The 57,147-nt window shown below is 42.7% G+C and overlaps 1 protein-coding gene across 1 annotated transcript; it reads left to right on the top strand.

Moving 5' to 3' along the window:
- On the top strand, window positions 16,719-56,531 carry LOC102172205 (serotransferrin). The gene is made up of 17 exons (XM_005675551.3): window positions 16,719-16,863; window positions 18,752-18,921; window positions 26,170-26,278; window positions 27,021-27,197; window positions 28,077-28,224; window positions 28,998-29,053; window positions 29,541-29,719; window positions 30,409-30,586; window positions 31,958-32,109; window positions 34,430-34,520; window positions 35,111-35,149; window positions 36,476-36,631; window positions 41,375-41,519; window positions 43,224-43,288; window positions 47,269-47,453; window positions 48,650-48,836; window positions 56,162-56,531. Exons 1-17 carry the CDS (start codon window positions 16,821-16,823, stop codon window positions 56,194-56,196), a joined length of 2,115 nt encoding a protein of 704 aa, XP_005675608.2. The 5' UTR covers window positions 16,719-16,820; the 3' UTR covers window positions 56,197-56,531.

Below are 57,147 nucleotides of genomic sequence, written 5' to 3'. Positions count from 1 at the left end.
CAGGGTCTCATTCCCTTCTTGTCCCAATCTTTGCAGCTGTGATCATTTCTCATGTTGACTTAATCCTACTGCTATCACCACGACATTCTTATTCAGCATTGGGCAGATGATTTCCAAATTCAAATCTGGGAATTAACTCCACTTCTGGGAGCAGATTCTTCTGTCTGAAATTCTTCCTTTATTTAAAAATCCAGACTCCTTGATACCCTGGTGTTCTGTCCCACTGTATACTGAACTCTCAGGATTTCCCAGGCTTCCTTTCCCCTCCATATTATCCCACTGAGTGGTCTAGAAGTCAATTGTTGGAGTCACCTCTGGACAGTTCCACCCTGGGACAGATCCTGCCTGTTTCACAGTTTTGCCTGAAATCAGCCCTATCATGGAGCTCTAAACTGCGTCCTGCCCCTAACGTCTAACTGCTTTCCCATCTTGGGCAAATCTGTCCGAGTTCTCTGCAAAGAGTACACCAGAGAAGACCAACTTTTCCTGCATGCCTGCCTTTGATCAGAGACTTTTGTCCCTTTGCCTATGACCAGAGTCCACTCAGTTCCAGGGTCAGTGGCCTGTGCATCTATTGGCCTAGAGGTCAGATTGGCCAGGTTAGGTTGAACATTATACTGATAAGGAAAAGGTTTTCTTAGGAGATTTTTTGCTTGCAGAATGGATATCTTTGACTTTTGAAGCAAGGAGAAACATCTGCTAGACTCTCCCAATACTCTATAGAAGAATGATTGGGTTGAGGAGAAAGAGTCCAGAGCTTTGTTTAATGGTGAAAAGTGCTGACTATCTCTGTTCAATTATTCCTCATTCCACACATGATCCTTCATTCTGCCCTTCACAGAATACTGTTTAACTATGGAGACAGGTAAAAAGGCTCCTCTTCCTTTTACTTTTCTCTACTTTTCTCTTTCTCTTCTCTTTTTGTTCTTTGTTTTTTTTCAGTTATAAATATTTGTTCTCATTCATTTCATTTCCTTGAGTGTGTCGGGGGGAGTGAAGCCTGAGAGACTGGGTCAAAGAGGCAGTTGGAGGATCAGGAGATTGATAATATATAGGGGAAGGGAACAAGGGCTAGAAATATTGAGAATATTTAGGTCAAGGAGAAGGGAGTTACAAATACGCGGAGGGAGAAAACTAAGACTTGTGGTAGCATCAACTTGAATTGCAGGAATCAGTGTGAACTCATGGTTGGAGAGAGAGAGAGAGAAATGAATGTAGATGTGTGTTCGTATGGAGATCCATATCTATACCTAAGATATATCTATATATGTCTGTTGAAAGACCCTATTATCAGTTTCTCTCCCAAGCAGTTCCCATACCTAGCACCCACATTTTGCTTCCTAAATACCATTCTATACTACAATGATAAAGTTTCTTAGAGAAATGAGATGAAACAGAGAGTCTAGAACTGGTATAGGGAAAGTGTGAGATAGGGCTGAATGTCATATTCTGCCAAAAAGTGAAGTGCTTGAAAAATTATAAGGCTTGTAAAAAATACACAGGAGCAAGCTTGAAGGTCCACAACCGTCTGATCATCCAAATAAATGAGGAGTAGAGTTCTGGGAAGATGGCAGAGTATAAAACACCAAAAATCAGTCTTCCTACTCAAACAATGATTGCACTAGTAGAATTGTTTGATTTAAGTATTTTTGGAGGCTTCCAACTTCTAGGGGAAGGTTTAAAGGGTAAATTGTTATTAATTTTGGTCAGTTTCAGTTCTTAGCAATGGCTACCTATCTCCATCCCCACTGCCCCACATCGGACAGCTGTGCATGTATTCCAGGAGCAGCTTGCGCATAGCTTGTGGAATCAAGGTGAGCAATAAGGACTCTGTTATGAAATATTTAGAATCTAATGTTAGGGTCATTGATAGTTGCTTACGAACATGGAGGGGCAGGTACAGAGGAGGGATGTCATTGTTATTGTATTTTACCTCTTTGTTGCAAGACCCTCCTCCACTGAGTGACTTCCAGAGAATTTCAAGGGCCAATATAAATGGCAATCCACTCCAGTACTATTGCCTGGAAAATCCCATGGACAGAGGAGCCTTGTAGGCTACAGTCCATGGGGTCGCAAAAAGTCGGACACGACTGAGCGACTTCACGTTCACATTCATAATTTTACCTGGGCTTTCCAGGTGGTTTAGTGGTAAAGAATCCACTAGCAATGCAGGAGACTTGGATTCAATCTCTGGGTTAGGAAAATCCCCTGGAGAAGGAAATGGCAACCCACTCCAGTATTCTTGCCTGGGAAATGCCATGGACAGAGGAGCCTAGTGGGTTATAGTCCATGAGGTCACAAAAATGTTGGACATCACTTAGAGACTAAACAACAACAACAATCTTTTTATCACACTTTTTCACTTTTCTCCCTTTCTCCCTTTTGAGAGCGAGGCGTTTAAGACTTAAAAAGCAACTTTATAGTCAGAGGAAATTAAGAAGTCATTGTGCATACACAGGGAGAGATGTGGGATCAAAAATACCTGAAAAGACCTTAACTTTGTACTTCTGATTGATTCTTGGCACAGAGATAGTACATAGCCATTTAAAAACAAAACAAAACTGCAAACCCCAATGAAGAAGGAGAATCTGATTTCCAAAGTTAATATATTGTTAAATTCAAACGTCCCATTTTCAACAACAACAAAAACACAAGACGTACAAAGAAACATTCAAAGGGGGAAAAAAATCAACAAAAAAGGTCCCTGAAAAAGACCTGATGGTGGATCTACCAGACAAAAACTTTAAAATGGCTGCTTTAAAAATGCTCAAAGAACTAAAAGGAGATGTTGAGGAAGTTTTTTTTTTTTTAAAGATGTATAAACAAAGTGGAAATATCAGGAAAGAGATAGAAAACCTAAAAAGAAACTTAGAATTTCTGAAGTTAAAAGTATAATAACTGAAACAAAATTCACTAGAAGAATTCAAAGCATATTTGAAAAGGGAGAAGAATCAGTGAACTGAAATTGAGTCTGAGGAACAAAGGAAAAAATATAGAGGAAAAGTTAATGAAGAATAAGGAAACTGTGGGTCATCATAATGCAGAATACCATATACCTTGTGGGAGTCCCAGAGGAGAAGAGAAAGAAGCAGAGAGAATATTTGAAAACATGGTCAAAAATCTCCCAGATTTGATGAAAGATATGAATATAAACCCAACAATCTCAAGGAACACCAAGTAGGGTGACCTCAGGACTCACAGTGAGACAAAACCAAAGTATCAGAAGCCAGAGACAGTAAGATAATCCTGAATGCAGCAAGAGGGAAGAAGTTCTTGACATACAAGCAATCTTTGACAAGATTATTAACAAATTCCTCCTCAAAAGCTTTGGCGGTCAGAAGGCAGTGGGCTGAAATATTTAAGGTGCTAAAGGGCAAAGCACGATCAACCAAGAATCCTGTATCCAGCAAAATTGTCTTTCAAAAGTGAGGGAGAAATTAAGATAGCCCCAGAAAAACAAAAGCTAGGGACGATTGTTGCCACTAGATCTGTTCTGCGAAATATAGTAAAGGTGATCCTGCAGGTTGAAATCAAAGGACACCAGACAATAACTTGAAGCCTTATGCAGAAATAAAGGTCACATTAAAAGAAGATACAGAGTGATTATAGAAGCTAGTATTATTTTAACAATGGTGTGCAATCCCCTATTTTGTTTTCTGTATGTATGAGGCCAGGTGGCTTTAGTGGTAAAGAACCTGCCTGCCAGTGTAGGAGACTGAGGAGATGCAAGTTTGATCCCTAAGTCAGCAAGATCCCCTGTAGGAGGGCATGACCACCTACTCCAGTATTCTTGCCTGGAGAATCCCACGGACAGAGGAGCCTGACAGACCTCAGGCCATCACACAGAGCCGGACATAGCTGAAGTGACTTAGCACACATGCAAGGCAAAATCAATTATTAGTCTATGTTTTCAAACACAGTGTATAAAGATGCGATTTTGTGAAATAAACTATTGGAAGAGTAGGGAATGGAGCTGTAAAGGAGCAGTGTTTGCATGTTACTTCAGTTCAGTTCAGTTCAGTCGCTCAGTCGTGTCTGACTCTTTGTGACCCCATGAACTGCAGCACGCCAGGCCTCCCTGTCCATCACCAACTCCCGGAGTTCACCCAAACCCATGTCCCTTGGGTCGGTGATGCCATCCAACCATCTCATCCTCTGTCGTCCCCTTCTCCTCCTGCCCTCAATCTTTCCCAGCATCAGGGTCTTTCAAATGAGTCAGCTCTTTGCATCAGGTGGCCAAAGTATTGGAGTTTGCCAACAAAAAGACAGAAATTAGCAGAATGGGGAAAAAAGATCTAATAATACATTGTCTAGAATGGATTTACTTTGATCCAAAGACACAGATAGATTGAATATAAAGTGATGGACATGAGTCTGAGTAAGCTCTGGGAATTGGTGATGGATAGGGAAGCTTGGCGTGCTGCAGTTCACGGAGTTACAAAGAGTCAGAAATGACTGAGCGACTGAACTGAAACTGAACTGAAGGCATTGGAAAACTACTATCAACAAACCAGAATATTTTAAGTGGTGAGAATGTGGATAAATCAAAACCCTGTTGGTTAGAATGTAAAGTAGTGCAGCCATTGTGGAAAATAGTAAGGAAATTTCTCAAAAAATTTTGATACAGGGTTACCATATAATCCAGAAATTTCACTTCAGAGTATATACCCATAAGAATTGAAAGCAAGGTCTCATAGAGATATTTATACACTCATGGTTTATAGAAGTATTATTTGCAATAGCTAAAGTGTGGAAGAAACCCAAGTGTCCATTGCTTGATGAATGGAGAAGCAAATATGATATGTACACACAATGGAATATTTTTCAGCCTTAAAAGAAGGAAAGTATTGACATATACTACAGCATGGATGAAGCAAAAAGCAAATATTATATGATTCTGCTTAAATGAAGTATTTAGTGTAGTCAAAATCATGGAGATAGAAAGTAAAAAGGTGGTTGCCAGGGGCTGGAAGTAGAGAAAAATGAGGAATTATTGGTTACTTGGTATAGTTTTAATTTTGCAGGATGAAGAGTTCTAGAGATGAATGGTGGTGGCAGTCTGCACAGCAGTATGGATGTACTTAATACCACTGAATTGTACATTTTAAAATGGCCAAGATGATAAATTTTATGGTATGTGTTTCTTAACCACAATAAAAAACGGGAAAAGGAATGATAGAAATGTATTATAACCCACTGAATGTAAAGGAAACCCCTAAGCCCATGCTGATAAAAACAAGTAAATGGAGAAAGAGAAGTACTTGTTTACTTCAAAATGTCAGTCGACAAATGTATAAGGAATGATATATTCAGAAAATCACTATTTGACAATGAATATAGTAATAATTGATTCAGGCAAGAATCATCTATGGATACTAAAACTGGAGGATGAAAGTTTGATGAGGAAGAAAAGTAGTCTCAAAGTATCTCCTCACAAACTGCTCATTAATTACAAAGGAAAATTTACAGTGTAGAAACCTGTCAGACACCACCTTAACCAAGCAAATAAAGTCAACAGAAATGATAATGGGACATATTACTATTGTCTTCCTTCTAGTGCAATACTCTGAGAAGCCAGCATCACTTCTGTGATGTTGCTGCAAAAATCATGAAGGAAATCATGAAGCAATTTCAGACAGACCCAAATTGAGGGACTTTCTGTAAAATGCTGTTAAATGCAAAATAACATGTTAAATCACATAAGCCAAATTCAGAATATTGGAGATACCAAAGAACAAAAGATGCTGTTTCTTCAAGTAACTAGCATAAAAGGTAAAAGAAAAGAGTAGAAGAGTTTTAAGGTATATAACCAATTCAAACCCTGGGTCTTATTTTAAGTTCTAATTTGAACAAGGTAACTTAAAAATTTTTTGACAACCAGGGAAATTGGCATATTCCCTGGGAATTAGATGATAATATGGAATAATTAATCTTTTGACAGATGTGATAAACATTTTGGTTATATGTTAAAAGTTCTTTAGTTGTTAGAGACACACATTTTGTGGGTGAAATAATGCAATGTCTGCTGTTCTAGAAAAAAGGTGGGAAGTGGGAGGATAGATGAAATAATATTGGCAAAATGTTGACAATTGTTGAAGTTGGATAAGGGTTATTGTTATTTAATCGCTCAGACATGTCCAACTCTTGGCGACCCTATAGACTGTAACCCACCAGGCTCCTTTGTCTATGGGATTTCCCAGGCAAGAATACTGGAGTGGGCTACCATTTCCTTCTCCAGGGGATCTTTCCGACCCAGGGATTGAACCTGCATCTCCTGAATTGCCACAGAATTCTTTACTGCTGAACCACCAAGGAAGCCCCAGGTAAGGTGTGCATGAGAGTTTATTACATCATTTTCTATGTATATTTGAAAATTTCCTATGTCTATGTAAAAGAAGGAGGAGAAAGAGGAGAAGAATCTGAAATACATCCTAAACCATAACTAGTAAAGAGTTTAATTTGCTTCTCTTTTGCCACTTCATTTATTTTTTAATTGAAAGATAATTGCTTAACAGAATTTTGTTGATTTCTGTCAAACATCAACAAGAATCAGTCATAGGTACACCCATGTCCCCTCCCTCCTAAATCTCTCTCCCATCTCTCTCTCCATTGCACCCCTCTAGATTGTCACAGAGTCCCTGTTTGAGTTCCCTGAGTCATACAGCAAATTCCCATTGGCTATCTATTTTACATATGGTATTGAAAGTTTCCATGTTACTCTCTCCATACATCTCATCCTCTCCTTCCTCTCCTTCCCCCACGTCCATAGGTCTGTTCTCCATGTCTGTTTCTCCATTGCTGCCCTGCAAATAAATTTATCAGTACCATCTTTCTAGATTCCAATATATGCATTAGTATATGATATTTATATTTCTCTTTCTGACTTACTTCACTCTGTATAGTAGGCTCTAGGTTCGTCCACCTCATTAGAACTGACTCAAATGCATTCCTTTTTATGACTGAGCAATATTCCATTGTATATATGTACCACAGCTTCTTTACCCAGTCATCTGTCAATGGACATCTAGGTTGCTTCCATGTTCTAGCTATTGCAAGCAGTGCTGAAATGAACACTGGGGTTCAGCTCATTTGCTCATTCATGTCTGACTCTTTGTGACCCCATGTACTGCAGCAGGCCAGGCTTCCCTGTCTTTCACCAACTCCTGGAGCTTGCTCAAACTCATGTCCATTGAGTAGGTGATGCCATCCAGCCATCTCATCCTCTGTCATCCCCTTCTCTTCCTGCCTTCAATCTTTCCCAGAATCAGGGTCTTTTCCATTGAGTCACTTCTTCTCATCAGGCGGCCAAAGTATTGGAGTTTTAACTTCACTATCAGTCCTTCCAGTGAATATTCAGGGTTGATTTCCTTTAGGATTGACTGGTTTGATCTCCTTGCAGTCCAAGGGACTCTCAAAAATCTTCTCCAACATCACAGTTTAAAAGCATCAATTCTTTGGTGCTCGGCTTTCTTTATAGTCCAACTCTCACATCCATACATGACCACTGGAAAAACCATAACTTCAACTAGATGGACCTTTGTCAGCAAAGTAATCTCTCTGCTTTTTAATATGTTGTCTAGGTTGGTCATAGCTTTTCTTCCAAAGAGTAAGCGTCTTTTAATTTCATGGCTGCAGTCACTATCTACAGTGATTTTGGAGCCTTAAAAAATAGTCTCTCACTGTTTTCATTGTTTCCCCATCTATTTGCCATGAGGTGATGGGACCAGATGCGATGATCTTAGTTTTCTGAATGTTGAGTTTTAAGCTAACTTTTCCACTCTCCTCTTTCACTTTTATCAAGAAAGTTCTTTGCTTTCTGCCATTAGGGTGGTGTCATCTGCGTATCTGAGGTTATTGATATTTCGCCTGGCAATCTTGATTCCAGCTTGTGCATCATCCAGTCTGGCATTTTGCATCATGTACTCTGCATATAAGTTAATGTGTCTTTTTCAATTTTGGTTTCCTCAGGGTATATGCCTAGGAGTGGGATTGCTAGGTCATATGGTGGTTTTATTCATAGTTTTTTTATTCCTAATGTTTTAAGGAATCTCCATACTATCTTCCATAGTGGCTGTATCAATTTACATTCCCACCAGCAATGCCAGAGGGTTTCCTTTTCTCCACATCCTCTGCAACACTGATTGTAGACTTTTTGATGATGGCCATTCTGACTGGTGTGAGGTGGTATCTCATTGTGGTTTTGATTTGCATTTTTTAAATAATGAGTGAAGCTGAGCATCTTTTCATTGTTTGTTAGCTGTCTGTATGACTTCTTTGGAGAAATGTCTGTTTAAGTCTTTTTCCCACTCTTTGGTTGGGTTGTTTGTTTTTCTGTTATTGAGTTGCATGACCTGCTTGTATGTTTTGGAAATTAATTCTTTGTCGGTTGTTTCCTTTGCTATTATTTTCTCCCATTCTAATGGTGTCTTTGTAGACAAACTACAAACTACTTGTTTGTAGTTTCTTTGCTGTGCTAAAGCTTTTAAGTTTAATCAGGTCACATTTGTTTAATTTTTGTTTTTATTTCCATTACTATAGGAGGTGGGAAGGAGGTGGGTCACAGACTTTCTTACTTTGATTTATGTCATAGAATGTTCTGCCTGTGTTTTCCTCTAAGAGTTTTATATTTTCTGGTCTTACGTTTAGGTCTTTAATCCATTTTAAGTTTACCTTTGTGTATAGCATTAGGAAGTATCCTACTTTCATTCTTTTGTCTGTAGCTGTCCAGTTTTCCCAGCACCACTTATTGAAGAGGCTATTTTTGCCCCATTGTGTATTCTTGCCTCTTTTGTAAAAAATAAAGTGCAAGGGTTTATCTCTGGGCTCTCTGTCTTGTTCCTTTGGTCTCTATTTCTTTTTTGTGTGTGGTACTGACCATACTGTCTCGATGACTGTAGCTTTGTAGTATTGTCTGAAGTCAGTAAGGTTGATTCCACCAGCTCCAGTGTTCTTTCTCGACTCCTTTAACTGTTCAGGGTCTTTTGGGTTTCTATATGAATTGTGATTCTTTTTTTTTCTTGTTCTGTTAAAAATCCATTAGTAATTTGATAGGGATCACATTGAATCTGTAGATTGCATTTGGTAGTATAATCATTTTCAAAATATTGATTCTTCCTACCCAGGAACATGGAATATCTCTCCATCTGTTTATGTCATCTTTGATTTCTTTCATCAGTGTGTTATAGTCTTCTGTGTACAGTTCTTTTGCCTCCTTAGATAAGTTTATTCCTAGATATTTTATACTTTTTGTTGCAATGGTAAATGGGATTGATTTCTTAATTTTTCTTTCTTATTTTTCATTGTTAGTACATAGGAATGTAAGTGATTTCTGTGTGTTGACCTTGTATCCCATGACTTTACTGAACTCACTGATTAGCTCTAGTAATTTTTTGATAGCTTCTTTTGCATTTTCTATGGATAGTATTATATGACCTGCAAACAGTGAGAGTTTTACTTCTTGTCCAATTTGGATTCCTTTTATTTGTTTTTCTTCTCTAAATGTCATAGCTAGGACTTTCAAAACTATGCTGAATAACAGTGTGAGAATGGTCACTCTTGTCTCATTCCTTATCTTAGAGGAAATGCTTTTAATTTTTTACCATTGAGAATAATGTTTGCTGTGGGCTTGTCATATATGGCCTTTACTATGTTGAGGTAGGTTCCTTCTATGTCCACTTTTTGAAGCATTTATATCATAAATGGGTGCTGAAGGTTTTTGCATCTATTGAGATGATCATATGATTTTTATCTTTCAGTTTAATATGGTATATCATATTGATTGATTTGCATATATTGAAAAATCCTTGCATCCCTGGAATAAATCCCACTTGATCATGGTGTGTGAGCTTTTTAATGTGTTGTTGAATTCTGTTTCCTAAAATTTTGTTGAGGATTTTTGCATCTATATTCATCAGTGATATTGACTTGTGATTTTCTTTTTTTGTGTTGTCTTTGCCTGTTTGGTATCAGGGTGATTGTGACCTTGTAGAATATGAACTAGTATAGATGTATGTTTACAAATACTTATTTAGTGGACTGTATATATTTTTCCACTCATACTATTAGTCCAGTATCATTACAGAAAGCACATAGGTAATTTTATTGATAATGAACACCTGAATTATATAGACATGACAATTATATTTCAGATGTCTGTACTTAGAATTGGCAGAAAAATTTAGAAAAATCAAATGCATTCTGTTCTAATTTTGGAATGCTACAACTTGCACAATCAACCAAACGTCTCTTTAAGGTCTTTTGTATTTCTTTATAAACTTTAGAATTATGTTGTCAATTTCCACCAAAAAGTATAAAAAAATTTCTTGGGAGTTGGGTTGGGAGTGCATTGAACCTAAATATTGTAATTTGAGAAGAACTGAAATCTTTGTAATATTGGGTCACCACTACATTTTCTGGGTATAGCCCTTCATTAACTCAGAGTTTCTTTAATTTTTCTCATCAATATTTTATAGTTTGGTGTGTAAAAATTTTAAACATCTTTTGATAGATTTATTCTTGGACAGTTGTAGTTCTTATACTTTTTTTTTCATATGAATTAAGTACTTTATTACCCCTGTTTCACAGAGGTTTAAACTGGGACCCAGAGAGAGTAACTTGTCAGAAAGGCACATTTAGTAAATGGTAGTCAGGCCTTCCAGAGAGCAATCTGTGTTTTCGGCCATTACTTTGCACTGCCTCAGAGGTCTCACGTGTAAACATGATGCAGATAAAGTCTCAAAAAATATATTTTAAAAGTTGTCCATTTCTGTGAAGCTCAAGAAAATCCAATGTTTCTCCAAATGCCTAAATTGCTGCTTAAATCACAAGTTCCTTTCAGGGAATAAAGAGCATGCAATTTTTTAAAAACTAGGCTCCTCTGTCCATGGGATTCTCCAGGCAAGAATACTGGAGTGGGTTGCCATTTCCTTCTCCAGGGGATCTCCCCAACCCAGAGATTGAACCCAGGTCTCCCACATTGGAGTCAGACGCTTTAACCTCTGAGCCACCAGGGAAGCCCAAGAAGAAACCATATTGCAAATTAATTTTCAGATTGGAAGCAGACTCTGCTGGAAACAGAAGTGAGTGGAAGTTGTGTTTCCTTAGAGACCCAGTCACATCCAACTCAGCAGTGATCACATGACATGTAGCCACATCACTGTGGGTCAGCAAAATGAGGCTCAGCAAACGCTTGGTTTGGCTCGATCATCTTTGTAGCCCTGTGAGGTTGATGTTCTTCATCATCATTCCCTGTCTCTACGTGAAGAGACTCAGGTTTACAGAGAGAGTTAATAGATGGTAGAGTAGGTTTCATTATACTATTTTAAATAGCATTTCTTAAAAATTTTTGAATATAGAAATATAGTTGATTTTGCATATTTATCTTGTATCCAGAAACACTGCCTAACTCAATTACATTTCTAATATTTGACCTAGTTTTTTTAGACTTTTATGTATTTTCAATCATTTCATTTGTGAAAATAACAGTTTTATTTTCTCCTTTTCAATTCTTTTACATACTGTATCTTTTTCATACCTGAGCAGACTGTCAGGTAGGAGTGGAGTAAAAATGTTGAAAGAATGATAATAGTAGACCTTCTGATCTTTTTCTTGACCTCAAAGGGAAAGTTTTTATGCACCATTTCACCACTGAATATGATAATTTCACATATAAGTTTCTTATATATTTTTTATATATTTCTTTTACTCATATTTCACACACACATACATACTCTATCAGATTAAGCATATGTCTTAGAAAAATTTGCTAAGAGGGTTTTAAAATGAGTGGTTGTTGGATTTTACCAAATGCTGTTCCTCTACCTACTGATGATCATACAATTTTTCTTCTTTATGCTGTTATTGTGATCAGTTACACTGATTTTTTTTTTTTTAAGACAACTGCATTCCTGGAATAAACTCAATTTGGTAATGATTTAGTATCCCTTTTTCCCTGGTGGCTCAGACAGTACAGCATCTGCCTACAATGCGGGAGACCCGGGTTCAATCCCTGGGTTGGGAAGATCTCCTGGAGAAGGAAATGGCAACCCATTCCAGTATTCTTGCCTGGAAAATCCCAAGGACAGAGGAACCTTGTAGGCTATAGTCCATGGGGTTGCAAAGAGTTGGACACAACTGAGCAATCTCACTTTTTTAGATGTTGCTGGATTCAATCTGCTAATATTTTCCTTAAGATTTTTGCATCTATGTTCATAAAAAGAACTTTTTAATCTTTCTTATGACATCTTTGATGGTTTTTGCTTTTTGCCATACTTGCCTCAAAGGGGACTTCACTGGTGGAAGGGGACTTCCTTCAGTGATGAAAAATTTGCCTGCAATGCAGGACACATAGGAGACATGAGATTGATCCCTGGGTCAGGAAGATCCCCTGGAGGAGAAAATGGCAACACACTCCAGTCCTCTTGCCTGGAAAATCCCATGGACAGAGGAGCCTGGTGAGTAAACAGTTGGACACAACTGAGCAACTTAACACATACACACACATTGGCTTCAAAAACTTAGTCAAGGAGTGTTCCTTCTTTTTCTATTACATGGAAAAGTGTGGTAAGAATTCTTCTCCAATATTTGGTAGAATTCATCCATGAAGCTATCTGGCCCTGGACTATTCTTCTTGAAAAGGATATTTTTATGGGTTTCCCCAGGGAAAGAATAGAAAACCTAAGAATCATTCATTGTTCAGGGACTTCTGTGGGGGTAGAAATGAGAGAGAGATGGAAGTAATGGTGTATGGCATTTCAAATTATCTGACATTTTCCTAAAGACACTCTGCTCTTGTTTACCAACTGTCATGACACACATCTCTGAGCTGGCAGACCTGTGGGATAATGAGTCTCTGAGCATAGTTCTCAAGCTGCCTGATCCCATCTTCCCAATGACCAGAGGCAAGTCTCTCAATGGTGTTGGGCAGAGAGCTGTGAGGGGCGGGGGAGGAGTAACGGGTTTAAGCAGACAGAGGCTCTTTGTTTGCTCTGCTTATGTAAATACTTATGTTGTAAATGAGGCAACATTTGGAAACAAATATTGGCTCAGAGGACTAATGCCTTCATGCCATCTCCTTTAGGTCAGCTACCTACCCTCCCTGCACGTACACACAAGTTCAGCTCTTTCAACAAGGAGGCTGGTTGAAATTTAAGACTTTTATTCAGCTTATGGTAGAAGATTCGGGTCAAGACTTAGATTCATCTGTAACTGGAAGCTCTCTCTCTCTCTTCTTCCTCCCTTACCCCTTTCCTTCCTCCCTTCCTTTCTCTCTTTCTCCTCACTTTTTCTGGACAAATGAAGAGAAGAGCAACACAGGAAAAAAGGAAAGAAGATCACTATAAAACAGAGAGAGTCAATAGTTTCTAAAAAAGGAGAGAAGATCAAGACAGCTGTGATCAAGAAGCTGGACTTAGGAGATTTGAGTTCAGGTCCCAGAGCTCTGTGAATGAGGAATTTCATTTTACTATGATGTTCACAGCTAAATGACAACCCATTCCAGTATTCTTGCCTGGAAAATCCCATGGACAGAGGATCCTGGCAGGCTATAGTCCATGGGGTTGAAAGAGTCGGACACGACTAAGTGACTTCAAGTTCAATGTCAAATCTTATCTCCTTAGGCAGTTGGTCAAGATCATAATGTCTTGCCTCAGGACAGTGCCTGGAATGTGGAACAGTTGAAAATATGATTCTTTCCTATCATCTGAACATGATAAGCCAACGTGTGCCTGAGATGCTGCAGTTGGGGCACTCAGATTTCTCCCAGAGATAAGCTCTTCTGCAGTAGAAAATGGGTCCGTGTGTCTGTGGAGAAATGGCAGGGCTGAAGGTTCTAGATCTGTCTCTCTCTGAGAGTCACCCCAAACAAACCTCTTGGCCTCTATGTTTGTCCCTGGTGGATGGGTTCACACACTCTGGAACCAGACAGCCTGATTTTGCACCTGGCTCGCCAGCTGACCTTGAACAAGTTATTAACCCCTCAGGACCTCAGTGTCTTCATCTCATCTCTAAAATGGCGAATCTAATGCACCTATCTTATAGAGCTAGGGTGAGGGCCCAGTGAATCTCTCAGCAAGTGTTAGTCATCATCAAACTGTAAAAGAGGGATGGTGAGTTTCATGAGGCCAGAGTGTCTCTAGTAAAGAATTAAACACCAGAAGGGAAAGCAAGTGTCATGGGACAGGGACAATTGTCATGGGACAGGGACAATAGTCATGAGACAGGGACAAGCGTCATGGGCCACCAAGGACACAAAACACTGACTCTTTAACCTCTCACTTCCACACACCCCCTTACACATTATAGATGTGGGCACAGTCATACTACCAGGGTCACACACACACGGACCATCACAGGCAGCTTCACCCCTTGCCTCCCAGAAGTGACAGACACAGGCCTCTATCCTGTCCTCTTGAGCAAGAACCGAGGCCCACGTGAGAAAAGGACATGTGATCCTGTTCTCTGTGTCTTATCTGGCCCTTCTTCAGATTCCCTGGGGCTGAATGTCTGAGGCTCAGATTCTGAGGGCTCCACTGAGGCAAGGCATGGGCTTGGCTGGCCTGAAGAGAACTCTGCCTGGCCAGAGTGCTCCCTCTGAGGGGCTCAGGCTAGGCGGTGGGGCTGTTCCCGGAGGAACTGAATCAGGAAAGGCTCACTTGTAAGTGTAGAAGGGGCCCGAGGGGAGGGTCATGGTCCGTCTGTCCTCCACCGAGCTCCCCTGAGTTTGTGAAGCAGCTCAACATTTGACAGCTCTCCTTTCCGCTTCTGGGCAGACTCTGCAAGCTCACTGCAGGACCTGTAGAAGGCGTGAGCTGAGAGGGGCACCCTGACTTGCAGAGACTCTCCCAGCCACCCCTGCCCTTGACTCTCTCCCTCCATCTTTCTCTCTGTACCTCAAGGTGTCCGCATGAAGCCAGACCACCCCCTAATGCCTGATGCAGAGGGCAGCAGGAACACACCTCTCCTGGTAAGATTCTGGCTTTCCCAAGGCTGGAGCAGAGGCCCTCCCACCTTGAGGGCAGGGGCAGAAGAAGAGCAGCAGGGATTTGGAGAGCTGGGCTTGTCTTCTGTCCCCGCTATAAACAGAAAGTTCCTGCTAACGCAATGCTCTCTGTACTGGGGTGTGTGTGACCCCTTGCACATCAGACAATCTACTGGGGTGTGGGGAATTCATCTTAGCTTCAGGTAATATTTACACCTCCTGCAAAAGATAAATAAGTTAATATTCACTCTTGCTTCACATGAGGATTAGCACTAGCTCCCATCTGGAGTGCAGGCCAGACAGACGCACAGCACTGAGCGCCTTTGAAGTGTCCTGAGGAAAGAAGTGAAAAGTCTCACAAAGAGTGAGGTGGGGACGGGAATGCTGGAAGCTTGTGATTCCCTGACCTGTTCTTTACTTTTGATTTTTGTGACTCCACATTTTGTGGTTTGCATATGCCCAGTAAAATGGACATACAGATGAAGTAATATGATTTAACTCATCAGATCTCACAAGATGCACAAGTGCCTTAGAAAGATTTCCGCAAAGACACTAGAAGTAGAAGATGATTCTGAAACCAAAAACATAAGTGGGTTAAAATGGCACTACTGACATATCTTCTAGGCCTGGTGTAAGTTAGTGTAAATAAAATCAATAACAACGACCATCTGATCAAGTTGGATAAGTAGCTTTCTTAAGTAACTTAAGAAAACCCTGAAATTATCTTAATGACCCCATGGAATATGGATTTACAGCTAATATCAGGATCCTTGCTCTCCCCCTAACTGTATATTTTGCTTTGAGATATTTTTCATTGTATATAAGGCAAATAGACTTTTTTAAATGAATGTTTCATCTTTCCCATAGTTTAAATTTTTTCCATTCCTTTCATGATTGAAATAAACATGATGTTAGTTTTAAGTATATATATGGAATGTACAGCTTCACTATTTTTCCTGATAAGGATGGGTGATCAAAATGGTTTGGAGACCAGTTTTTCGGAGGGAGCTAGGGATGAAACAGGACATTGAGATCAGGCCACATCCTCTCCTGGGTCCCTTTCTTTGTGTTCATGAGTCTCTTGTCCTGAGTGTCACCAAGTCTCAACCACACGCCTGGACAGCTTCTTGTGGGAGAGACGTTGTCTCCCCTGTGACTCTGTCCCTAGTCAAGGTGCTCTGCAGTCTGCATGAAGGGAAGGAAGGTTACCTGTCTAGGATCCTGTGCTCAGGAGGGTACACAGGGATGAAAACTCGTCCTTGGGGTTTTAAGGGCCCAAACAGGAGCAGGGTTTCTGGATACACCTGGAAACAAGTGAAAAGGGATGAGCCTGTTGTCTTTGACTTGTGATCAGCTTATTCTTCTCACACAGTCTCCCAGGAAGGCCTCTGCCTGTCTTCCTCCTATTCTACTCTGCCTTTGGGGCAGTCGGCTTCCCTCTTTTATGGAATGAGCACAGAGGTTGATTCAGGACCAGATCTGGCTGCCCCGGATTCAGAAGCAGAGCCACCCCCACCCCAGCCGGCTGCGGCTCTGCTCCTGGTACAGAGCAAGCACAGATTAACAACGGGTTGATTTTTCTTTCATTCCCTTCCAATCAGCACTTTTTTGTTGGATTCCACCCACGGGTCTGTTCCAGAGGTCAGGAAATGATGTGATCAGCCTCGGCGAGGAATGAAGGGGGAGGGCTGAGGGGAGATTGGGCAAGCGGGCTGCGCAAACACAAGGGGTCAAGGATTGTGCTCGGCCAGCCCCGCGGGAGATATAGGGGCGCGGGGAGCAGGGAGGCGACGCAGAAGCCGTTCGGTCTGTGCTCTGCACTCCACGTTACAGACCGGGGAGGATGAGGCCCGCTGTCCGCGCTCTGTTAACCTGCGCGGTTCTGGGTGAGTGTGGCCGCTGGGAAGGCCCTCAATGTCGCCAGCCCTGGCCCCCCTGCATTTCGGAGCCCTCTGCACCCTCCCTGGGCTCCGCGCTGGAGCTGGAAGCCTGGGACCTTTCCTTCGCTTCTCCCCGCTGCACCCTTGCACCTGCTTCCGCACTGCCTCAGGGACAGCTCTGCGCCTGCGCGCACCTTCTGGTCCTGCTGGTGGCTCTGCCACATTCTCACTCTCTCCTTGGTTTCCCCTCGTATCCAGTAAATCTTGTGGTAGCGGAATACAGGAAATTAGAGCGCTCCCGTCCCGGTTTATCAAATCCCTTTGTTGCAGCCTCAAATAAGTCCAAACTGCTTAGGATGGCCATCAAGGCCTTCCCACAGCTGGTCCCACCTCCACTGACAGTCCGATGTCCCATGAGTGCCCTTGGTGCTGACCGTGCCACACTAATGAGACAGACACTAATGAAGGGTTCTGAGCATGGGATTTGAAGCCAAACTTTGAAGGGTGGTGCCGCTTGGCCTGGGAAGGTCCCATGGCAGTAAGTAAGGCCACAGATCCAGGCACTGGTGGAGGGCACCTTGCTGCACAGATCTGCCTGTCGCTGTTGGGCCCCCTTTGTCCTCTAACTTCTGCTAGCCACTCGTGGTGCCTTTATCTTACCTTTGGAGCCTTCTGTGTTAAGTTACTTGATTCTCTTGAAAAAGTTAGCCCTTGAGACTCCACCCACCTTACTTACCTTTACACTTCCCCCTCCCAACCTCAGAGGATCTCACAAGGCTGTGGAAGGGAAATGCATGACTGAGGACAAACGTCTGTCTTTGGGGCCTCAGGAGGGGTGGTTTGGTGAGGGTCTGGAAGAGTGGGTTTGGGGAAGTCTGCCACTGACCCCTTGTTGCCTGGTTCGATACCCCGCAGGTGGAGATGGGGTTAAGGGTGATTGGAGGAGTAAATTTCCTGTGGTCCACTCTTTTTCTATCCTGGAGAACCATTCCCTCCCCATCTCCTGCTTTGTGCATCATAGATATTTATCAGCTTTGAGTCAGCCCTGTGTTGTTGGTCCACAGAGTGGAGGCGACAGAGGGCTTTGGCGAGAGTGCCAAATGCTCATATCATGGAGACAACACATCTGCAACCATGGGGATTGATTTTCACAGACAAGGCTGGCTTTAGCTTCTGCTAATGACAGTCCAAAGGCTTAATTGTGGAAATTGAAGGAAGGGTCATTGGAAACAGAGAAACATTGACTATGTGGAGTTTCTAGTTTTTCCTAGAATGGAGGATGATAGATGAGCATCTCATCAATCATTTACCCCTTTCTTCTGGCCAAGCAGATGGAAAACAACTCAGAATGTTATCTTTTTTTGTCACCTGGGCAGAGACCAAAGTTTGGAGACCTGATTTCTAGACCACTCAGCTATTAAGAGGCTAGGTAACCTTGGGTAAAGCATCACTCTCTGAAAGATACTAATTAGGAGAAAATGTAATTCCTACCCTGCTGGCTTCCCAGAGTTATAGCATTGAACCAACAGCTTGATGTAACTAAAAATCCCCCGTGGATGTGGAAGTTTGTATTCCGTGGCAGGCCACACGTCATGAGGTGAATGAAGGAGGCTCAGAGAACACAGAGGAACAGGTTGTTGTCGCCAATTGAGAGCTAACAATCAAGCCAGCATCCCTCTGATCAGCACATGCTGGTCAGTGGGAAACTAAGAGGCCATCTGAATACCCGTCACTTGTCCCCAGACTCAGAAAGCCGTGAAACCTCTGCCCTTGTTGTTCATGGACAGGAGTGGGGTGAATAGCAGAGAACGGAGAGGAAGTGGCCTCCCTGACCCTCCAGAGGCTGCTGCTGTCCTTCCCATTGACACAGGGACCTGTGGCCTCTCTCCCCTAGGGCTGTGTCTGGCGGACCCCGAGAAAACTGTGAGATGGTGCACCATTTCAACTCATGAGGCCAATAAGTGTGCCAGTTTTCGTGAAAATATGCTTCGTATCTTTGAGAATGGCCCTTTTGTCTCCTGTGTGAAGAAAACCTCACACATGGATTGCATCAAGGCTATTTCGGTAAGTCACTGCCACCTAAAAGAGAGTGGAAGAAAATCCATACTTTCTCTTCCCTGTCATTTGAAATGATTCTGTACTCACAGGTAGGAGACTGATGTGTGGAACAGTCAGCCCCTAGTGCTAGTAAAATCATTTTAGACCTGAAAATAGGAGCAGTCATCTTTAATGGCTTGATGCAACATATAACATACTCTAAAAGAGGACTGTTTTTGACCCACTAAGTTCTCTGAACTCAAAGAAGAAACGCATGCTGTCAAAATGACCATGTAACACTATTTTGGGGGTTCTTGATGCATCACAAGAAGTAGACGAATGATACGCACAAGGAAGAGGAATACATTGTCATGGTTGGAGATGATAACTGATCCTTTTGTTCTAGGTTTTCCAGAATACTTGTTCAACATTGTTGCTGCTCACCTGAACTTGGGTCAGACCCTGTGCTGGGCAATGGGGCTGCAGTGGTGACTCTTAAGCACACATGGTCCTGATTCTTGAGTAGCTTACAGTCCAGTCAGGAGAGAAGAAAAACATGCGAACAAGTAGACATGAAATTTCAAATTGTGTGATGTGCAGTGGAGGAAAAGAAACAGAACTTCCCCAGGAAACTTGCTCTGGTCTGGGTGTCAATAATACTCTCCCTGAAAGGGAGCAGTGAATCTGAGACCCCAGGGATAAGTATGGGTGAGCCTGCCAAAAGCTACAGGTTGAGTATGTCGGGCAGTGAACCATAGCATGTGCAAAGGGCCTGAGACAGGGGAGAGCGGGGCTTGTTTGATTTTCTGTAGGGGAGCTAGGGTGACTGGAGCAGAGCAAGCAGGAGACTGGAAGGAGCGAGGGGCAGACGTAGACTCGGTCAGATGGAGAGTGATTCACTGAAGAAATCACTGCTTTGGTATGAATAACTGGTCTGTTGTGTGTGTGTGTACTGAACCTCAGTCACCATCCAGTTACCATCCAGAGTTAATTATATCTCTTGATTTATGACTCACTTTCAGATTTGGTATATGCATACCCCTCTTTGTGTTGAAATACATTAATAATATGAAACAATACTATCTACAAACCTACCAGAGTTTCTTAAAACTTCACCACTGCCAGTAGCTGAGCTCTAGGGCTACTGTGTGGCAGCATGGATTCTACAGGAACTTCATCACTTGGGGCACCCTCTAACCCTGCTTAGAACTATCCATGTGTTTCCCTATCCAGAGCAAACAGAATCCCAAAACTTTCTTGCTTTTTATTTAAAGGCTTGTATAGGTATATATTGGGCTTCCCTGGTAGCTCTGAGGTTAAAGCGTCTTTCTCCAATGTGGGAGACCCTGGTTCAATCCCTGGGTTGGGAAGATCCCCTGGAGAAGGAAATAGCAACCCACTCCAGTATTCTTGCCTGGAGAATCCCATGGACGGAGGAGCCTGGTAGGCTACAGTCCACGGGGTCGCAAAGAGTTGGACACGACTGAGTGACTTCACTTTCACTTTCATAGGTATATATGGATGATTGCATAGTATTTCTTCTTAAAATATTTTATAAACATGTCATTACTATGTGTTGTCTTCTCATACTTGCTTTTTCCTCCTCAATGTTATACTAGGATTTCACCCATGTTGTTGAATACAGCTATTGTTCATTCATTTTCAGAGCTCTGCAAAAGTCCATTGTGTTAGTATACCACAATTAATTTTTTCTTTTCTGGTCATTACACATTTGAATTGTTTCCAGTTTTCTGTTATTCTAATCAGGGTTAGAGGAATATTTTTATACAGATCTCCTGGTACACAAGTATTACTAGTTTCTCTGTAATATATATGTACAAACAGATTTTCTGTGCCACGGGATGTGTGAGTATTTGACTTCAAAAACACTGCCAAATGTATTTGGGTTTTTAAGCAAATGCAATGTGTTTATTCAAATTTCCACTGTCATCAGCCAAATATGAAAGAATAATTCATATAATTCTTGGCGATTTTGATATTTTATCATTACAAATTAATCACTGTCTCTGGCAGTGCTTTTTAACTAAAGTTTATTTCTCTGATATTAACATACTACATTAACTTTCTTTTAACTAGGATTGTCCTTCTATGTCTCTTTCCATTCCTTTATTTTCAACTTCCTGTGTGATTATCCTTCAGGTGTGTCTTATGAAAATGGTATGTTGCTGGGGATTTTGTTTATTAATTAAATCTGGTAATCTCATTTATCTTCTGTGGTAAATTTAAACCATTAATAAACTATTGCTTTCATTAATGATAAATTTATACTTATTTCTGCCATATTACTTTTTGATTTCTCATAGTCCTCCTTTCCCTCAGATTTCTTATTTTAAAAAATTGAGTTTGCACATGTGTGTGTTCATTTGGATTGTGTTCCCTTTATTCCATCTTTCCCCTGTTGGAAGTAAATTTAAACAATTTGTTGATATTCTTTAATGACGTCCCTTAAATTTTCACTGTATAATTTTAGCTTAACAAAGTGTTAACAGTAAAATAATCTTAACCCCCCCCCCCACCTCTTTCTGAAACAGAAAGAGAACTCTGGACTATATTGATATTTTATGTCTGTCTTTTCTTAACTAACCCTGAAATGTAGATACTTCATGTATTTCATGACAGTATACATACATATTATATAACTAAGTATGTGTGTGTATGCATGTATAAGTTTGTTCAGTTCAGTTCAGTCACTCAGTTGTGTCTGACTCTTTCCAACCCCATGGAGTGCAGTATGCCAGGCCTCCCTGTCTATCATCAACTCCCGGAGTTTACCCAAATGCATGTCCATTGAGTCGGTGATGCCATCCAGCCTCTGTCACCCCCTTCTCTTCTCGCCTTCAATCTTTCCCAGCATCAGGGTCTTTTCCAAGGAGTCAGTTCTTCACATCAGGTGGCCAAAGTATTGGAGTTTCAGCTTCAATATCAGTCCTCCCAGTGAACACACAGGACTGATCTTTAGGATAGACTGGTTGGATCTCCTTGCAGTCCAAGGGACTCTCAAGAGTCTTCTCCAACACCACGGTTCAAAAGCATCAGTTCTTCAGTGCTCAGTTTTCTTTATAGTCCAACTCTCACATCCATACATGACCACTAGAAAAACCATAGCCTTGACTAGACGGACCTTTGTTAGCAAAGTAATGTCTCTACTTTTTAACATGCTGTCTATGTTGGTCATAACTTTCCTTCCAAGGAGTAAGCGTCTTTTAATTTCATGGCTGCACTCACCATCTGCAGTGATTTGGAAGCCTAAAAATATAAAGTCTGACACTGTTTCCACTGTTTCCCCATCTATTTGCCATGGAGTGATGGGACTGGATGCCATGATCTTCATTTTCTGAATGTTGAGCTTTAAGCCAACTATTTCACTCTCCTCTTTCACTTTCATCAAGAGGCTTTTTAGCTCCTCTTCACTTTCTGCCATAAAGGTGGTGTCATCTGCATATCTGAGGTTATTGATATTTCTGCTAGCAATCTTGATTCCAGCTTGTGCCTCTTCCAGCCCAATGTTTCTCATGATGTACTCTGCATATAAGTTAAATAATCAGGATGACAATATACAGCCTTGACATACTCCTTTCCTGATTTGGAACCAGTCTGTTGTTCCATGTCCAGTTCTAACTGTTGCTTCCTGACCTGCATACAGGTTTCTCAAGAGGCAGATCAGGTGGTCAGGTATTCCCATCTCTTTCAGAATTTTCCACAGTTTGTTGTGATCCACACACAAAGGCTTTGGCATGGTCAATAAACCAGAAATAGAAGTTTTTCTGGAACTCTCTTGCTTTTTTGATGATCCAACAGATGTTGACAATTTGATCTCTGGTTCCTCTGCCTTTTCTAAATCCAGCTTGAACATCTGGAAGTTCATGGTTCACATACTGTTGAAGCCTGCCTTGGTGAATTTTGAACATTAGTTTACTAGCATGTGAGATGAGTGCAACTGTGCAGTAGTTTGAACATTCTTTGGCATTGTCTTTCTTTGGGACTGGAGTGAAAGCTGACCTTTTCCAGTCCTGTGGCCACAGCTGAATTTTCCAAATTTGCTGGCATATTGAGTGCAACACTTTCACAGCATCATCAGTGTAAGTTTGTGTATGTGCCCAAAAGTTCAGATAGAGGGAGGAAGACACACAGAGAGAGAAATTTGGATTTATCTGCATTTTTGCCATCTAATTCATTTACCATTTCTTCTTCTTCTTCTTTTTTTTTTTTTTTAAGCTTTAAAAAAAATTTTGGCCATGGTGTGTGACTTTTGGGATCTCAGTTCCCCAACCAGGGATTGGGGCTTCCCTGGTGGCTCAGTGGTAAAGAATCTGCCTGCCAATTTAGGAGATGCGAGTTTGTTCTCTGAGTGGGGAAGATCCCCTGGAGAAGGAAATAGCAATCCATTCCTGGAAAATTCCATGTACAGAGGAGCCTGGCAGGCTACAGTTCATGGGGTCGAAAAGAGTCGAACATGATTCAGCAATGAAAACAACTACAAAACCAGAGATGGAGCTCAGGCCATGGCGGTGAAAGGGCCAAATCCTAACCACCAGACCACCAGGGAACTTGCTAGTATTCCTTCTTATATTTCCAACCATCCTTCTGGGATGTTTGCTTTTGAAATGTGTTCTTTTGGGGATACTTTAGAGTCAATTTCTTGGTATTAAACTCTGTCCGTTGCTTGCTTGTTTTCTCTGCAAATGCTGGTCTCCCCTTTATTCTTGAATGGTAATTTTGCTGAATGTGTAGTTTTAGTTTGATGCTTTTGCACTATTTAAAAATATTTCCCTGTTTCCTGACTTCCTCTGTAGTCACTGAGAAGTCCGGTATCATCCTGTTGGTCCTTTAGTCATCTCACTGGATAACCTCGAGCCCTTGGTCGATGATGTTCCCTAGATTCGCCATGATGTTTCCAGCTGTGGGGATCTTGGTGCTTACCTTGCTTAGAGTATGTTGGATCTGTGGAATCATGCTTTTCAGGAGGTCTGGAAAAAGTGCTGCCTTCCTTCTGTTTCTTTCTTTTTTTAATTCTAAGATTCCAAGAAGACACACGTCAGGCTTTCTTTAATCTAGCTTCCATATCTTTTGATCCCTCTTTCATAGCTTCTGTCTCTGCACCTCTTTTTGGTACAGATGGGCATCAAATTCATCCAGGATGAATTATTCAGATATAACTTTCAGTTCCCTCATTCTCAATTTTAATCTGTCTTATCAGTTGCTTATTCATTCACTTTTCACATTTCAATGGTTACACTTTTTGCTTCTAGAAGTACGAGTTAAATTTTCTTTTTATTCCTGGTAATCTCCTTTTCTGTGCTTATCTCTGTGATTATGGCCTTCACTTTGTGCATAAAGCCCATATATAGCTCTTCTCCATTGCTTCTGGGCATTCCAAACTCCGCAGTCCTTGAGGGCCTAAGTCTGCTGCCCCTGTCGATGCCCATGCATCGTGGCTTCCCTTCTGCATTTGGTTATCTGCACTTGGGAAGTCATGCTTGATTTTAATCCTCCACCTTCCTGGGGGTTCAGGTTCCCTTCAGAATCCCTGTGGCCCTCGTGGAGTTAGGGCCGCATGAGTTAGACCTTGGCTTCTTGATTTCTGAGCCCCTGAGGCCCCAGTGATTCCTGCCCAAGATACTGGTGTCTGGGCCAAGAAAGCCCCAACCTCACTGCTGTAAGAAAAGCTCTGTTTTTCACTCATTTATTTTTATTCTGTGGTGGGTGGGGTGGGTGAGGAAAGTCTCTGGAGGTTTCACCTACCTTTGGAATACCAAGAAAGCCATAAAGATTGCTTCATATAAGGAGTCTAGTTGTGGAATAAAAGAGTCCTTCACCGACATGCATGTTGCCATACGGGCATGTTAAGTTGCCATACATGGCACTGAAATGTACACGTAAAAATGGTTAAATGATAAACTTTATGTTACATTATCTTGTTACAATAAAACAACAAAAAGAACTCCAACCATTGAAAGAAAAGTTTCAGCTAGACAAATACATATTTTGGCTTACATTATTATTATATTTCATTTGTAAATACTATTTTCTTGTTATTTACCTATAACATGATGCAGATTGTGGAGTTATAGTTTCTCCTTTGTAATTTAATTCATAAGAACTATTTATTTATGGAGTACTAGCAAGGGATTCATGAAAAGTTATTTTGATTAAAGATGTTTGAAGCAAGAAGGAAAGCAATAAAAATATGTTACGAAGTGTCTATATAAAGGTGGTGCATCTCATTTCGAGAGAAAATAAATTCTAGACCTAGTGGGAAGGTATTTATAATACTTCAAATGAAATGTTGGTTTAAAGAAGAGAATTAGTAAAAGCAAACACTAAAAACAAAACAAAGCAAAACAAAACCCAGAAAGTAAAAGTGTAATGGAAGAAACAAACCCACACTGCGTGGATTCAAATCCCAGCTATATGACTTACTATTTATGTGGGCTGGGGAGGTGATTTAAACTTTCTCTGCCTCTATTTTTTAATGTGTAAGATGGAGCTGAGTTGGACAATGATGTCTGAGTAGTTGATTAAATGAACAGTCAGCCATAATGAAACTAAACACTCATTAATGCTCATAATGAGCATTAAACAGTCGGTTTAGAGTATAAGCATGAAGTTAAAGCCAGAGAAAGCTCCAGTCCCTAAACAAAAGACTCCTGTGGTTATGTGGACCCAGGACAGGAAGGAAATGCACTGAGTACTGAATTGCAGTGGAGAAGGATGTCTTCAAGTCTCCTCCTCCCCATTGAGAGTTCTCCACAAAGACATCTGAGGACGATCTCAGCCGAAGGCCCAAGATAAAGAGGTTGGACCTGAACTTGAAATATAAATATGTGTAAAAGCATGGCTAGGCAGAGAGACTGCAGTCCTTGATGCAGCTCCTTCGAGCCTGTAGTGAATGGACTGTGCACCCAGTCTCTTGTTGGAACTTTCCCCCAAGAGGCCAGTTGGCAAAGCCTCTGTAAGTTAGGTCAGCTTTGCAAATCACAATAGTTTTCTGGGCCAGTAGCTAGACTCTTCCCCGGGAAAAGAGAAAAATGATTCATTCCATCTCTGCAGGAATAAGGAAAATGGTGGCCAAAACCCCTCACCAGGGAAGCTGAGTTAACTAAAGCCCGTGGTGTTACATGAGGTCTGGGCAAGCTGAGGGTTCGTCTGGCCTCAGATCTGAGAAGCACTACCAGTCACTTCCACACACCCAAGTATAGGTGGGCCTTTCTTGGAAGTAAGGGCTTCACTGAACTCTGGTTTGTTCTCTTTCAGAATAACGAAGCAGATGCTGTGACGTTGGATGGAGGTTTGGTGTATGAGGCAGGCCTGAAGCCCAACAACCTGAAGCCTGTAGTGGCAGAGTTCCATGGGACAAAAGATAGTAAGCTCTCCCTCGGACCCAAAAAGTAATCTGTAGCCCTTGTTCTCTCCTGGTAGATACTGGGTCTTGTCTCATTCAGGCAGGTAATAAAGGTTAACTACTTATGAGCTTTCCCCATTGGGGACTGAGTGGGGAATGAGGGGCCCTGTCAACCACCATAGATACAACTCAAGGTCTCTGGGAGCTTTGGGCTGGTTGAGGACTGGTGTGCATGACACTGACCTCCTAGGCAGGCTGTGTGCAATGAACTGAACCACTGGGGTTTAGAATAAAGAGGAGTTCTTCAAGAACCACATGTAGGGGAGAGACCACACAGGAGCATGTACCTGGAGCCCCCACAGCCTTGGATCTCATCTGAGAGCAACTCAACTGTTCCTGGGTCTGTGTGAGGAGCAAAAATACTTAGAGAAAGTTAGGAATGTGGCCTCTGTTGCCACAGTTCCAGTTTCCAGGGTACAGGCAGACACTCCCTGCAAGGCCAGGGTAGGCAAGGGCATTGGAGCACGTGTGCACATAGCTTCCTTGCTCCTGAGTGTGCCTGGAGGATTATTACAAACGTCTCTCTGTGGTCCGTCCTTTCCCCTGTAAGCCTAGGAAGGCTTTTTCCGGTCCTCTTTAGGACCCAATCCATCATTAATGTTACCTCTGGGTACCCCTTCCCTGCTTAGGAGCCCAGTAGTAATGAACAATGCTTCTCTGGTGGGCGGTTTGAGAGTCTTTCATCCACACTGTCCCTTCGTAGACCCGCAGACTCACTATTATGCTGTGGCGGTGGCGAAGAAGGGCACTGACTTCAAGCTGAATGAGCTCAAAGGCAAGAAGTCCTGCCACACAGGCCTCGGCAGGTCCGCTGGGTGGAACATCCCCATGGGAAGACTTTATAAGGAATTGCCTGATCCACAGGAATCCATTCAGAGAGGTAAGTGGGCAGGAGGGTGAGCGCCCTCAGCAGGAATCTCTTCAGATGCCCACACGGGCCACACTGGCACCACTCAGACATGGTCAGGTGATGACGTGTGATGGCTCTGGGAGTGGAGGTGGGAGATCAACCTGCTTTAAACGGGCAAATCTGCTGCATTAGCAGCTAATGGGGGCTGTCAAGAGTCCTTTTTACCTCGAAGCCCCTGATACCCCACCAGAGGCTGTCCTGTGGAACTGGCGGAAGGGAACAGAGGGCTTCATTCAGGGCCAAGGCTCCTGGGCCCTTTTGTCCACTTCCCTGGGGTGCTTTCATGTCATGGCTGATGACTTCCCCATTCTTCTGGAGCTTTCCTAATGGCCATCTGCTGGCTATGAACTTGGCCTACACCTCTCTGAGTGGGTCCTCCATCTGGTCTTGGAGGCCAAATTCAACGGGACACATAGGCCTATGCCAGTCTGGTTCTTGGGGAGGAGGTAGGAGGGAAGGGGTTAAATGTGTCCCTTTTTGAAACCCTTTAGTCTTGAAGAGAGGCTTCTCAGGTGGCCCTAGCAGTAAAGAACCTGCCTGCTAATGCAGGAGACTCAAGAGACATGAGTTGAATCCCTGGGTCGGGAAGATCCCCTGGAGGACATGGCAACCCATTCCACTACTCTTGCCTGGGAAATCCCATGAAGAGAGGAGCCTAGTGGGTTACAGTCCATGGGATTGTAAAGAGTTGGACACGACTGAGTGCAAACACACATTCATTAAGGCAAGCTGTAACTGTGGGGGTGCTGGTTTTGTTTGGATCTCTCTTGTGAGCCTGGACTGGGAGCTGTAGTTGCCTCTGGCCAGGCTGGCTCATGCCCTGTTTTTCTGTGTCTCTGTGTTGAGCAGCTGCGGCCAGCTTCTTCTCTGCCAGCTGTGTCCCCTGTGCAGATCAGTCATCATTTCCCAAACTGTGTCAACTGTGTGCGGGGAAAGGGACAGACAAGTGTGCCTGCTCCAACCATGAACCATACTTCGGCTACGCAGGGGCCTTTAAGTGAGTGAGACTGGCTGCTTCTCCATCCTGGCTCCTAAGTGTCCAGTGTCTTCAGGTTGGGGGGCTTCCCTGACCTGTAGCAGAGCCCAGCCTGCAAAGGGGCATCCAGGGTACCTAATCCCCTCCCAGGAACTCAGTGACACAGCTGGGACTCTCCAGGCCAGGCCAGTGCATACTCTCTTCATGTGACGTTGACAAGGAAGTCCCCTCCTGGGACCCTTTCTGTCTCCCCAGAGTTTCTCACTGGGCTACACAGAACCGGAAGTGACAGGCACTGCCCTGGCGCCCAGGGTGCTCTGTGATGACGGCCCTTTGCTCTCCGTGGCATCTGTGTCAGCTGCTCAGTGCCCTGGCCTCTCTCCTGCCTCCTCTCTCTGTTCCTGTACAGGCAGCTCATGGCTGATTTCTTGCTCCCTCTTCTCACTTGGTTATACCCTAAAGTTTTAGAGCCAGCAAAGAGTCCCTTAGGAAACATTATGCCTTTATCCTTCACCAGAAGTTTGAAAGCACTTTTCACTATTGAAGTATCTTTAATACCTTTTTGATGCTTTGGGGCACATGGTGATAGCCCTCCAGCTTCTGTGAACTCACCCCATATCTCCATGGTGCCCTGGGGATCAGCTCTCCCGTGGTGCTTCCTCAGCTGTGGGTCTCCACGGAGGCCTCCCCCAGGCCCTATCCTTGTCCCAAGGCTGGACGGTGTGGTCAGACACTGGAGCCTGAGGAGAAGGGCCTGCCCTGCAAGAACTCCCTAATGTGTCTCCTCTCCACAGGTGTCTGGCAGAGGGCAGTGGGGACGTGGCCTTTGTCAAGCACTCAACAGTATTCGGTAGGTGATAGGAGAAGAATCTGTGGACCCTTCAAGCAGAGGGCCTTCCTTTTCTTTGTCTTCATGCTCAGGTGTCAGACATGAGCATAATGTGTTCCTCCTTTCTCACTGCTGGGATGTTCACCTGTGAGGAGGTGTGTGCCCATAGGGTCCCCACCTGGACTCCTGGGCCTCATCCTACCATTCAGCTTACTGAATACCAGGCCAGTGTTGCAGTAGCAAAGGATCAGGAGCAGGTCTGGCTGACCCTGGCCTGTAGTCGGCCTGCTGAGATGAAATTTCCTATGGGATGTGGGCAGTCACCCCTGCACTGGGCATCAGAAGCTTCTCGACCTGTAACTGGCTATGGGATCGTGAGCAAGTCAGTTTCCTTCTGGCCTTCACTGTTTGCTCTTGGCTTCTCAGCTCACACAGTTCTTGATTCAGTGAGGTTGCAAGGGAGAGGAGGGGACACCTGCCATCGACTCATATGGGCTTCCTTCCCCAGACAACCTGCCTAACCCAGACGACAGGAAAGACTATGAGCTGCTCTGCGGGGACAACACCCGGAAGTCTGTAGATGATTACCATGAGTGCCACTTGGCAAAAGTCCCTTCCCATGCAGTTGTGGCTCGAACTGTAGGCGGCAAGGAGGATGTGATCTGGGAACTTCTCAACCACGCCCAGGTATCAAATCCCCTATCCTCTCTCCTGCTTAACAGTCCCTGCTTGTATCTGGGCGTTTCCTTCACTCCCTCTCAGCCACTGTGGAAGTCATTCTGTGTTCAGGACATAGCAGGGACCACGCCACACACCACCCACTTGCATGAAGACACCCACCCAGTAAAGCCCTCTTGGAGTCGCACATAGCCTAGTCCTGCGTTGTCTTCTGCCAGACCCTTACATTCTGGGTCAGTGATATGAAGCTGCTCCTTCTTGCTCTCTTTCCTTTCTCTCCCATTGGAAAGGAAATGGTCTCTTTTCCAAGGTCCCTCAGCCTAACAGAAAGGGAGTTGCATGCACAGCCAGCCTTCCTTTCCCAGAGTAGCAGAATGCCAGACCCGAGCCAGTTTCTCTTGTCCAGCCCTCCCATCTGTCCATCAAGGCAACCCCACAGCCTCTGAAGTTGAGTTTCTTACACCCAGTGAGCTATCATCCAACCAGGGAGACAGGCATAGAAAAAAGTTCAGGGTATCAGGTATTTGTTACACGGCCCAAGAGGGCTGTGAATGGAGAAGGTGCTGGGTGGGAAAGAGCAGGTCTAACTGCCCTCTCTCCTGGCGTCTTGAAAATTTCAGTTTTAATCTTTCTTTGGGCCCATTTTGCAGCATCCCTTGTTGCTGTAGCCATTCAGACCTGTGTTTTACTACAAACAGGAACATTTTGGCAAAGATAAACCAGACAATTTCCAGCTCTTCCAATCCCCTCATGGGAAGGACCTGCTGTTTAAGGACTCTGCTGATGGGTTTTTAAAGATTCCTTCTAAGATGGATTTCGAGCTGTACTTGGGATATGAATATGTCACTGCTCTTCAGAATCTAAGAGAAAGTAAACGTAAGTATTTGGAAAGGACCATGTGGCTCTAGGAGTCTGGAAATCTGGTGAGGGTGGGGATTGGAGAGTAGAGTCTTTCCAGGTACTGAACAGCTGTCCCAACAATCCTTCCTCTGCCCTGTCTGTCCAGCCCAGTGTTAGACGGATGCTAAATGACTTTGGCCATCATGAGATGGACCTGAGCATCACCAAAGGACATTAAAGGAAATTCACACTTAAAATGATTCGTATTGGAAACTCTCTGGAGACCAAGTAGTTAAGACTCTCTGCTTTCACTACAGAGAGCCCAAGCTCGATTCCTGGTCGGGGAACGAAGATCCTACAAGCCACAAGGCAGGCCCCCCACCCAAAAAGAAGAAAATTTGTATTGATGCCAGTATTGCTTCCCTTGTATAAGCCAGGGCTCCCCTACCCACTTCATGAAGCCAATTAGCCTGGTACGAAGTAAGTCAAATAGAATGAAACTGCTACAAATAAGCACATCTGCAGCCAGTGCTGTGATAACCATGTGCCATAGTGAAGCTGGAGCTTTAGACTGGTCAGTCCTTCTCCTGAATCTCCTTGGGTCATTAGAGATGTGTTTGAACACTCATTTATTCAACAGACATGTATTGACCATCTACTATTAATAGCTATAAACTGTGTAACATGCTGGGCATATAATGGTGAGGCAAAGATGTATTAGATTCTGTTGTCATAGAACTTTCAGACCAGTGGGGAAGACAAATGTCGAAGGAATAGTCACTCCACTGAATGTTCAATTGAAATGAGAGATTTCCTCAGCAGAAAGAAAACAAAACTCCAGAAAAAAATATCAGGCTCTACAAGAGTGCAAAAACAAAGACAAACAGGTCCCAGAATTGAGGTAAAGCTTCCCTGAGGACACGCCTCTTGAGCCGCTCTGAAAGCTGGGTAGGTGTTTGTTTATTCAGCAAACATTTATGGTACTGACCGTGAACCTGGCATTAAGGGTGCCATGGAGAACAAGACAGGCATGACCCTCGCCCTGGCCAAGCTTATGTTCTCCTGCAGGGAACAGACAGTAAGCAATGAATAAATATACATCTGCTCGGATGGTTAAGTGCTATTTCTAAATGAGGGAAAAATAACCCCAGCCTGAAGTGATAGAGTGCCTTGGAGTTGGGAGGAGAGTGGACTTCTCAGAAGAAGTAATTTTAAGTTAAATATAAATGATAAGAAGCCAGCCAAGGGACTGTTATTGCCTTTAATTTCTAAGAAATTAATTCCTTGAATGGAATCTGTTTGTGTATTGCTAAAAAAAAATCCCAGAGTCTTCCTGAAGACAGCAGCAAAATCAGCAAGCCACATCTGAGCCTCTTCTCATCGCTGGTTTTCTTGCTTATGTCCTAGCCCCAGACACCTCAACGGATGAGTGCAAGGTGAAGTGGTGTGCAATCGGTCACCAGGAGAGAACAAAGTGTGATCGGTGGAGTGGGTTCAGTGACGGAGCAATAGAGTGTGAGACGGCAGAGAACACTGAAGAATGCATCGCCAAGATCATGGTGCGTCCCTCCTGCCTCCGCAGGGCAGCGCTGCCGCCGCCCTGTCCCCAAGGCTGAGCGAGCGCTCCCAGGATTACACGAAAGCAGGGCTCCCGGGAGCCTCGCCCGCACCGTGGGAGCCCAGCCCCACAGGAGCCTCGGAACCTTTGAGCTTGTGAACCTGAAGGGCTCCTGCGGGCTTGTTTCTTCCTAGTGTCAGAACTCTGTGGAGGGCAATCTGAGCTGTGTCTACTTAGGGAGGCCGGACCTCAGCGTGAGTGTGCCTGAGACCCACGGTGTGCCCATGGCAAGTGTGACAAGGTCATGTTACTGTGCAAGCTTTGTTGCTCACGAGGGCATTCCACATTTGCTTTTAGAAGTGCTGAAAAACCGAAGGGTATAAATAAGAAAATACATAAAAAGTAACTGTAACCTTATAAATCAGAAAAAATCCTGTTAACTGGGCTCATATCATGAAATTTATTACCCTTTTCTCCCCTAAGGTTATCTAGGGAGCCTTTTTCTTGTTTTCAGAGAATGACTTGCTCCCATGTTCCCAAAGAAAAAAATCACTTTTTGAAAACATGACTTTTTAAAATGTATTTTATTTTTTAAAGAATATACACTATCCTGTTTACAGTGGTTTGTCTGGGGACCAAGTTTATGAGGAACTCTCTTTCATTTCTTTTTTTCTCTTTTTTTTTTAATTCAAATTTTATTTTTCTTTTCCATTATGGTTTATTATAGGATACTGAATACAGTTCTCTGTGCTATACAATGGGACTTGCTGCTTCTCTAGTCTATGTATAAATATAATAGTTTGCACCCGCTTATCCCAAACTCCCAGTCCATCCCTCCTCCATCCCTCTCTACCTTGGCAACCACAAGTCTGCCCTCTATGTCTGTGAGTCTGTCTCTGTTTTGTAGATAAATCCATTTGTGTCATATTTTAGATTCCACATATAAGTGATATCATATGGTATTTGTCTTTCTCTGAGTGACTTCACGTAGTATGATAATGTCTCGATCCGTCCATGTTGCTGCAAATGGCATTATTTCATTCTGTTTTTATAGCTGAGTAGTATCCCACTGTATATATGCACCACATCTCTTCATCCATTCGTCTGTCGATGGACGTTTAGGTTGTTTCCATGAAAACATGATGTTCTAATGTTGATAGTTATTCCAGAGTGTGGGTGTGCTGCAATTTATTGAGCCATTTCCTTGCTATTGAGTATTAAGTCTGGTCCTGTCTCATTGCTATTATGAATCATACATGCATGTTTTTGCCTACTTACACATTTTGCCCAAATAGTTTCCCACATATCTGATTGTTCCTTTAGGGTATATTCCTCAAAAGTATATTTCTAGGCCTAATGGGAAGCTTGGCAGTCTTATTGAATTAAGCTTCTCTGAAATTTGGGGCTTATCAGCTCTATTCAGTTCAGCTCAATTCAGTCGCTCAGTTGTGTCCAATTCTTTGAGACCCCATGGACTGCAGCATGCCAGGTGGAATTCCTAGTCTATCACCAACCCTCGGAGCCTGTTCAAACTCATGTCCATCAAGTCCAACCATCTCATCCTCTGTCATCCTCTCCTCCTCCTGCCTCCAATCTTTCCCAGCATCAGGGTCTTTTCAAATGAGTCAGTTCTTCGCATCAGATGGCCAAAGGATCAGAATTTCAGCTTCAGCCTCAGTTCTTCTAATGAATATTCAGAACTGATTTCCTGTAGGATGGACTGGTTGGATCTCCTTGCAGTCCAAGGGACTCTCAGGAGTCTTCTTCAACATTGCAGTTCAGTTTATTTGACTCCTTTGAGCTTATTTTACTCATTCATTAAAGATCTTTTATTGAAGATCTTTAGATCTGAAATAAAATCAGAAATAAAATAAGATCTTTAGCACTGAAATAGCACTCAGCTAACGACGTCAAGATTCAGGGCAAGGCACTCCATGCCGCAGACACAGCCCTATGTCTCTGACTCCATTTGTTTGTCTTACAAATGAGAATTCTTGGTGTCAGAAAGGTATTGTGAGTGTATCTGGAACAGTGTGTCCTATGAGAGGCCAAGGGGACTGAATGTGGGTCTTTGCTCCTGAAGAAACAAAGCAAATCATCCAGAGCTGATCATCAGTCCACCATGGTCTGGGTGACAATGGGAGTACCTTTTATTTTCTATGTCAGGTCTGCCTGACTGATCCTCTGAGGGTCTATTACCAGCACCTTCTGTCTCTTCACAAACCTGTGCTGGCAAGGTTGCTTCAAGGGAACAACCAGATGGGCACGTGGGACTGGAGAGGATCTCTTTTTACCTGCTGTGATGTGTTGTGTCTTTGCAGAAAGGAGAAGCTGATGCCATGAGCTTAGATGGAGGCTACCTCTACATAGCAGGCAAATGTGGCCTGGTGCCTGTCCTGGCAGAGAACTATGGTAAGTGGGAAGGGCAGTGGTTCATTTCCTCTGTTAGAAAAAAACAACCTGAGACAGGAGACAAAATCACAGGCTGATTCAGCCACAGGGAGCATAAAGCTCTTGCTTATTGAGCACCTCCTACTTCCTAGGCTCTGGGCTCCCTCATCTCTCGTCCCTTCCATTATCTTGAAGGATGAGAATCTTCTACCATACCTTCTACTGTACTCCAACAAGGGAATTGGAGACTGCACTGGGAAGTTCTAGCTGAAAGGGACCCCTCTGCAGAGGACAGCTAGGTTCTCAGCTGGGATTCCTGGCAGATCTTGCTTCCAAAGTCTGCACTTTGCCTGTTGCCCTGGTGCAGGGATTCAAGTACAGTTAGCTTGGTCACAGGATAGATACAGTGGGAAACTTGAAATTTAAATTTTGGGGCTAAATTCCAGAGGCCAGGGAGCTAAAATGAGTTTGCATAATCCAGAGCCTGGACTTTTTGGGAATTGGTAATATGTAGATAGTTTTCCTGGCTCTTAAAATTCTGAGCTGCATATGGGGAAGACAATTTTCAATCTATACATGAGTGTTTAATGACTTTGTTTTTTCCTCTGCAGAAAGTGAGGGTACAGGTTGTACGAACACACCAGAAAAAGGTGAGTTGGTATTGGTAACCTCATGAGTTTATGATAAATTCCCATTGCTTTTGGGAAAGCATAGGCAAGTTTAAATTCACATCAAAAGTAGATAAGAGACCAATTTTCAGAATCAAAAGAACCATGGGAGAAAAATAGTTGGCAAGATAATTACACTTGCCACGACACACACATGGGAATTCTCATTTAATCCTATAAGATATGTCTTGTCATCTTCTAAGGACGCATAGAGGAACAACAGCTTAGAGAGATTACACGTTGTCTAGACTCTGACATCCAACAAGAAAATACAGACCCTCCCACTACTGCTTTGCATTGCGTGAGGCCTGCAAAGTTATAAACAAGAGTTAGCACCAGCCCAGAAACCTTGCTGACATGTGCCTCGTAGGCCTGAAGGGAGAGGCTCACAAAGGAAGGTGTCTAGAGACATGAAATTGCCCAGCCTCCCAGCCAGGGCTAAGCCTAGAAACCCAGGCCAACCTGGCTCTCACCCAGGACTCTGGCTTGGGACAGATCTGGAAAGATGTGGCAAGAGCAAGACAGGAAATCTTATCAAGGATTTGGGCTCTGAGTCCCATGCTTAAGTCCCTGCAAGTCATTTCCAGCCATTAGTGTACAAGTCTGTTCTCATCACTTTTTCCAGTTACAGCATCCCAGCCTCTCCCCATCATACTAGGAAGCAAGCTCTTCAGCCAAAAATAGAACCATTCTTAGTCCATGAGCAAAAAGATTTGTATCTTTTCTATTGGTAACAATTTCATGAATTCATTAAATTGGAGAACTGACATCATGAGTTTCTATTCTATTCTCAGTTTTAAAGATCAGCATGTTTTTACTGCCAATGATTGCAGCTAACTTGATTATGATAGTTTCACTTTGCATATTTATTTTGGTGCAAACCTTTGTTCTCCTTATCGTAAAACATCTGACCAGGATAATAAACTGACAGTTTGTTGCACATTTACTACTCTTTTCTGATAAAATTGTTAATGTTTAGAATGTTGGAGTTACATGTACCCTTCCGTATCCATTCCTCTGCTATTCCACAGTGGAGGGTGAGTTGCTAGTTTATGTCAGTAGCTTCAGGCATTTGGGGAAGTGTTGTCCATCATCATCCATTGCTCCAGTGATTAAGTATTCTTACTGTCTTGTTTTTTTAAGTTCAGATTAATCTCCACCTCAGTTATTAGGAAGACCCTTTCAAAGAGAGAAGGAATGATTTGGGATACTTTTATTCCATAGGATGATGACTGGGTTTGACTGTAGACAGACATTCTGGAGGGTCCAGAGGGGTTAATACTCCCTTTTGGGCTGTCTTTCTTGTAGGGTATCTTGCTGTGGCTGTGGTTAAAGCATCAGATGCTGATCTCAACTGGAACAATCTGAAAGGCAAGAAGTCCTGCCACACTGCAGTAGACAGAACTGCTGGCTGGAATATCCCCATGGGTTTGCTCTACAGCAAGATTAATAACTGTAAATTCGGTGAGTGAGCTCTGGGAGGGAGCTGTTGTCAGGGTTGGGTGGAAAGAGGTGCATTGGCAAGAGGAGTATGGTACAAGAGGCCCTTGTTCTATGATAATACAATCTGGTTCAGTGAATTTCAAGGAAATAAAGGAACGGTAGGGCTGGGAGGTGGATCAGAATGACTCTTCTCAGTTGCACATAATGGCTTAAGTGAACATATGCTTACTATTATCTCTCATGAAAAAGACCAGAGACAGGAGTCCATGTTGGTATTGTCATTAGAAACCCAGGCTTCTTTGTCTTCCTGCTTCCCCATTCTTAGCATGAGGCCTCCATCTTCAAGGTTACCCGTGGTTGCCATTACATCCATGATCCAGGCAACCTTAAGGAACAAGAAGCCTTGTTAGGAGGTAAAGGAGCCAATTAGGAGGTCTAACTCAATTACTGCAGCTAACTTCTCATTGCCCCTAACTTAGGTACATAGTCACAATTACCTGTAAAAGGGGCTGGAAAATGCCATCTTTTATTTAGATTTTTATTCAAAAATTAAAAATAGAATTACTGTATGATCCAACAATTTAACTTCTGGGTATTTACTAGGAAAAAAAAACAAGAATGCTAGCTCAAAAAGATACATGCACCCACATGCTCACAGCAGCATTATTTACATAACAACACATAATATGGGAAGAACCTGTGTCCATCACGAATGAATGAACAAAGAAACTGTGGTTTATATGTATAGATAGACTATCACTCAGCCATAAGAGGGAAAGAAATCTTGCCACTTGCAACAACATGGATGGACCTTGAGAATACTATGTGAAATAAGTGAAATAAAACAGGTAGAGAAAGACAAATGCCATTTGCTCTCATTTATACATGAAATCTAAACAAAACAACCTGAGCTCACAGACACAGAGAGAACATTGGTGGTTGCCAGAGGCAGGGGTTGGGGATAGGCAAATTGAGTGAAGGTAGTCAAAAGGTATGAACTTTGGTTGTAAAATAAGTCATAGGGATGTAACGTATATCCTGGTGACTATAGTTAATGCCATACTGTGTATTTGAAAGTTGCCAGGAGAGTAGCTGTTAAAAGTTCTCATCACAAGAAAAAAATTTTTAATGTGATATACCATATTAAAAAATTAAGTAATAAAAATCATATGAGCATCTCAATAGATGCAGAAAAAGCTTTTGATAAAATTCATCATCTATGCATAAATGCAGAAAGGCAAAATGGTTGTCTGAGGAGGCCTTACAAATAACTGAGAAAAGAAGAGAAGCAAAAGGCAAAGAAGAAAAGGAAAAATATACCCAACTTACTGCAAATTCCAAAGAATACCAAGGAAAGATAAGAAAGCCTTCCTAAGTGAGCAATGCAAAGAAATAGAGGAAAACAACAGAATGGGAAAGACTAAAGATCTCTTCAAGAAAACTAGAGACACTAAAGGAACATTTCATGCAAAGATGGGCACAATAAAGGACAGAAACAGTATGGACCTAACAGAAGCAGAAGATATTAAGAAGAGGTGGCAAGAACACACAGAAGAACTGTACAAAAAAGATCTACATGACCCAAATAACCACAATGGTGTGATCTATCACCAAAAGCCAAACATCTTGGAGTGTGAAGTCAAATGGGCCTTAGGAAGCATCACTATGAACAAAGTCAGTGAAGGTAAAGGAATTCCATCTGAGCTATTTCAAATCCTAAAAGGTGATGCTGTTAAAGTCAATATGCCAGCAAATATGGAAATCTCAGCAGTGGCCACAGGAATGGAAAAGGTCAGTTTTCATTCCAATCCCAAAGAAAGGCAATGCCAAAGAATGTTCAAACGACTGCACAATTGCACTCATTTCACATGCTAACAAGATAATGGTCAAAATTCTCCAAGCGAGGCTTCAACAGTACATGAACCAAGAACTTCCAGATGTTCATGCTGGATTTAGAAAAGGCAGAGGAGCCAGAGATCAAATGGCCAACATCTGTTGTACCATAGAAAAAGCAAGAGAATTCCAGAAAAACATCTACTTCTGCTTTATAGACTATGCTAAGGCCTTTAACTGTGTGGATCATGACAAACTGTTGAAAATTCTTAAAGAGACAGGAATACCAGACCACCTGACCTGCCTCCTGGAAAACCTGTATGCAGGTCAAGAAGCAACAGTTAGAACTGGACATGGAACAATGGACTGGTTCCAAACTGGGAAAGGAGTATGTCAAGGCTGTATATAGTCACCTTGCTTATTTAACTTATATGCAGAGTACAACATGGGAAATGCCAGGCTGGATGAAGCACCAGCTGGAATCCAGATTGCCAGGAGAAATATCAATAACCTCAGATATACAGATGACACCACCCTTATGGCAGAAAGCGAAGAGGAACTAAAGAGCTTCTTGATGAAGGTGAAAGGGGAGAGTGAAAACGTTGGTGTAAAGCTCAACATACAAAAAACAAAGATCATGGCATCCAGTCCCATCACTTCATGGCAAATAAATGGGGAAACAATGGAAACATTGAAAGACTTTATTTGCAGGGGCTGTAAAATCACTGCAGATGGTGACTGCAGCCACAAAATCAAAAATGCTTGCTCCTTGGAAGAAAAGTTATAACAAACCTAAACAGTGTATTTAAAAGCAGAGACATACTTTGCCAATAAGGGTTCATATAGTCAAAGATATGGTTTTTCCAGTAGTCATGTATGGATATGAGAATCGAACCATAAAGAAGGCTGAACAACTGAAGAATTGATGCTTTTGAGATGTGGTGTTGGAAAACACTCTTGAGAGCCCCTTGGACTGCAAGGAGAATCAAAACAGTCAATCCTAAAGGAAATCAGTCCTGAATATTCCTTAGAAGGACTGATGTTGAAGCTGAAGCTGAATCTCCAATACTTCGGGCACCTGATGTGAAGAGTCAATTCTTTAAAAAAGACCCTAATGCTGGGAAAGACTGAAGGCAAAAGGAAAAGGAGACGACAGAGAATGGGATGGTTGGATGACATCACTGATTCAATGGACATGAGTTTGAGTAAGCTCCAGGAGATGGTGAAGGACAGGGAAGCCTGGAGTGCTGTAGTCCATGGGGTTGCAAAAATTTGGACACAAATGAGCGATCAAACAATGAACAACAACAACAATCATCTATTTAAGATAAAGACTCTCCAGAAAGTGGGCATGAAGGGAACGTACCTCAACATAATAAAGACCATATATGACAAGCGTACAGCTAATATCATACTCGACAATGAAAAGCTAAAAGCATTCCCCAAGACAAGGATGTCTACTCTTCCCACTTTTATTCAATATAGCTTTGAGAGTCCTAGCCAAAAGCAAAAGAAATGTAACCCTGTATGCTGATAGATATTAACTAGACCTATTGTGGTGATCATTTCACAATATAGTCACAATAGTGAATCACGTTGTACATCTGAAATTAATATAATGTGCTTGGCACACTGCAGTCCAGGGGTCGCAAAGAGTTGGACACGACTGAGCAACTAACACGCACATGCACATCAATTATATCTCAATATAAAATTAATGGAGAAAAAAATTAGGAGAAAAAAACCCAACTTGATCTTTATTACAGAGAAACAAGAGGAAATGGCCATTTGGTGGATGGCTACAAGCCGTGCCATGGAGCTTTCTAGGCAATATGGTGTAAGGAATTCTCAGGTCTCTTTAAGATCTTGGCAGATTTAGCTCTTAGGCCTGTTTGAAGGGGTGGAGATCAGTTTGTTCTCTGTGTCCTCTGAATATCTTCAGGTGGGGCCTTAATTCTACCTCCTAAAATCTGTGCATAAGTTTACCATGCATATGTTTCCTTGTGGTTCTTATTTACTTTAACTTCCTGAGTACTTTCCCCCTGTCACCTCCAAATATGTGTAGCAACTTTAAAAGGAGAGGCCTCTAAAGACAGTTAGAGCCAGGCAAGTCCTGTGTGTATTGGAGAGGAGGTTCAGATTCAGAGATGCAATCACATCTCTGCACTAACATGCTCTGTGACATCAGTTTGCCAGGAAGGTAGCTGGGGCGACTTTCAGGAGTTCTGTTCCCCACCAACAAGGGCACCACATCTGCTCTCCTGAGCCTCCTGGCAGTTATACAGCCATGGGAGAGCCGCTGAGCTGTGAGTGAGATTTCCCCAAAATTTTCTTGGGTTTGGAGTTCTAAGTTCTTCTCTTAAATATAAATAAATATATAAATATTTATAAATAAATGTAAATAAAAGCTCTTCTAATAAATATCAGAGAAAAAAAAAAAAACACCTGAAAACAAATGGCACAACTCAGGGAGTGAGACCTTCAATTTTACACCTGCTTCAGTCACCTTTCACATAATTTCCATCTCATCTCTCTTTAGGTGAGTAATGACACTATTGGGAGGCTGATGGAGTCCCCTCCACCTGAATTGTAATGGTTACTTACCATTTCCAGCCTCAGTGAAGTTTTCTTTCAGAGCCTGCTGCTGCTGCTGCTGCTAAGTCACTTCAGTCGTGTCTGACTCTGTGCGACCCCGTAGACGGCAGCCCACCAGGCTCCGCTGTCCCTGGGATTCTCCAGGCAAGAACACTGGAGTGGGTTGCCATTGCCTTCTCCGCTTTCAGAGCCTACCACCTGGCAACTCTTGAGTTGATGGCAGGTCACATAATAAGCATTCTACCGAACCTGGGCCACACACACCTGTGATGTGTTAGATAAAGTCCACTCATACTGACTCAGGAAGAGCTGACTTTCTCTTGTCCTTCCGCACAGATGAATATTTCAGCGCAGGCTGTGCACCTGGATCTCAGCGAAATTCCAGTCTCTGTGCTCTGTGCATCGGCTCAGAGAAGGGTTCAGGAAAGGAGTGTGTTCCCAACAGCAATGAAAGATACTATGGCTATACCGGGGCTTTCAGGTGAGTCTTATAATCCTCATACAAAAATAATAATAATCCCAGCCCTGACAAGAGTTCCTTTTAGGAGCTCAGGTGAGATTCTTATATTCCTAGCCCATTAGTCCTGCATGTTAGGGTGGCATGTTTACAAACATATGTAGAAACCTGTGTGAAGAGGCATCCAGGCCCCTCCAGGACACCATCTCTGGAACTGGCTGTCATAGACAGCAAAGACTGGTGGTATAGTGCAGGTCAGGAGTTCTCAATGGCAGGGGGTAGCAGGGGAGGGATTTGCCCCTCAGGGGACATTTGGCGGTGTCTGGAGATGTTTTTGATTATCAGCAGGGTTGAGGGGGTGTAACTGGCAGCTGGTCAGGAGAGGCTGATGAACATCCTGCATGCGCAGGGCAGCAACCTACAACAAAGAAGTATCTGGCCCCTAATGTCACTAGTGCCAGGTGAGGAAACCCTGCCGTAATTGAATAAGCGCAGGAGTCAAGCATCTGGCGCACACTCTTCCAATCACCCCTGGGGGGCCTGGGACCACGGAAATACACAAAAGGAAAGCCCATGATTTCTACATCTTTGCTTACATCTCTGTTTCATGGAATTTCAACCATTTTTAAAGAGACACCTATGCACTTTATGACCTTATTAGTTTTTAACTATCCTGTCTGACTTGGGCTTTTGCTACCCTGGTAGTTCATGAATCCATCAACTTCACAATGATGGTGGTATTCATAACTAAACTGCTCACTAGCAAAGGAAAAACAAAGATTATCTCAATTTTCTAGTTAGAACCACCTTGTGAGTTAGAATAAGAACAATTCACAGTCCACAAGTTTCCAATTTCACAAGCAGACTGTCCATAAGGAATCAGCTTGGTGGAAAACTGCTCCTCTAATATCTGTATTGATGCTTGGGAAAGGATGCAGACCTGTTGGAGAAAATGTGCCAGAGTTTAGAATTTAATATATAAAACTGCAATTGTATAACTACAAAGCGTATCAGAGGTTTTGTTTTCTTTTTATTACTTATATTAGTAATATATAAGATTAGTGATCAAATGGGGGTCACAGTTGCTGATATCAGATGGCCAGCCCTGGCTCTCTAAGGTGGCATAATACTCAGCCATAAAAAGGAATGAATTGGGTCATCTGTAGTGATGTGGATGAACCTAGTCTGTTATACAGAGTGAAGTAAGTCAGAATGACAAAAACATATTGTTTTTTAACAATATTGTAAAAATTGTATATTGTATATTAATGCATATATATGGAATCCAGAAAAACAGTACCGATGAACCTATTTGCAGGAGAAGAATAGAGATGCAGACATAGAGAACAGACTTGTGGGCACAGGGAGGTAAGGAGAGGGTGAAACAAATTGGGATAATCTTATTGACATATATATGTATATACTACCATATATGAAAATAGATAACTAGTGGGAAGTTGCTGTATAACCCAGGAGCTCAGCTTGGTGCTTGGTGATGACCTAGAGGAGTGAGATGGGGGGTGAGAAGGAGGCTCAAGAGGGAGGAGATATATGTATATGTACAGCTGACTCACATCATTGTACGGCAGAAACAAGCGCAACATTGTAAAGCAATTATCATCTAATTAAAAATTTTTTTAAAAAACCTTGGATTATAAGATGGCCCTTCTGAATGACAGATGTAACTCTGACCTCTTTTCTTCTCTCTCCCTGTCTGGGACTCCACAGGTGTCTGGTGGAGAAGGGAGATGTGGCCTTTGTGAAGCACCAGACTGTCACACAGAACACTAATGGTATGTGCACAACCCTTTGTCCCCGTAAATCAGGGTCACTGGTTCCCTTGTGTTCAGGATGTCTTTGTAGAAGTGTTAGGGGCTCTTGTCAGGGTCCAGAGCTGTGATTTTCAACTTGTTTGTTCACTGATGAGAGACGCATCCACTTGGGTAGGCAGAATGGTGAGGACCGTGAGCTTCCCAGTGGCTCTGAAATCTCTCCTAGAAGCCTTCTCACAGGTGTAGGCACTGTGCCTTCTTTCCCCTAAATACTCCTAAGAACAAGGACTTTTACATACTTACATTATAATCAGCAAGATCAGGAAATTTATACTAACGTGGTTTAATACTCATCACATCCACAGTCCCTATTCAAAATTAGTGAACTTATCCCCCAAAGGCCCTTTATAACTATTTCTCATATTTCTAGGTCCAATATATATATTTAACCACATTATAAATCCACGCGGAAAAACATACAGACAGTAGCACCCCTGTAGGAATAAGCACCAGGACTTTGGCTTCTAAAACCATTCTCCAAGAGGAGGAACCATGGCCCCTCAGAAAAACAGCTGATTCTGGGGCTGGGGCAGGAAAAGTGTAAGGTGAACCGAAGAGCATCTTGCTGAAGTGCTCAGAGAGATGGAACGTGTCAGAGCACGTTGGAACTATTGTGAAAGCCCTCCACTGGCCAGATCTGACATTTTGAGCATTACAAGAAATAATAACAGTAGTAAGACTGAACAACCCATTGAATAAAATAAGAACACATGAGTCCATCCTGATTAAATGAATGAGTATAAGGGAAACATCTTCTTTATTGTAGAATGCTAATTACAGACATAGAAAAAATCATGAAGTTAAACCACTATCGCTTGGCAACCAATATAGCAATAATCGATTCAAGCCAGGACCATCAATCAATGGGTACTAAAACTAGTGGGTGGATATTAGATGGCTATGACATTAAAAACAAGACAGCTGTTTTTTAAATGTTGGTAAGAATGAGCATTCCAGCTGCCCATGCTGTATCACTAACAGCTTACACCACCCCCTAGAGTCCAGGCAGTATTACGTCCCTCCCTCCCTCATAACCCTTTGTGTGTGTGTGTGTGTGTGTGTGTGTGTGTGTAGTCACTAAGTTATGTCCAATTTTTTTCTGACCCTTTGGACTGTAGCCCATCAGGCTCCTCTGTCCATGGGATTCTCTGGGAAAGAATACTGGAGTGGGTTGCCATGCCCTCCTCCAGCGAATCTTCTTGACCCAGGAATTGAACTTGTGTCTTTCATATCTCCTGCATTGGCAGGTTGATTTTTCTACCACTAACCCACTTGGGAAGCCCTCCTCCCTTTACCCAACTTCAAATTTTTCTTCTAGTGCAGGACCAACTCCTCTAAGAAGCCTTTCCCAATGGCACACCTCCATCCCACAACAGAATCCTCTGTCCACAATGCTATTATTATTAAATTCATCACATTCTGTAATAAAATATGGTCACAGGGAGCTCTACTTTTTTCTTACATCTCAACACCAATCACAGTGTCAGTTACGCAGAAGTTACTAAGTTCTTACTTGAAGGAATATTGGTTTGGCTAATTTTTCTTTCACCCCTCGTGTAACTTTTGCTTTTCCCTTTAAGGGCTGTCCTTTTCCTGCTACCTGAGTGTTACCCTAGGCTGGTTCTTTGCCACTCCTTGATTTCTCTTTGTATCCTTCCAATAGGGCCCTCCTCTCTAGACCTCAGTTCTCTTTGCCAAGACTCCCAAAGCCGTAACCTTCTGAGGGGAATTTATAGAGGAGGCCTACTTCCCTATACACTCCCTACCTAAACACCATCCTAGGATCTCTGTTTGCCCTGTGGTCATGTTTATGTACGAAGTACACTGATACTGCAACCTGAACCAAAATAAATCCAAACTCCTTACACTTCTCTCTTCACACAGCCTCGTCCCTAAGGAGGACTTTGTTATAGGTCCTGTGAGTCAAGCCTAGATTAATCAATGTTGAAAGTGAATGCTGTGGAATTATACTGGGTTTCAAAGTCTTATTCCTTAAAACTATGTAGTGTTTTACCAATTAGCCACAGTAAACAAGCACTATTTTTACTGGAAAGAAAATTTTTTATCATGCCCTTCTAGATGCCCACTGCCCCTAACCCAGACCAAATCACCTCCTTTCTCATTTTCCCTAATTGTCCTATTTGGAGCTCACACATTAACATTGATTTCCATTCATTAAGTTCTCATAGACCAACCTTTCTTGTTACCTAAGTGCCCTACTAGGGCTTCCCGTAGTTGCTCAGCAGTGAAGAATCCACCTGCAATGCAGCACACCTGAGTTTGATCCCTGGGTCGGGAAGATCCCCTGGAGGAGGAAATGGCAACCCACTCCAGTATTCTTACCTGGGAAATCCCACAGAGAGGAGCCTGGTGGGCTACAGTCCATGGGGTCACAAAGAATTGGACATGACTTAGCAACCAAACAAGAATAACAAAGTGCCATACTCTATCCCACATCCATCTTAAGGGCGTTTTTAGCCTGACTGCCCAAGGCTCTGTTCCAGCGGGGCTGTTCTCCCCCACCCACTAGAAACACCAGGCATGTAGCTGTCCCTGAATCTTGCCAGAGCATTCCATCCCCCTTCAGAGAAGCAGTCCTTTCTCTTCTCAGTCCTACACATGTTACAGGACACTGCTGAATCCTTGCCCTCTCCAACTAGGCTTCCCGAGTTAACACACTCTCACTGTGCTGTTTGCCTTGCTCACACAGCATCTAGAGAGTGTTACACAAAATATAAAATTATATTATCTGTGCCCTGCACTTTTGTTTTTGGTTTGTGCGCTATTTCCCACTTTTAATAAGATTGTGTCCTACAGAGGGATGGGAACATAGTATTGAATAAATGCATAAATTACTAACTAGAACAGAATGGGTTTGGAGAGAAGGAGGATGGACTTCATTTGGAAGGTACTGAATTGGAGGGAGTGGTAAGAAAAGAAAGGCGAAAAGTTAAAAGGTGAGCAAGATAAGTGCAGATACTGGTGGGAGGAGAGGCAGGCAATTTGGAGTTTTCTATCAAAATCTAAAGTGTACATTTGGAGAGTGTAGGAAAAGGGGTATTTTTACTTTGTTGTTCAATTAAATGAGAAAATTAGATTAAGAAAAAGACTGCAATCTTAGGAGAGAAGCAAAAACCAGGAAAGCTGATTTGAGAATTGCCTCAGGAGGAAGGAACTTAAACCATGGGAATGGGTGAGATGTTCTTTTCTCAGAGAGAATACAGAAAAGATGAAGCAAGGGGCTGAGAACAGGATATGGGCCTTCATGTACAGAGGCGTTTGTGCATTTTACATAGAACTAGTGTGAATGAGCCAGATTTCAAGCACTGGGCTACCTTCCAAAAGAGCCTCTGGGGAAGATTCTTTTGCTTGCTAGTGCCAGATGGTATGGGGCTTTCCAGGTGGCTCAGCGGTAAAGAATCCACCAGCCATTGCAGAAGACCCAAGAGTTGCAAGTTTGATCCCTGGGTCAGGAAGATTCCCCTGGAGGAGGAAATGGCAACCCGCTCCAGTATTCTTGCCTGGAGAATCATGGACAGAGGAGCCTGGTGGGCTGCGGTCCCATGGGGTTGCAAAGAGTTGGACACGACTGAGCAACTATACACACACACAGAGCCAGATGGTATAGCACAGAGATTGTCGATCTGCTTAGAGTGTCATGTGCTTCCTACATTGGAGTCTAAATGGAATTTGGAACTTAGCAGAAATGAAGATCCTTTTGAACATCATCCACAGAACGTGGTTCACTCTCCCTTGTGTGGCTGGGAAGACTGAAAGGAATGGCCCCAGGGAATTCCTGGTAACTCTCTTCCTCTCCACATCAGTGAAACCTCTGCTGGCCACTGGGTCCAGGCCCCCCACATGCTAGTGGAGGGTGGTCACATCTCCCAGTGAGGGTGTTTTGATCAAAGCTTTAGCTGATGCACCTTTTCTGAACCTAGGAAATAATGATGAAGCATGGGCAAAAGATCTGAAGAAGGGAGATTTTGAACTACTATGCAAGGATGGCACCAGGAAAGCTGTGGAAGAGGCGGAGAGGTGCTACCTGGCCCGAGCCCCGAATCATGCTGTGGTCTCACGGAAAGATAAGGCGACTTGTGTGGAGCAAATATTAAAGAAACAGCAGGTATGGACCAGCCAGGGACTCCAAACTGTTTTTCTTGTCTGGGTATGGATTATTGAGGGATTTCGCAGGCGAGGAGAAGCCCACACTCCTGCATTCTTTTCCTGGAAGTTAGAACTGTAAAGGTATGGAGGATGGACTGGATCTCCCAGACCTGGCTCTACTCATATCTTCTGCTTGCTGGAAATCAGACCTCAACTGACGCATGTGTTCCAGGGTCCAAGCATCTGCCTTCTAGCTAGACCCTGACCTTGCTCTGTGGTACCCTCATTTTACCCACTTCTGCCTTTTTTTTAAAAAATGAAGGCAATTAATCCTGTTTCCCAGCTCTTTCTGGGTAGAAGTCATAAAATGTGGACTGTGTTTCTTTTGCTTAAACAGACTGAGAACCATTCCAAAAGGCGGAAAAACCCAGGAACCCTACCCTCAGGGAGCTTGTCCTCTGGTGAAAACAACCAACCCAGGGCTGGCCCTGTGGGGAGAGGGGCTGTCTGAATATTTTAATCCTAAAGACCTTTCCACCCCTTAAGACCAACCTCCCCTCAGTGACAGCTTCCTGCCTGTTGATCCATCATTAGTTTTCTCCTTTTAAAAAGGAAGATAGCACACCTTTGTGGGTCCTCTTAAGGTAAATGACACTAATAATAAACATTTAATGAACATTTCCTAAGTGCTAGATAGAATGCTAAACTTTTTGTAATCATTACTTCATTTATAAACTTAGAAGATGTGGACGAGTCCAGCCTCTTATCAATTTAGGATCAGAGATGCAGCTAACAGCTACCTGTACCACCCCTCACTGGGTGGCTCTTATTTAATACCTTCTTGATAATAATACTTAAAAGGGACATGTTTCTGTCCTCTCATTTCCTGGAAGTCATCCCCAAGGCCATGGCCAATGAAGTGGGGAAAAGAGATCAGAGAGGTTAGCAGTGGGTGGGTAGGAGGGAGGGACTTCCCCAAAGAGATGGGACTAGGCTGGACCCTACAAAGGATTTTGGGGCCTCAAGGAAGCCTAGATTTGGGGCCAATATTTGTGTGAATGCCAAGGGATGGATGTGGAAAGATCCCGAGGCATCCCCTGCAGCTTCCCTTTCTTCCCAGGGCTGGTTCCCAGATTCCAGTTTCCTCCATCCTATGCATGTGTTCCCAGCGGCTCTTTTCCACAGATCCTCATGTACTTTCTGTCCATTTGACAGGATGATTTCGGAAAAGCTGTAACCGACTGCACAAGCAATTTTTGTTTATTCCAATCAACTTCCAAGGACCTTCTGTTCAGGGATGACACTAAATGTTTGGCTTCAATTGCGAAAAAAACATATGACTCCTACTTAGGGGATGACTACGTCAGAGCTATGACTAACCTGAGACAATGCTCAACCTCAAGTGAGTAGGAGGAACAGCATGGGGAACCTGCAAAGTGAATATGGTTGGGTTCTGGGTGCTGGATTAAACAGGAGGGGCGGACTGTAGTCACCAGGAGATGATCAGTTGACTAGATGAAATGATGAGGGAACAATGCAGCCTAGCATGAGTGAAAGGCTACTTGTATGGGCAGATGGTAAGGGGACATGGGCTGATGGCACTGGACATGCAGAATTCCATGCGATTACTTAGAAGAGAGCTATGTGCCCATGCCCAGTGCTCTGCTCTGAACACCTTTTTTATACCGGGCTGCCTTGTTCAAAATGGTAGCCTCTAGCTACCTGTGGATATTTAAATTTATATTCATATTAAACAAAATTTTAAATCAGTCACACCAGCCATAATTCAAGTGCTCAGTAGATACCTATGTCTCCACATAGATGACGAAAGAGAACATTTCCAGCATTGCAGAGAGTTCTTTTACATGGCGCTGTTCTTGAGAGCTTGAATGGTGATAAGTACCAGTAACTCTAAAGTTGCTATACATACCACAGGCATACCTCAGAGATACTGTAGGTTCAGTTTCAGACCATTGCAATAAAAGAATATTGCAACAAAGCAACTCATATGAAGTTTTTGGTTTCCCAGCGCATATAAAAGTTACCTTTATACTACACTATAAAGTGTGCAATAGCAGTGTCTAAAAAATGTCAACAATTCAGTTTGCCCCATCAATCGACTTTTTTTTTTAATCCTTGATGACTGGGTTTTAACCTTTATTTTCACAAATTACAAAAACTTTCTCTTGATTCTTTAGAGAATCAGAGATACATTAAAAAATTGTACAGTTTAATTTAGATATTATAAATACCATTGGGAAAAATTTTAAAGGATACTATTATTGAAATATTTTTATTATGTATTTTTTTATCCTACACACAACCTATTTACTCATTTATTTTGCTTGCTGCATATCTATTTTTTTAAATTAGAATTCTAACATGCTTTTCATATTAAATCAAACAAGTAGAATCAAAATGTCATAAATTTTTTAGATAGGCCAAAGGTTCATAATCACAATAGAAAAAGATGTTTACTAGTTTTCACAATGAATAGCCAGACACCCCAAAAATAAAAAGATAATTACAATTGCAAGTCATAATGGGAACATGATTAGCCTAACAATATATAATAATTACACACAATCTGATGGGTCAAGCAGAGTCATGTGGTAAATGGGAGTGCATGCATGCACAAGTTTTCATCTGCCCAGCCAGTCTATGTCTTTGGGTTGGTTTAATCAATTTACAATTAAGGTAATTTTCGATATGTATGGTTCTATTAACATTTTCTTAATTGTTTGGGGTTTATTTTGTGTAGGTCTTTTCCTTCTCTTGTGTTTCCTGCCTAGAGAAGTTCCTTTAGCATTCATTATAAAGCTGGTTCGGTGGTGCTGAATTCTCTTAACTTTTGCTTGTTTGGAAAGCTTTTGATCTCTCCATCCGATCTGAAAAAGAGTCTTACTGGCTAGAGTATCTTGGTGGTAGGTTCTTCCCTTTCATCACTTTAAATATATCATGCCATTCCCTTCTGGCTTGTAGAGTTTCTCTTGAGAAATCAGCTGATAGCTTGATGAGAGTTCCCTTGCATGTTATTTGTCATTTTTCCCTTGTTGCTTTTAGTATTTTACCTCTGTCTTTAATTTTTGTCAGTTTGATTGCTGTGTGTCTCAGTGTGTTCCTCCTTGGGTTTATCCTGCCTGGGACTCTGTGCTTCCTGGTCTTGGTTAACTATTTCCCTTCCCATGTTTGGGAAGTTTTCGGGTATTATCACTTCAAATATTTTCTCAGGTCCTTTCTCTCTTCTCCTTCTGGGACCCCTATAATGCAAATGTTGGTGCATTTAATGTTGTCCCAGAGGTCTCTTCAGCTATCTTCTTCCATTCTTTTTTCTATATTCTGTTCTTTGGCAGTGATGTCCACCATTCTGTCCTCCAGGTCATTTATTCATTCTTCTGCCTCAGTTATTCTGTTATTGATTCCTTCTAGTGTATTATTCATCTCGGTTTGCTTGTTCTCTAGTTCTTCTAGGTCTTTGGTAAACATTTCTTGCATCTTCTCCATTGTTTCCCCAAGATGCTGGATCATCTTCACGATCATTATTCTGAATTCTTTTTCTGAAAGGTGGCCTATCTCCACTTCATTTAGTTGTTTTTCTGGGGTTTTATCTTGTTCCTTCATCTGGGACATAACTTTCTGCTTCTTCATACTGATTTACTTTCTGTAATGTGGTTTTTGTTCTAGCTGCTGTGGGATTGTGGTTCTGCTTGCTTCTTCTGTCTGCCCTCTGATGGAGGAGGCTAAGAGGCTTGTGTAAGCTTCCTGATCGGAGGGGCTGGCAGTGGGAAAAACTGGGTCCTTCTGTGGTGGGCAGGATTTTGCTCAGTAAAGCTTTAATCCAATTATCTGCTGATGGGTGGGGATGCACTCCCTCCCTGATTTTTTGGCCTGAGGTGATCCAGCCTTGGGGTTTATGGGCTCTATGGTAGAGTTAATGGTGACCTCCAAGAGGGCTTACACCAAGGGGGACTTTCCAGGACTGCTGCCAGTGCCCCTGTTCCTGTTATGAGCCCCTGCCCTCCTACACCTCCACAGGAGACCTTCCAACACTAGCAGGTAGTTTGGGTTCAGTCTTCTGTGGGGTCATTCTTTCTTCTGGGTCTTGGTGTGCGCAAGATTTTGTTTGTGCCCTCTAAGACTAGAGTCTCTGTTTCCCTCAGTCCTGTGGAAATTCTATAATCAAATCCTGCGGGGCTTCAAAATCAGATTCCCTGGGGATTCCCAGTGCCTTTGTCAGATGCCCAGGCCAAGAAACCTAACATGGGGTTTAGAACCTTCACAACAGTGGGAGAACTTCTTTGGTATTATTGTTCTCCAGTTTGTGGATCACCCACCTGGAGGGTATGGGACTTGATTTTATCATGATTGTGCCCCTCCTACCATCTTTCTGTGGCTTCTTCTGTGTCTTTGGATGTAGGGTATCTCTTTTTGGTGGGTTCCAGCATTCTCCTGTCAATAGTTGTTCAACAGCTAGTTGTGATCTTGGTACTCTCACAGGAGGAGATGAGTACACATTCTTCTAGTCTGCCATCTTCAGCTGGAAGCCTGAAATTGATGGATCAACTCTTCTTTCATGACTGATTCCTCTGTAGCATCCAATGCTATTTGATAGCATTTTACCCACAGTAGAACTTCTTTCAAAATAGGAATCAACCGTCTCAAGTCCTGCCATTGCTTTATCAGTGAAGTTTATATAATGTTCTAAATCTTTTTGTCATTTCAACAATCTTCACAGCATCTTCACTAGGAGTAGATTTCATCCCAAGAAACCACTCTCTTTGCTCATGCATAAGAAGCAGCTCCTCATCTCTTAAAGTTTTATTATGAGATTTGCAGTAATTCAGTCATATCTTCAGGCTTCACTTCTAATTCTAGATCTTTTAATATTTCCATCACATCTGCCGTTGCTTCCTCCACTGAAATCTTGAATCCCTTATAGTCACTTATGAGGGTTGAAATAAACTTCTTTCAAATTCTTGTTCATGCTGATATTTTGACCTTACTCCATGAATCACAAATGTTCTTAATGGCATCTGGAATGAGGAATATTTTCCAGGTTTTCGGTTGACTTTGCCCAGATCCAGCAGAAGACTGACTGTCTATGGCAGTTATGAAACGTATTTCTTTAATAATAAAACTTTAGAGTTGGAATGACTCCTTGATCCATGGGTTGTAGAATGGATGTTGTGTTAGCAAGCATGAACTGAAGTTGCTCAGTCGTGTCCAGCTCTTTGTGACCCCATGGAGTGTAGCCTACCAGGTTCCTCGGTCCATGGGATTTTCCAGGTATGAATACTGGAGTGGGTTGCCGTTTCCTTCTCCAGGGCATCTTCCTGACCCAGGGATTGAACCCCGGTCTCCCACGTTGTAGGCAGACACTTTACCATCTGAGCTACCAGGAAGCAAGCATGAAAGCAACTTTAATCTTGTACATCACCATCCAAGCTCTTGGGTGACAAGGTATGCGCTCAGTGAGCAGTCATATTTTAAAAGGAATGTTTCTTTCTGAGCAGTAGGCTTCAATCAGTTCAGTTCAGTTCAGTTCAGTCACTCAGTCGTGTCTGACTCCTTGCGACCCCATGAATCGCAGCACGCCAGGCCTCCCTGTCCATCACCATCTCCCGGAGTTCACTCAAACTCATGTCCATCGAGTCCGTGATGCCATCCAGCCATCTCATCCTCGGTCGTCCCCTTCTCCTCCTGTCCCCAATCCCTTCCAGCATCAGAGTCTTTTCCAGTGAGTCAACTCTTTGCATGAGGTGGACAAAGTACTGGAGCTTCAGCTTTAGCATCATTCCTTCCAAAGAAATCCCAGGGTTGATCTCCTTCAGAATGGACTGGTTGGATCTCCTTGTAGTCCAAGGGACTCTCAAGAGTCTTCTCCAACACCAGAGTTCAAAAGCATCAATTCTTCGGCGCTCAGCCTTCTTCACAGTCCAACTCTCACATCCATACATGACCACAGGAAAAACCATAGCCTTGACTAGACGGACCTTAGTCGGCAAAGTAATGTCTCTGCTTTTCAATATGCCATCTAGGTTGGTCGTAACTTTTCTTCCAAGGAGTAAGCATCTTTTAATTTCATGGCTGCAGTCAGCATCTGCAGTGATTTTGGAGCCCCCAAAAATAAAGTCTGACATTGTTTCTACTGTTTCCCATCTATTTCCCATGAAGTGATGGGACCGGATGCCATGATCTTCGTTTTCTGAATGCTGAGCTTTAAGCCAACTTTTTCACTCTCCTCTTTCACTTTCATCAAGGGGCTTTTTAGCTCCTCTTCACTTTCTGCCATAAGGGTGGTGTCATCTGCATATCTGAGGTTATTGATATTTCTCCTGGCAATCTTGATTCCAGCTTGTGCCTCTTCCAGTCCAGCATTTCTCATGATGTACTCTGCATATAAGTTAAATAAGCAGGGTATGCCCCAGCCAGTAACGCTGAAGATACTGAAGTTGAACGGTTTTATGAAGACCTACAAGACCTTTTAGAACTAACACCCAAAAAAGATGTCCTTTTCATTATAGGGGACTGGAATGCAAAAGTAGGTTTCAGTAGCAGGCTTAAAATATGCAGTAAACCCTCTCATAAACAGATGTGCTGTCATCCAGGCTTTGCTGTTCCATTTACAGAGCACATAATGATTCTTAAGGGCCCTAAGTTTTTTAAGAATGGTAAATGAGCACTAGCTTCAGCTTCAAGTCACCAGCTGCATTAGCCCCTAACAGGAGAGTCAGTCTATCATTTGATCATGAAGACAGGCACTGACTTCTCCCCTCCAGCTATGAAAGTCCTAGATGGTATCTTCTTCCAATTGAAAGCTGTTTCATCTACATTGGAAATCTCATTTAGTATAGCCACCTTTATGAACTATCTTGGGTAGGTCTTCTGTGTAACTTACTATAGCTTCTATATCAGCACTTTCTGCTTCACCTTGCACTTTTATTTTATTTTTTAGAAATCTCATTTATTTATTTTATTAATGGCTTCACTGGGCCTTTGTTGCTGTGTGTGGGCTCTCTTTAGTTGTGGTGAGCAGGGGCTATTCTGCTACGGTGCTCTGACTTCCCACTGGGGCTGCTTCTTTTGTTGCAGAGCACGGGCTCTAGAGGCACAGGCTTCAAGTAGTTGCAGTCCACAGGTTTAGTTGCCCCACAGCATGTGGGATCTTCCTGGACCAGGGATTGAACCTGTGTCTCCTGCATTGGCAGGCAGATTCTTTGCCACTGAGCCACCAGGGAAGCCTCCGCCTTGACTGTAACATTATGGAGACAACTTCTTTCCTCCTCATGAACCAACTTGTACTCACTTGAAGCATTTCTCCTGAAGCTTCCTCACCTCTCTCAGCCTTCACAGAACTGAAGAGAGTTAGGGTCTTGCTGCAGCTGAGGCTCTGGCTTAAGGGAATGTTGTGACTGGTTTGATATTTTATCTAGGCCACTAAAACTTTCTCTGTAACAGGAATAAGGCTGTTGCTTATCATTTCTGTGTTCACTGAAGTAGCACTTTTAATTTCCTTCAATAACTTTCTCTTTTCATTCACAGTTCGGCTAACTCTTTGGCACAAGAGGCCCATCTTTGCTTTTGACATGCCTTCCTCACTAAGTTTAATCACATTTAGCTTTTGTTTTAAAGAGAGAGATGTGCAATTCTTCCTTCCACATGAACATTTAGAGTCAATGTAGGGCTATTAATTGGCCTAATTTCAACATTGTTGTGCTAGTGGAGCAGCAGGAACACACATAATATTTATCAATTAAGTTTGCCATAGTAATGGGCATGGTTTGTGGTGCCCCAAAACAATTAACAGTAGTAACATCAAAGATCACTGAACACAGATCACCATGACAAAGATAATAACAGTAATGAAGAAGTCTGAATTATTTCAAGTTACTAAACTGTGATGCAGAGACAGGAAGTGAGCAAACACTATTGGAAAAATAGCACCAGGAGACTTGCTTGACACAGGGCTGCCACAAACCTTCAATTTGGAAAAAAACAGTATCTCCAAAGTGCAATAAAGCACAGCACAACAAAAGAAGGTGTGCTTACACTTATCTAGAATACCAGTTTGTGCTATAGCTATGTTGGACATCATTTAATGACTTGGAATCATTTGGAAGATTTGGGAGAATAGCATGTAGCTCAAGGGAGGTTATTCTTCAACTGCAGAGTACAGGTCCATTAGCCACATTCCTTAAGATACTGATTCCCAGGCCCTGGGATACTGATTCAGCAAGTCTGTGCCAGTTTCAGGATTTTGGTATTTTAACAGCTGCCCACATAATTCTGATTTAAGGATCCTTGGCTACTGTTCTGTTGAGGCGGTGGAGACTAGCCCCCAGCAAGGGAACTAGCCCCCAGCAGGGGAACTAGCCAGGCCTGGTGCTTAGTGCATCTCATTATGTTAGTTCCTTGCCTGGATCTGAGAGGATAATTCTCTTAGGCTCATTCCAGCCACATGGACTCAGGTGTGGGAGCCCTGCCCATAGGACATAAGGGAGAGGATGATGCAAGGCAGGGAAATCCTGTGACTGACCTTGGTGTGGGGCACTGACCAGTGTGCAGGCAGGAGCAGGAAGCATTGGGAGGAGGGTCAGGTTCACCCACTAGAGGAGCAGGGTAACTGGTCTGAGTACTTTTGTATTGGGCTTAATTGTTGATTCGCTTAACAGGAACTAAATATAGGAAGATTTTTAACTGTCTAACCCCTCTGCTCTGCCCCCACAGAACTCCTGGAAGCATGCACTTTCCACAAACCTTAAAATCCAAGAGCGGAGCCAACACCTGATGGAGATGGGAGCTCATGGGACCCATAAGTTGCATCTGGTTTTACTGGTCTGAGTGATTTGGTTGCCCTCACAATTTGGTGGTGGCGCCTCTGCAGGATAAAATAAAAATAAACATTATTATTGGTTTTATCTTTTAAAAAAAACTTCACTTTCCCCCCCTTAATGCTTGGTCTATAACTAGCCTTTCCTTCAGAGCTCAAGATTCATTTGCTCTTTCCCGCAGCCACAGTTCCTGGGTACAGTCCAAGTAGGAATTCTTTCTAAAAGGGGTCTGCATGGTCATTTTAATAAAATCAAGTATAAAAGGCTTGATTGAATCAGGTGTGTACGTGTGTGTGTGTGTGTGTGTGTGTGTGTGTGTGTGTGTTGTTGGGGAAAGGGCGGGAAGGAGGATGCAGAGTAAATATTGACATAGAGTGCTCAAGGCAGTACAGAAAAATAATATAGATGATTTACATAGTTTAAAATATTTTAATACATTTCATCAGGTATGCTTGAGTCCCAAGTCTTACTGCTTGCACAAGTGAGTCACTGGAAACTCATCTTGCTAAAAATCGTTCCTTGACCCCAACTCTCATGGCAGTCGCTGCCCTGTCTCCTCCCACTCTTAGTGGAGCTCCTGAAAAGTGGATTCTCATTAATGACTGAACACAGAGAAATCAGTCTTCTGTTCCACACACGTCCCTGAAGCTACTCTGGTCAAGGTCACTGCCCACCTGCCAGCTGTGAAAGCCAATTAGTTCTTTTATCTTTGAGTCTGTTTACTAACTTGATACAGATGACCACTCACCCTTCCTTGGAACCCTTTCCTAGCTTCTCTGATATGGGAGCCCTCTGCTTTGGTTCCCACCTCTCTGTCCTTTTGTGGTCTTACTGTGGGCTTATCCTACCAGTTCTGAAATGTACGGTCATCTTCCTGGGGCT

Source organism: Capra hircus, chromosome 1 (assembly GCF_001704415.2).
Source record: "Capra hircus breed San Clemente chromosome 1, ASM170441v1, whole genome shotgun sequence".
Taxonomy (NCBI): Eukaryota; Metazoa; Chordata; class Mammalia; order Artiodactyla; family Bovidae; genus Capra; species Capra hircus.
Note: the sequence above shows the minus strand (reverse complement) of the source record. Positions and strands in the feature narration are given on the sequence as shown.

Coding starts and splice junctions, on each gene's coding strand:
- LOC102172205 (XM_005675551.3), top strand. CDS start 16,821: ATGAGGCCCGCTGTCCGCGCTCTGTTAACCTGCGCGGTTCTGG. Junction 16,864..18,751: donor GTTAACCTGCGCGGTTCTGG/GTGAGTGTGGCC, acceptor TCTCTCCCCTAG/GGCTGTGTCTGGCGGACCCC. Junction 34,521..35,110: donor TGTCCTGGCAGAGAACTATG/GTAAGTGGGAAG, acceptor TTTCCTCTGCAG/AAAGTGAGGGTACAGGTTGT.